We start from the raw sequence: 70,525 nt of genomic DNA, 5'->3' as shown, positions 1-70,525 counted from the left end.
ACGTTGTACAGTGAACTGTAGTTAGCATTGAAAATAAGGAGCTGCGTTAGTGCCATGCGGATATTTTCTCTATTTTTTCAGAGATTTATTTTGTTGATATTTTCTCGTTGTTACAACACTAGTTTAGGGAAAACTTGTTTTAAACATTCATCTGTATTAAGAGATTAAGTCAAAAATCCTCCCGAGGCTGATCTTTACTGTGATAACACTGAGAATGGAGCATTCATACAGATGTTACAGTAAAGAAAAGTAAAGAAGAAATTGCCATCAGTTCATAGGTAAGATAACTAAGCTAAATGACCACTCAGCAGACTCTCCAGTAGCCTTAAAGCTAGTGAGAAAAACTCGGTTTACATACTTAAGTTAAAATCATTTACGCCAAACATTTTCTGCACAAAATCCAGCATAAATACAAACCAGCAGGCAATAATTAGTGCAAATGACACAAGGAGCATTATATGGATCATAAAACTCTTATAATGCAATTTGTTAAATAAAATACTCAATATTGCATTAAAATTGCTTAAATTAGCTTAAAGACTCGAAGACGTTTTGGACATTTAGTGACTTTTTAAAATGTTATATTGAACTGCAAATTAAATGAAATGCCCTTAAATGTCCTGAAGTGAGAATGCTCACCTTATATATAAACTAATTAACATTTTTGATAATTCTAGAAAGACACAGCGCTACCAACCCCTTGTCTTTTATGCTAGTAGTGTTAGCTGCTTGTTAATAAGGTAGAAACTGCTTGTGTGTAAACTATATGAAAGTAATATTTGTAATCTTCTACCTTAGCTATACCTGCACTTTATATTTTCAAGATTAGCTAAAAAACCTAAAGCCTCACATAATTCTGAATCAATTCTGATTTGCGGTAGTACCATCAGCAAGAACCGTTTTTTATGGAAGACATAAATGTCAGTTTTTCAGTTTGTTGCTAGTTTGCTGGTTGTTCAATTGGAGGGTGTTTGTCTGCAAACAGCAACAATACGTGTACTTTATGTGAAACACAGTTTTACACCAGTGTAAGCAGCGGTGTACGTTTAGGCTCAGCCACACTAACTAACTGTTTTGGTGGAAACTGCCAGACTCACCTGCTCTTCGAAAACACAGAGCCAATGATTTCAGTGGATTAATTTTTTCGAGCCATGCTCAATTTTTACGATTCAAATCAGCTGATCAGACCAATCAGAACTCTGCTTCTGCATCAAGCGTTTGTAGCTCAAAGCGTGCACTGTTACTGAATACACAAATAGTAAAATAAAACTGTTGTACATCAGACGCACAGCTACATGCTGCTCTGGGACCATCAGCTCTGTTAAATGATTTCTCTGCACCCTGAGATGAGGTCCACACTCTGCCAACAAGAGCTCAAACATCCTGAAATATCCACGGTCGTGATAAAGTCCTGGATCAGGCCAGCACATCCCCCCTGCTGTTGTCTTCTTCTGAGAAGTTTCCCTTTCTTGTTTAGAAGCATCAGGACCAGCTCATCGTGGCTACATGTCCACTTCATTTTGTTCACAGTGCATTTTTTCCCCAACACGTTACAGACACTGTTAAACTACAGGGATATGGATACAGCGTAATAACATGGGAATGGTTGGTGATACTAAAGTCCTGTTTGTGGCACATTAGTATATGTGAGGGGGCAAACTCCTCAAGATGGGCGGTGACCATGGTGGCCATTTAGAAGTCGGCCATCTTGGATACAACTTTTGGTGTTGCTATCAGTGTGTGAAGAGTGGGAGAAGAGGGTTGCACTGACAATCCAACACAATGGGCAGCACATTGAACACATTTTATAAGTGGTCAGAAACTTGTAAATAACTCATGAAAGAATAAAGTTACGTTGAAACCAAGCACACCATTGTTGTTCTTGTGACATTACCAATAAGTCTGATGTGTCACATGGCCCTCTTCCTATTGAAAAAACAAACGTTGTATCCAAGATGGCTGATTTCTAAATGGCCACCATGGCCACCGCCCATCTTGAGGAGTTTGCCCCCTCACATATACTAATGTGCCACAAACAGGACTTTAATATCACCAACCATTCCCATGTTATTACGGTGCATCCATATAAATGACCCACCCTGTATAAGTTTGGATTTTGTGTCATGTTTTTGCCACGAGCTCAGTGTGTCACGGACTGAAGAAACAAATACTGCAAATAAAATATCAGTTAGCATGTCCATATAAACCGAGTGGGGCTTTTACGTTGGAGAAAAATCAAATGCTGATATCACAGTAAAGACCCTCCTCCTATAATACTCTCATAATATTTACACTACGTGAGGATTACAAAAAGATTACTGGAAATGGCAGGACTCACAAAGTGTGTAAAAAACCTACGAAGTGACCTTTTGGGTTAAGTTAGAAGTAAACTCATCTGCAGGCAGTATCTTCTTCAATAAACGGGTTCAGTGAGGTGTGTAAGCATCATGTATGTAATCACACAGAGGCACAGCGGCCTCCTGCTGCCTGAACAAGAAACCAGAACACAAACACACAAGCAGAGACGGTGTCGCTGGACCTGCGCACGACTGATATTTATGACCCAGTTTGCTAAATTTTGGATTTTATCTGCTTTTTAACTTCAGGAAGAAATGATTTTGGACCCCTCAAAACAGGCTGGATGTCAGGGAATCTGTCCTGGAAAATATTAATATGCACTTTTTGATCAGAGGACATTTTTGGTGGTCTGTCACTCACTCGTACGCTCTCCACCTCGCAGTTATAGCAGTGGTGGGAAACTCCAGGCCTCGAGGGCCGGTGTCCTGCAGGTTATGTGTTCTTGATCCAACACAGCTGATCTAAGTGGTTAAATGACCTCATCATGTCTTGAAGTTCTCCAGAGGCCTATCAATGAACTAATCATGTGATTCAGGTGTGTTGGCCCAGGGTGAGATCTAAAACCCGCAGGACGCCGGCCCCTGAGGCCTGGAGTTCCCCACCCCTGAGTTAAAGGCAATCACTGAGATTGCTTGAAAACCACCAGAATTATCCTCTAAGGTCAACATGAGCATCAAAATTTGGGCAACTAAGAAGCATCCAGTGATCACACGTCAATGACCTCACAGGGATGTGTGTACAGCAGCACATGTATGAGCTGGTCGGACTCCAGTGTGTGTTAACAGCATGAAATATTTATAGAGCGCTCTTTGTGGTTCGGTAGTGAGGATGAGGTTTGCATGCGTCGGCTCATCTTCATGCAGGACTCAGATTTGTGCGTTGATGCAGTCAGCGGTCTCCTCCAGCAGTCTGGCTGCAGTTCAGCTTCCTGAAGCCGGGCAGCGTGACGCGTCCGTTGGTGTAGATGTCGCGGTCGGAGCCCTGGTTCATGCGCTTAACCAGGTTCTTCTCGTACAGCAGCGGGTGGTAGGCGCCCAGCGTGCAGGCGGCGTCGTAGAAACGCTGGTAGTAATGGCAGAGCTCCGTCTTCCTCCGGGACGGCAGGAACTCGTACACGTGCACCACCTCGCACAGCGACATCATCAGGACGGTGCCTGGACAGGAAGCAGAGGGCATGAGGACACTTTGCAGAGCTTTTCAGACAGTTTGGTGCTTCCTCTGTTGTGCTTATATAAATCAAATAAAATCGAATAACCAGAACCACAGAAGGTCACAGGAGGACATGAAACCTGACACAGAATATTCCCAACTGAGTGAAAATGATTTCTTTTGAAATCCTGGAAACAAAGACGTCTTTCAGACTAAATATATGAAGATATCATTTCTGCCCATGTGGCCCAGCGCTGGTTAGGACTGATCCTCACTTTGGAGCAACATCTACAAACATGAAGCCTTCATGTGTTCTTCATCCAGCCCACAGCTTTGTCCTCAGTTGTGTAACGAACAGCACAGCTGCCTACGCACTGTGGGTCCGCCAACATGTTCACGTCCTCCACGGCCCGCACACATGCTGCAGAACCAGAGCAGGTCTGTTAGCAGAAACAACCTTCTCATTACATACAGTGGGGCAAAAAAGTATTTAGTCAGCCACCGATTGTGCAAGTTCCCCCACCTAAAATGATGACAGAGGTCAGTAATTTGCACCAGAGGTACACTTCAACTGTGAGAGACAGAATGTGAAAAAAAAAATCCATGAATCCACATGGTAGGATTTGTAAAGAATTTATTGGTAAATCAGGGTGGAAAATAAGTATTTGGTCAATAACAAAAATACAACTCAATACTTTGTAACATAACCTTTGTTGGCAATAACAGAGGTCAAACGTTTACTATAGGTCTTTACCAGGTTTGCACACACAGTAGCTGGTATTTTGGCCCATTCCTCCATGCAGATCTTCTCGAGAGCAGTGATGTTTTGGGGCTGTCGCCGAGCAACACAGACTTTCAACTCCCGCCACAGATTTTCTATGGGGTTGAGGTCTGGAGACTGGCTAGGCCACTCCAGGACTTTCAAATGCTTCTTACGGAGCCACTCCTTTGTTGCCCGGGCGGTGTGTTTTGGATCATTGTCATGTTGGAAGACCCAGCCTCGTTTCATCTTCAAAGTTCTCACTGATGGAAGGAGGTTTTGGCTCAAAATCTCACGATACATGGCCCCATTCATTCTGTCCTTAACACGGATCAGTCGTCCTGTCCCCTTGGCAGAAAAACAGCCCCATAGCATGATGTTTCCACCCCCATGCTTCACAGTAGGTATGGTGTTCTTGGGATGCAACTCAGTATTCTTCTTCCTCCAAACACGACGAGTTGAGTTTATACCAAAAAGTTCTACTTTGGTTTCATCTGACCACATGACATTCTCCCAATCCTCTGCTGTATCATCCATGTGCTCTCTGGCAAACTTCAGACGGGCCTGGACATGCACTGGCTTCAGCAGCGGAACACGTCTGGCACTGCGGGATTTGATTCCCTGCCGTTGTAGTGTGTTACTGATGGTGACCTTTGTTACTTTGGTCCCAGCTCTCTGCAGGTCATTCACCAGGTCCCCCCGTGTGGTTCTGGGATCTTTGCTCACCGTTCTCATGATCATTTTGACCCCACGGGATGAGATCTTGCGTGGAGCCCCAGATCGAGGGAGATTATCAGTGGTCTTGTATGTCTTCCATTTTCTGATGATTGCTCCCACAGTTGATTTTTTCACACCAAGCTGCTTTCCTATTGTAGATTCACTCTTCCCAGTCTGGTGCAGGTCTACAATACTTTTCCTGGTGTCCTTCGAAAGCTCTTTGGTCTTGGCCATGGCGGAGTTTGGAGTCTGACTGTTTGAGGCTGTGGACAGGTGTCTTTTATACAGATGATGAGTTCAAACAGGTGCCATTCATACAGGTAACGAGTGGGGGACAGAAAAGCTTCTTACAGAAGACGTTACAGGTCTGTGAGAGCCAGAGATTTTCCTTGTTTGAGGTGACCAAATACTTATTTTCCACCCTGATTTACCAATAAATTCTTTACAAATCCTACCATGTGGATTCATGGATTTTTTTTTCCACATTCTGTCTCTCACAGTTGAAGTGTACCTCTGGTGCAAATTACTGACCTCTGTCATCATTTTAGGTGGGGGAACTTGCACAATCGGTGGCTGACTAAATACTTTTTTGCCCCACTGTATAATCACCTCTGTGTAACAGATCTACTTCCTGTCTGGTGATCCTGGAGGAGAGATGTTTATAATGAACTGAGGCTCTAATATCAGACACCAAAGGAGGCGGAGCTCCAGTTACAAATCAGATCCTGCATTTGTGAAACTCGTGACATGAACGGAAGACGTTGGAGGAGAGAAATATGAAAATCAAGAGTCGTCCTCGGCTACAAAGAAACCAAACTGAGACTGAGGGGAAGGACGAGGAGTAAAAAGACTCCCGGCAGGTACAGCTGAACTCACTCAAAACACCACGAGGAACAGACTTTCAAAATAAAACAGGAAGTCAACTGACAGAAGACACAGAGGAGTTTGTATATATATGCGTTCAACCTTAAAGGGACGTTTCACCCCTAAAACCAAAGGAAATGTTTTTGCTGCAGCCTGCGGAGTCGTTTCTATAAATTAAAAGTACCAAAAAAAGAAGCCAGGAAAAAACAAACGTGTGTCGGTTCGTCACATGACGCTCTAACGACAGCGTCATGAAGAGGGCAAAGTTTCCTGAAGTAGATTTCAGTCTTTCTTCGTTCTGTGTTATTATGCTCGCTGTTCTCCGCCCACAGCGCACGCCGGCGATGTCACATCGCTGGGCGCCTCATTATCGCTCCTGCAGAGTTCGCCTGGTGCGCAGACTCTGAGGTGAAGCTGAAGGCTGAGACGGGCGGTGCAGAGAGATCAAAGGAGTGAGGCGGATGATGCCTCATCGATCAGCGGATCGGCCTGGACCAATAAGCAGCTGTCACACAAACGTTCTTTCAGAAGATCGTGATTGGACCAGGAGACATTTACAGAAAACAAACAACACACGATCAATGCAGCCAATCAGGTCGCAGACACAAACATCTGATATCTAACCGCACACAGGACTTGAACATTAGTGACCTCTGAGTTTATATTTTAACGAGTATTCAGTAAATGTTTTGTTTCAGATTTCTGCCCCACGTGTGTTATGAAGGCAGTTTGTAGCATAAACAGGAAGTGAGAGAAAACCATACCGAGCATGCCGGAGGAGGGCGGGTTCTTCTGGATGGGCTCGGCCATGTTGTCCTGTATTCGCTGCCAGATCTGCCACTCAAAGCGAGGATGCAGGATGTAGAAGGGCTGCAGAGGGTGGAGCCTCCTGTACCTCTGATACTGGGAGAAGATGGGGTAATCAGTCCTGTTGAACCACTGCGGGGGAGGAGGGGCATACAGGTATGAGTTTTAACTGACACCTCAAAATACATTCAGTATCAGCACCAATCCTGCTGCTTCAGTCTTTGTTTTACTGATGCTTCCCTTTGACTGAGTTATCAGGGAGACGCTCTGTGCAGGCTGCAGAAACAGGACGTTAACTAGTTAGTGACCGAGGGATGTTTTAGAACAGAAAGTGAGCAACCATAACTGAAAACAGGGGAACAAAGACGTGAGAGGAACTGATAAACTGCATAAATACAAACATCACAAAAATACTGAAAACAGCAGCTCAAATAAACCAGAAACTTAAAAGCTCAGACCCTGAGAATCTCACTGGGATCATGACTTTTCTACCACATAAAGGCTGCAGAGATAATGTAGGGGGCGGCGGCTTCGGAGAGGAAAAGAAGGGCCAGGGCCCCCCCGCTGTTTGGAGTGTCCTTCATGTGCAAATCTTTCAGTCCCACTGCTGGACTGAGGCCTAAATGTCAGAGTTGTCCTTTATGCAGCTTCCAGTAACGAAAGAGTCTTCATTTAAAGGGACAACAGACAAGATGCATTCAGAGCAGACCAGCTGGGCTGCATAAAGGAGCAGCACAAGATAAATGACGTCTTTTGTCCACTGGGTTTTAATCGTGCCAGGTTACTCGAGTGGAGTCCAGGAATAAAAACAAAGAGCAGAAGAAATCCTGTGCAGTGGTAGACGTGTCCTCTCAGGATAAACACATGAATTATGCATCAGAGAAACGGCTTCTGAAGCTGGAGAACCAGCAGTTGTTCCTGCTGGTAACTGGATTTACTGACGACTCGTTCAGTTTCCCTGCAGCGCAGAGTCAGACCGGCTCCACGCTCTGTGCATCCACGAGGGGAACACTTCATCATGTCAACCTTTACGCTCCTGAGAAAAGCCTGCAGACCAGGACCACCCGACACAGGAACAGTTTCTTTCCCCTCGCCATCTCCCTCCTAAACAGCTGACCTGTCACACTGCTCCCACTGCCAGACTGCAACTGCACCTTATGTACATTCTGTAGTATTCATTCCACCTCATTTCTGTATTCTATGTATATAAGTTTAGATTGGTTATTTATAGTTGGTTTACACAGCTTTGTGTAATGTGTGTATATAGACACGTGTGTGTGTGTGATTTACATTGCTGTGCTTGAGAGCCTCCATCTACCGGAACCAAATGCCTTGTATGTGTCGGCACATATACTTGGCCAATAAAGATGATTCTGATTCTGAAAAGAAGCCAGTGCGCAAGAGCCACAACCTGCAGTCCCTCAAGTGTCCACTAGAGGTCCCAGCAGTGAGCCAGTCCCCACAGACTCGTGTTAAAATGTTTGGCTTTGCCCTGGAGCGAATCTTCCCGTCATAAAGCTTTACATTTTATTTATTAGGGGCGTGGCCTATTAGACTCAAATACAGATGCAGGTATCGACTGTGTGCACAGCAAAGTTATGTTGTATGTTTCACTGTTTTTGCACAAACGTGACATTTTCCAAACAGAATTCTTGCAGTCAGACACACCATCATGCTTACCTGTGCTCGTCCATGTTAGTCTAAAATCCACAAATGTCCAAAGAAACCACAAACTGATTAATACAAGCGTGTGCATGAATATGTGCACCCGACGGAGCCGTAGGAGGAAAACTTGAATAAATGTGTCTCTTATTTGACAAAAATTCTACACTTAATTTGAACAATTTAACAAAAGTTATTAAACGCACGCTGGTTGTGACAGAGCTTCTAGCTTAAATCCAAACGCATCACCTTTGTGAGATCTGCAGAGAAGGGGGCGGGGTCCCAGGCCACCAGAACACCTGAGCTGTACAGAGAACTGGACAGGAAGCGGTGGTCATCAGATGCCATCACCTGTAAAGATTCAGAGAAAAAGCACACTGACACACGTCGCTTAGCGAGCCGCGTCTCTCAAGCTTTGATAAATAAAACATGACTTTTAAAACTCTTTAAAAATGAAAAGCTGTGAAAACCGAGCAGCTAAATTCTCTGGTTCTACTGATTAATCCAAATCCACTCAGTCGAGTTTTGACTTTGCCGTATTCAGAAGCATTCTGCAGATCCTCACAGCGAGGTGTTCTCACATAAAAGCATCTAAAAACAGCCACAGGCAGCTGCTCTGCACTGAAACGCCCACAGCCCATCTGCAAACTCGACCTCTTCAGCGCGACCATCGCCTGCAGCGTCGTTACAAACTCGACTTTACTCCAAACTGTGGCGGAGAGCCGAACGCTCTCACACACTAAACAAAGTGATTTAAATAACAAAGCTGCACGTGTTGTATGGAAAAGTTATTAAAAAATAAAAACAATTAACATTATTTCTGTCACATTGTTGTGTTGATATTAGACACCCAGGTTTCTAACAATGAGGCCAAAATCAGCCTAAACGCTTCGTTTCACACAGTTTTTCTCCTCTTGGATCTCTGTGATGTCACAGAGGGGGATCTCAATCAGATCTACAGTTGAAATATTTTGCTTATGAGGGGCAACCAATCAGAAGAACACAAGTTAATAAGTGTGAGAGAGAAAATTATCGTATAAAACTGGCCGCAGATTAACAATCAACGTGCAGACGATCTTTGGATTCTCGTCTTATTATCACCACGTCTGTCTCGTTTGCAGTGAAGCACTTCCTCTCAGCTCAGCTGTCACCACCTGTGTCTGTGCCCACCTGTGAGTTGATGAGGCGGATGGTGGTTTTGGACCCGACGTCCTTCTCGTACCCGGTGGTGGGCGCAGCGTTGAAGCGCAGCACAGCTTCATGTGAGTCTGAAAAACGAGAAAACTAATTCGGTTAAGAAGAAGTGAAAGTTTGTGATTCGCTGAAGTGACGCGTTTTCTGTTCATCAACCAAGAAAACACACACACACACACACACACACACGCTCACACACACACACACACACACACACGCTCACACACACACACACACACACACACACACACACACACACGCTCACACACACACACACACACACACACACACACACACACTTAATTCAACAGATCTATAATTTAAAAGATGACGATAAAGTCAGTTATTACATAAAGAGCTGACTTCAGCAGGAACACTGGGTGAATCTAAAGCAGTCTGAGGTCACTTAAATGTGTTTTCAGCCTATTTTCACACTAACTTTGTGCCTCCTCCACGTTTTCGGACACAAACAGCAGAAAAAGAAAAGAGCAGCTGACTTGTTCTGTCCCACAGTGGTGGAGCTTAGTCTCAGTTGGACAGTCTGTCCATTCACCCGTTTCCTGCAGCTTGTCCGGGCCGTGTGGGCAGCAGACATTCCTCTTCCTGCCTCCTCTGAGGCAACAGCAAGATGTTCCCAGACTGCCCTGGGGCCTCGAGGGGCCTTTAGAGGGGACACTCCACCCTTTTATGGCTAATGCCAACAGCCAGCACATCATCCTCCAGCAACAGAGAAATGATCCTGACCACCAAACCTCCACCCACCAGCACGGCAGTTGGTTATACAGGCGCTGCACGCAGCTCACACTTCAGTCAGAGCACCAAGCAAACTGTGTTTGCAGACATGCTGGGTGAGAAACTCTGGAGCTACCAGACTTCTGCAGAAAACAGCTCAAACACATCCTTCATCTGTGGTTCAGGGACAGTGTGCTGCAGAGAGCAACTTTGCTTTGCAACTTTCACACAGCGAAAACGATCCTGTGTGAGAGCAGCAGGGCTCAGCACTTACACCAAACCTCACTTTGAACCGTGCTGTTTATGTTTCGCGTGCTGCTCACTGCTGATGCTGGGAGGAGAAGAGCAGCTCTGAGGTTCTCGACAGAGAAATATCGTCTCATCCTCTGGACTGTCCAGATGTGAGGGACGTGTCCTTTTTAAATCCCAGACTTTGGGAGTCAAAAGCATCAAATCCACATTTAACCCTTTAAGACCTACCATAGAACCAAGTCCGCCAGAGCTTATATTATATTTTTACATGCTGTGGAGCCATTTCTGGGAGCATTTCAAGTTGCTATACATCAATACAACCATTATAGCCAAAATTTTAATAATATGTATGCATTAAGTGCATAGTAATTACATAAATTGCAAAAAAGTGCAATAAACTACAAAAAAAAATTTAAATTGTTTTTGCTTTCTTAACATATATTTCTAGTTAGAGAAATTTAAGAGGTTTATCCCTCAAAACTGTAAATACAAAAAAGTTGCACAAAATAGTTTCCCACCACAGGAAATTTATTTTGAGTGTCTTCATAGTTTTATTTTTGAAATACACCAATTTTTAAACACTGCAGGAAAAACGAAAATAAATATTATACTGCAAATTTGCAAAAAAGCAGCATATGCATCAAAATAAACTATTTCCAGCAGTGCAATATGAGTCCTCAGCATCCCAGAAACGACACAGAAAGTCATAAAGTCAAACATAACTTTTAAAAACACCAGTATAGGCTCATGAGGCCCTGATGGTAAAAAAAAACTACATTTCCGCAAAAATGACGTCACTTCCGGTTTCGGGCAGGTCATGGCGGACATGCGATAGTTCGCGCTGATGGACATAGGAAGTGTTATGAACAGCTGATCGGATCGGCAAAGCGTGTTTCTGGAATATTATGTTCTTGTTATGTTTTTATGCAGTTTTTGCAAAGCTATATGTGGAAGGAAACTGTGACCGAGGACAAGCTGATGGCATCAGATGTAAGTACAACTCCTCTGGTTTCATATGCAAAAAAATTATTGTGCTAGCTCACGTGGTTGCAGAGCTGCCGGGATTTAAAAATAGTTACGCAAAACAGAGCGTGCCCGCTCCGACCGGCTTTAACCCTTTACAGCCGATCGGAGCGGGCACGCCACCCAAAAATGGCTCCACAGCAGGTAAAAATATAATATAAGCTCTGGTGGACTTGGTTCTATGGTAGGTCTTAAAGGGTTAAAGGGTTAAATGTCTCACCGATCTCTTTGCCCAGCCCAGAGTAGCGCAGTGAACCCGCCGATGACACCACAGCACAGCTCTTGTAGGGTCCGAGGTCAGAGGTCAGCTGCTGCGGAGGCAGCTGGGTGGCCCAGGGCAGCAAGGAGAAGGGCTGGAGGTCAGGGGTCAAAGTCGCGACCTCTACTTTGTCCTTCAGTTGGCAGAGAAGCTCGGGACCGCTCAGCTTCGGCGTGCCAGAGACGCCGCCGGGGCCCGACAGCTCGACTCCGTATTTGTTCATCGCCTGACAGAAACACCAGAAACATGGAGGGAGGAGCGCGTCAGTCCATATAAATCTGGACTTAGCCTGCATGTAACTTGTAGACGCTGCGTCACTGGTCCACGACTCACCTGGTAGTTCTGCACCACCTTCTTCATCCTGGTCCCCAGCATGCTGCTGGACATCTCGTCGTCCCACACCTCTCCCAAAAGCCCGTTAGGCCCGAAGAACTCGGCGTCGCTGCCTCTGCCGCTCAGCTCGCCCTTCCGCCGGCCCCCGAACAGGGTCTCCAGCGCTCGCGTGAAGGGGCGCGGCAGCAGCCGGCTGAAAAACCCCGGGGGCTCCCGCTGTTTCCGCTTCGACGACGAATCCCTGGCTTCGTGGCTGTGGTTGGACGAGGACAGGATGGGGATCGGACGGCGAGGGTCGCCTGGGATGACGCCCGGGAGCTTCTGAGGGTCCGTGTACATGGGCTTGGCTCCACCTCGCAGCACCTGTGGGAATCAGCAGCATCAACATTATTGTGATTCACCAAAAATAACTCAAGTCTGTTCGTTTCTTCCCCCTCAGGAAGTGGTGCAGACTTTCAGGTGGTGCTTGACACCAGCTCAAGCATCGAGCCTGTAGCTTCCTCTCGCTGGAGCGCAGCTGCAACACCTTAAATATGACGATGGAGAGAACGAAAGCTGGACCACTAAACCCTGGTTTTGGCCTTGAGGCTATTTCTGATTGGTTCAGGGAACAGCAGAGCGCCGACTGACATGCCAGATGCTTCTCTGTGGTTCTGTGTCAGGTCTTCTAAGGACATGACTTTCAGATACTGTTCAGCTGTAGTTGTTTTTAGGTCTGCTGCGTCTTCTTCTGGCCTCCACTCACTGAGTTTGGGAATCAGCTTGTCGGTGCGAACACAGTATTGCCTTTGAGACTTTTCGATATTTAACCAAAGAAATGAGAACAAATGATGTGTTTTTGTGACAGTCTGCTAATAAAAGTTGTTCTTATGTGTAGGAACAACACTTTAAAACATCTGGCTGCTTGGAAGCAAAATATCTAGAAACAAGGGGTGGCTCAAGACTTTTGCACAGTGCGTGTTTGTTTGTTTTCTTGCCAAATTTCATTTTTCACCTGAATTTAAAACTTTGTTTTCCTTGATGTAGTTTTGCTGTGGGTTGAATAGAAACTATTCAATGAAATGTTTCCGGTTGTGGTTAAACTTTTCGCACCTTGATGACATTGTGCGCATGAGGCTGCGCGCGGGTTCGTGCCCGGACGCCAAAGATGGCGTCGGTGACGGGCACGCTGTTTTCAGCACAGATGGCGTAGAGCAGAGCCATGGAGATGCAGAAGAAGGTCATGCAGAGCACGCCGCGGCGAGCCCGCCGCCTCAGACGCCACAGCAGGCTGACTCTGTCCATCGCTGCCGCGGGTATCTGCAAAGACAGAATGAAAGGTTTGTATTACACATCAGAGCCGCTGTGTCTCACCTGGACTCTGTGTTGTGGGTCAGCTTATAAAAGACGGGGTGAGGGTGCGGCACATTTCATGTTCAGTATCGGGAGAATTCAGCTTTCATCACAGCAGCTGATGAGAACCCACAGAGCTCAGCTTCCTGTAACGGCTCCGTCAGTGCTGTTTAAGAGATTTCACACATGAAATTAAGACTCAGCAATATCAAGGTGATGTGTTCAGTTAATCTCTGCTAATCTTCACAGCTGACTGTAGCTGATGCTTTTCTGTCACCTGAGACAATAAAACAAATTTTTAGTGTTCACAAATATGTCTGAAGGTTCTCAGTCATCCAGGTCATCGCAGTCTAAGGAGCTTGGAAAGAAAAGCGTCTGGACTTCTTTAAGTTGCTTGAAGATGTTCCACCTCTCATCCCAGAAGCTTCTTCAGCTCTAGGGTCAACTGGTGGAGAGTCCCAGATTTAAACCCAGGGGGAGTTTCCTGATGATCCTCTACCTAACCACATGAGCCGAGGTGTGAAAACGGGTGTGGGTCACAATCAGCCAGAGTTTCGGGTAAGCTCATTGTGAAACCTGGCCCCACCCTATCATGTGATCTCCTGAGGTCAGATGGCCCAGAATGTGAGTGGGCGTTAAGGCGTCTGGGAAGAACCTCACGAGTTTAAACTGACAGAAGAACGCAACACACAAAAACAGAGCTACAAATAAAAATGTGGAACAAAACATTTGGCTAAAAAACCTAATAAAGGTCGGGAGAAGAAACAAACTGGATGAACATAAAAATCAACCAAAGCACGAGGTGCTAATAAAAAGCTGGTTCACACAGAAGGTCCTCAAAACAATCCAGATACCAAAAATACAAAAAGGATGGTGGAAAGAAACAAAGTCCTGAAGTTAAGTCTTCTAACTGTGCCACAGCCTGAAAAAGAAGACGTGGAAATCACTTCAGCTTGTCGCCGATCAAAGTGAAATTAATCTGATTGATCAGGTTTCCAGCAGCAGATCAGACTATAAAAACATTTACACATCTTCTAAATCACCAAATGATTCCATGCATGCTTCAGTCACACTGCAATCCAGTTGACTCTTGGTTCTTCGCTCTGCACATCACCAGCTCCTGACCAGGTGATGTGTTCGGTGTCAGTTACCACGGCGATTTAGCCTCGTAAAAGGAGACTATTGTGCCCACTCACACTCACACCACAGAGACAAACACGAGGAAGCAGCTTACAAATGATGCATGCATCAAAGAAGAACCATCAGCTTTCAAAATGCTACACTTTGGAAGTGATGGACACCGAAGGTTGTGGTGAAGTTTAACATTCATAACTCAGTATGAAGTTGCTCAGGGCAACCACCACACACAGGCAAAGGTCAGGAAAAGAAAAAAGGAGCATCTGGTGAAGAGAGTGTGCTGAAAGGTGAGTCTTTACAACAGTGTCAGACTCGTCACAGACTTTTGCGAGCACGCCTCGAGTCACGCTGAAAGTCACGAACAAGCTCTGTTGTTTTTGTTTTTTTACAGGACGTGTTTGGGGTGTGACCTCTTCATGGCCTTCGCTCAGTAAGACCAGAGAGGAGCTGGTTTACTAAAGTCTGCTAACATCGAGCTGTGTCCATCTTTCACCTCGATGTGGTTGATTTGTGCAGGCGTGGAGCAAAACGACCACACTGACAGTCCAGAAGTGTAAACGCTGCACGTCTGAGACTGACATTCTGTCACATGACGCCAATAATCAGACTTCACTCTTCTGACCGCTGTCACGCTGTCTGAAGTAACACGCCGACGCTCCGCGCAGCTTTAGCGACTTCAGAGCCTCGCTCTCTCCACACTCTGATGTCTGAGCGATGTTCAGGAGTCGAGGGGCTGTTTTTCTGATAACTGATTGGTCAGTAGGACTAAAACTAAAACTAAACTGAACAAAAAAGTTTGTTTTTTCATTTGAAATAATTCGTTCAGGTTCCTGCAACTGTGACATTTTAGCCCTGTCTTTGTTTCTGTTGATTTGTTGCAACAGAAGTGATTCAGTCACTGAACCATACCAGCAATGTTTAACTTATAGTTGACTAATAAATGATATATGATATGATAAATGATAATTTGTGTATTTCATTACAGATGAGCTTTGCTGCAGGGAATGAAAGTCCTTCTGTTAATCAGCCTTTTTAGTAGGTCTGAGTTTTCCATATTTCTGTTGAGCTCAATCATTCATATCTCTGGTTTTGCATATTTTATCAACATGACCGTCTCATCCATGCTGCCAAACTGTTGCTAAACATCACCAGTGACTGCTGTTGCAATCTTCCTGAGGGTACACTTGTTGTTGTAAGTAGGTGTCAGGGGTTAGACACTTTTTCAAACACAAGTAAGTGAAATAAGACACTGCAGACCGACTCAGAGTTTAAGAACGTGTACACGGGTGAATGCCTCTGAGAAGACAGACACACCGAGTACAGGCTGCTTGCTTTATTTATAAGGCAAAAAATGGGTAACAGTACTTCCTCTTTTACCAGAAAAGAGGAGAGTTCAGACATAGAGTCAGCTTATCTGATCTTTCACACACTAAAATAAGAATACAGAAATATATCATGCTTATCTGATCTTTCACGCTTAAAGTAAGGATACAGAAATATATCATGTCTTGTCAAAACATCTTAAACACTTAAGCAAGGAATGCATTGTGTTCTCTTTTAACAATAAGCTTGGTTATGTGAAAATATATGAACACTCGGTTATAAGGCATACTTGGTTATATTGCATTTGAATAAAAAGCATATTTGTTTTTACTTGATTACACTCAATGATTTGTATTTAATAAAAATCCTCTGACAGTAGGGCTGCCACAAACGATTATTTTGATAGTCAACTAGTCACCGATTATTTTTGCGATTAGTCGACTAATCAGATCATCATCCATTGGACATACAGCTTATCCCATATGGAAAAGAAATAGTAAAAACTTCTATGATTTACTCATGAAAGTGGCCACTTTCTCATTACTTTCATATGTTGTTTTAGTAAGTATCCAAAACATACAAGTTTCATTATATAATTTTTCAAGGGATCTTATATCTGTTTTCACTCTTATATGCTTTTCATACAAGTTTCACACAAGACAGATACAAACTTTATAAGATTTATAAATATCTTTTCCATATGGGATTGCACCAGCAGCATCTCGCCTGAAAATATGTTAAACGTTTATTTTGTGACCCGGAAAGAATAATAAGAGTAATATTAAAACTAACTAGCTGCCGCCATTGTTGGAAACGCAGCAGGGTCGCGCTATGAATTCTGGGACACAGCTTCTTCTTCTTCGGGGTTTAACGGCAGCTGGCATCCTTGTACATGCAGTGCTGCCATCTTCTGTTTCAGTCCGTTATTACACTCTTAAATCCTGCTACTTATTCCTGCGTCTTTTGGGATCTTACAAAGCTTCAAACGACGCGTCGACTATTAAATCAGTCATCGACGATTTTGATAGTCGACGTAATCGTGACTAGTCGACAAATTGTGGCAGCCCTATCGAACACTTAACTGAATAATAAATCTGAAAGACATTTGTACTTTGAGTTTATGGCGTCTCCTCTAATAAAATAAACCCGACAGGCAGCACAGAAAATCCAGGATTAATTCCAGAGTTAGTGAATAATCCCAAATCCTGCGTCATAGTCCCGCCACTGATACGTCATTCGTTTACAGCAGAGCAGGCCGCCTGCACCGTTTCAACCAATCAAACAAACTACACGGCGACACGTCACAGTTTGTTTCTCAGGAAGAGGAGAAAGCTGTGGTCAAGACAGCGAGAGCGAGTTTAGAGATGTGAGCAACACTGAAGGTGTTTGCTGTGTGTAGTGTAGTTGTTTTTTGATCATTAATAAATAAATCGATAAATGGGGCTGTTCGATATAACGATATATATCAGATGACGATATAAAAACGTCTATCGTTTCATTTTACGCTATCGTTTGTTTCATGGTGTCGCAAAATAAGCTGTTTACGGCAATATGTTTTCATTATTTTGATGGTCACTGTCGTGGCTTTATTAGTTTCTTAAAGTTCTCTCTTTCTCTTATATTTAATATAACCACACTACGGACGGACAAGCGCCTGTTTGTATGCGTTGTCGTTAGCAACAAGGACGGTAAAACCATCGCGTGTCCGCTTGTTTATTTTCCACATAAACCTTTCACAATAAAGCTCAAGATCCTGTTGAGACTTTTCAAAATAAACTGAATCATGTGAAAGATGCAGATTATTTACGGATGAGAAGTAAAAAAAGAGCCGCCAGGTGCTAAAAATGAACCTTAGACTCAAACGTTAGAACAGGCTTTTCCCCGCAGCACGCCGTGTAATAAATACTCACAAAGGAAACGGCGGCTGTTACAACTTATGTCTAAAAATGTATCGTTTCATGCATCGGTTAAAACACTCGACTCCAGGTACACGACGCCCAGCTGGAAACACTTCACACAAGTCGAGCTGCCAGAGATTCACAGAGTTTACAGAAAATGTTACATTTGTGTGATTTATATCGTTATCGGACGATAGATGTCTTATATCGGGATATGAGATTTTGGTCATATCGCACAGCTCTATCGATAAATCATTAGGTCTAACACACACACACACACACACACACACACACACACACACACACACACACACACACAATTAGTACAAGTCTACCAACAACATCTCCTGAAATGATGATTTTTAGTAAAGAGATAAAAACCATCTTACTTTTTTGAAAAGACGTTCCAACACGTCTAATCACGAGCTCTTCAGCGCCTCTAATAACGCCGGCAAGCAGACTGAGACTCAGCAGCACTAAATGCTGATCACAACATCCTGTTCAGACCACACGTAACAATAACCAATCAGATGTGCGTTACATCAGTTCCACTGATCTTAGCATGCAGGAATAAAAGCACACAAAGTGCTCTGACAGTGTCGGGTTAATGCTTTAAATCAGTATTATCATCATTATGAGATTGTTATTAAATTTAATTTTATTTTCGTGTTGACAACTTCTTCCTGTTCTGATGTCTCAGGGGCAGGCGATGCCCGAGGGACTACAGCTGTGTGCAGTAAACTTGTTCCGTTTGAAAGGCTGCTTTCTGTTTGTTAGAGAAAATATTAGAAAAAGAAATAAGAAATATAGCATCCAAAAAAAAAAGGAAATAGCCACAATAGTTGCTATACTCAGGACAAAAGGTAAGAAAACCTGCCTTTGGCTGATTATTTGTGCAACGGTGCTTCTCAGTAACAAATCTTAGACTATTGAAAAGCTGACTTACGTCCTCTGACACGGCGCCTCACTAGTGAGGAGGATGAATTTGTGGGTGGAGCAGCAGAGTTGAGGACGCACACGCAGGCAAACCTTCTGCCAATGACCAGCAGGAGGCGTCTTGGGGCAAGCAGGGCTGTGTTTTTTAAAAATATCGATATATTTTTATGCGAGATATGAGCTGTGACAATATCCTTTATATCTTTATATCTATGTTACGTTATAATTATACTTGTGGAGCCGCAGGTTTGCCTCTCTTTGTCCACTTTTGTCTTTACGCAACATTACTGGACCTCGCCTCTATCCTTCACTGAACACAACTCCCCCTCCTCCCCCATCGCTTCACCTGCAGGCAGCGACAAGATGGAGACGGCAAATCTCCGTTAACGAGTTACTGCGCATTGCCCCGTGCGTGGGGCTGGACGGCGTCAACGTGTTAACGAGCTAACCGCGCTAACGCCATCTGCACAGCCTAGAATCCTTTCATTTTCTCAAAAGTTGACAGCGCACCTTATGGATGAATTCTGGTTGTGCTTGATGACCGCGAACCGATTTTATGTGCACGGCGCTCAGCAATCTGTCAATAAATGTTTTAGTACGACTTTGGTCAGCTACGAAGCCGCACCGCTTGATGGATTGTCGGAGCATTACGGCTACCGAGGAGCCTCGCGGAGTGATACGTACTGTGCTTCAACATAATATTACCGTATTGTGTGTGTATAAGGACCATAAATGGCACCTGTAAGCGCCGTGGTTACGAAGAGGATTTCAAACTCCAGGCTGTCAGTCACGCAGTAGAAGTTGGGAACAGAGCAGCTGTGAAACCTTTGTTATTATGCTCAGCGTCTGTTAGTTTACAGTTTGACTGCACAGTTGTGAGCTCTTTGTTATGCACAAAAACAACATTGTTTTCTTTTATTTATGGACCATTATTGTTTAATAAATGCTGATCATTTATTTTTGAGTAATTTTTCATGTACATCTACGCTGTATGTTAATTAAAGTGCCTGTGTGACATCTGGGACACAGTGTGACTAAACTCTCTGTTTGTTCTTATTTTATGGCTTTAAAAAAATATCGAGATATATATCGTATATCGCCATCCAGCTAAAGAATATCGAGATATGAATTTTGGGTCATATCAACCAGTCCTAGGCTGTGTCGTACATCATCACCCACGATAACCTCAGCTTAAATTTCTATCCATCTATCCGGTTGTTCAGTCTGACGTCACTAGCCGTGTCTGGGTCTAAACTCCGCTGCAGGTCCATATATCAAACGATCACTATGGCATTACTGAGAGTTGAAAACTGTCTAAAGTCTTTCATCTTTAATAAAATGATCAGCGTTCTGCTCTACCAGGTGTAACAATTGAGTTTAACATCCAGGCATCCATGAAAACGGAATTTATGACATTTACCGGTAACGGAGTTAGAAGTTAGCAGGAAGTTAGCTCGCTAGCTTCTATCTAAATACAATATAGCATGTCCTGACTGCGGGGTTTTGGAAACAAATTAAAACGTACAGCTCTGTTATCACTTCCAACATAAATGAAGACAGAAAACTAAACAGCAGTGACGTTTGTAGGGTTACTGAAATTTGGCTAGCTGGTATATAATGATGTGCTACGTGACCGCTAGCGACACAGCTATGTTAGCATAATATAAACAAGCTAACTTTTTTTCCACTCGATAAAAGTTACCGTGAGTGTTCTCGGTGGTCAGGAACAAATGTAATCGCATGGCAGGATGCTGTAAAAGGACCAAACTTCAGCCTGGAGAACAACTGAGATAATCCATCCACAATACGAGGTTAGTCATTCATATACTGCTGCATGGGCTGGGCTGTAGTTACATCCTAAGGTTTTAAAAACTGAGCTTAAATAAATGATTAGCGGTAATAAAAGCCGAGGGAGGTCAACAGGGATCACTGACTGTTTTAGGAGCTTTTTGAGATCAAATAGAAGAAAATACAAAACATTAAACATGTTAACAACACAAAAGCCATATTAAACGCAGACTACTTTAGACCCGGAAGTAGGATTCGTCGCGTCATCACTTAACAACCGGACTCTCCTCCGCTTGTCCTTTTCAGGGTCGCGGGGGGGGGGGCTCTCTCTTTTCTCAGTTATTGATTCGGTCTTCAATACCTCCCCCGCTCTCCATATAGATAGCTCCACTGAAACTTGCGATAGGTTCTTGCAGTTTTTTTATTAATAAGATAGAAAGGCTTCGATCTACATCTATCCCATCTCTGTATAATGTCTCATTAACATATACCTCCTCAACTGCTTTTGACCAGTTTGAGGCTGTATGTCTTAACCAGGTGGAAGATCTTTGCAATAGCATAAAGACATCATCCTGCCCTTCAGATGGAGTCCCGACCCATTTTCTAAAAAAGATTATTAAGGTAGTCGGTCCCGACATTTTAACTATTTTTAATAGTCTCAGCCCTGGAGTGGTACCAGCTGGATACAAGCACGCTGTAGTGCAGCCAGTGCAGCTACAAACCTTTCTAAATAGTCATAATATCTTTGAGAAGTTCCAGCCGGGCTTCAAAACCCACCACAGCACAGGAACTGCCCTCCTAAAAATACTTAATGATATTTTATTAATCACTGACTCAGGAGACCTAGCTGTGCTCCAGCTCCTAGACTTAACTGCAGCCTTTGATCCTGCTGACCACAGCATTCTGATCTGGAGCAATGTGGTATCAAAGGTATCCGCTTGGAATGGTTTAGGTCGTACCTCTCCGACAGGACTTTTCCCCTGAGCCTTGATGATTTTATTTCTTCCCCAGCTCCTTTTACTTGTGGTGTCCCGCAGAGTTCCACATTAGGCCCAATGCTTTTTTCAATCTACATGTTGCCCCTAGGCCTAATCTTTAGGAAGCATAACATCTGCTTTCACTCATATGCCGACGACACCCAGATTTATCTTCGGTTTAATAGAAACACCTCCACGCCCATGGAATCAAATGTCTCGATGAAGTTAAAACCTGGATGTCCTCAGATTTTCTTACCTTCAATGAGGATAAAACTGAGGTAATTATTTTTGGACCGAGCTGTAATTTCAATGCCCCAGATCTGGACTTATGCAACCTAACATGTGCTGTTAAAACACATGTAAAAAACCTGGGGGTGTTCTTGGATAGCAAACTTACATTCGAGAAACAAATTAATTCAGCTGTCCAGCGGTCCTTTTTTAAATTAAGGCTCCTATCCAAAGTGAGATCTTTTTTATCTTTTATTAACTTGGAACAAGCAATTCATGCATTTGTTTTAACTCAGCTGGATCACTGCAGTTCACTGTATGTGGGTGTCAGTCAGTCCAGCTCAGCCTGGCTCCAACTTGCTGCAGCTCGCCTCTTGACTCGTGTGAAGAAACACCAACATATTACTCCGGTGCTTGATTCCCTTCATTGGCTTTCAGTGCGTTTTAGAATTAAATTCAAAATCTTACTTTTGACTAATAAAGTGCTAATTGGCCAGGCACCGGACTATTTGTCTGACCTATTGCAGCTGTATACGCCGTCTAGAGCCCTTCGATCAAGCGATCACCTGCTCCTTACCTTACGTAAGTCTAGGATGGTTCATAGAGGAGATCGGGCATTTGCGGTTGTGGCACCGAAAATGTGGAACGATCTACCTCTCCACATTAGAAAGGCCCCAACTGTCACTCTTTTTAAATCGCATCTTAAAACATAGTTTTTTACTCTGGCTTTTGAAACTGTGTGAGAGTTACCAATTCTTTTATCCTAATTTTCTTTTCATTTTCTTACCTGTCGTTGTTTAACTGTTACTCTGTGCAGCACTTTGGTCAGCTCCCTGTTGTTATTAAACGTGCTTTATGAATAAATAAATGAAATCTGGACAGGTCGGCAGCCGGTGGCAGCGCTAACACGTGACAGTTCATTGGTAACTGAATCAGGTGTGAATATGGTTGCCTGTCTCTGCGTCAGCCCTCTCTGTCCGTCCACACTGAGATGGAAAACGCTTTCATTTGAAGACGGTGCTTTCACGTCGCAGTGTGGACAGCGAAAACGGAGACTTTCGAAAACGATGACGCGTGTTAGTCATATGATGCAGTCATGTGACCAATTAAACTACGACAGCGGAGGGCAGCAGTTGCTGTGTTTGCTCTCAGCTCTGACAGCCCTATTAAAGGTTATTATCAGTCTGTACGTGCTACAGATCAAACTCTTTGATTCTCACTCGCTTTTGCGTTTCATGTGCAGGACTGGAACGTAAGCGTTTTCAGCCGTGTGGACGTCGAGCGCTTTCAGACGAAAACACCGTTTTAAATCTATCCGAGTTAGTGTGGACGTAGCATCTGTCTGTGCTCACACTTTGTTTCAACACGTTCACTTCAAATTATGAAGCGTGTCTTAGGCGGGAGCCGCTCGGCGAGAAACAGCCTTCATTCACTCGCACTTAGAAATCAAGCTGGAGGTGTCAGCGCCACAGCAGTGGGTGCTTTCCCACAAACGCTCTTATTGTGAAATAATTTGGTGATAATAATCTGATGATTTTCCTTATTTGCTCATTTTAGGTTTTATTAAATAAAAAGTTTTTAGCATCTGAGGCGTTTTGCATCCGAGCGGCTTCGTCCATCTGCAGGTCACCAGCTTATCCAGCCTCCAACATGATCCCGTGAACGGAGGCAGCATCAGTTTAGTGCTGCTGACTGCAAACAGATGTTGTGATAGGGCATCTGATTAAAGATGTTAAGACAAATCCCCCCCACACACACGCATCTTTGAGAAGATACTCACTCTGGAGCTGAAACGGCTCTTTAAAGACGCCAGGAAGTGAAGACTGACACAAAATGGCCTCTTCTCTCTTCACGAGATCACAAAATCAAGCTGCTCCTCACACAGAGAGCAGAATCGTGTGTGTGTGTCATGCAAGGAGATATGAACACATAAACTACCCGTGATTAAAAAGGCCGGCGGGTGCGTGTTTTAATCCGTCCGCTGAGGGAGGTTGGCAGCGGCGTCACAGCGCACAGCAGCTGATTGGTCGGCTGCAGTGGGACATTTACGCCTCAGATCACATCTCCTGAAATCCTCACTGAACACAGGCGCAGCAGTTTAACGCAGCACTCACTGGTTTGACTCTAAATGAGCAAAATCCTCACACGTTCCCGGCTGGTTGGAAACAGGGTGCACGGTGAAATCTGGCCTTTTTTAATTAATGTTGCATATTTGAGCTTCATTAGTACGACAGACTTCCAATGAAACTTGAAGGGCATAGATCAAGGTCTTAACATCTTCATGTACTTCTACAGTCATAGTTTGAAGGTTACTGAACTTTTGTGCAGTTTGACGGTCGATGGATCGATCCTGCAGACGCAGAAACGGTTTTGCTTTGTGAAGAAACACCTCGCTGCTGCGCTGCTTCCTGTTTACTATAACAGCTGCTGTGCCACCCCTGTGATGTTTGTACTGATACTCAGCGCAGCTGAAGCTGTGTGAATGAAACTCGACACCCACAGCATCTGCTGCTGGTACTACTGCTGACTCTGTGAGTCAGCTTCATCACATAGCACACGTTTCTGAGCGCAGAGAGGCTGAGATTTCAAACACAGGCTCAGAGAGGACGGATTTATATCGCTCGGAGGATTCAGAGCAAACACTGCAGATGACCTGAGAGGGCGAAGTGAGCACATTACCTTGTAGGCCATGGCTCGTCTTAGTGCGTTGATCGTATTGATGGTTTGAAACAGGATGCTGCTTTCAGCGCTCACCTCATTGCTTCTGTGGAAAGGAATATATACAGTAAACACAGGGTTCATACACATCCAGTCCACTCTTTCTTTCACAGTTTATCTAAAATAAACTCTTAATGAAGGAAACTGGAGCAAACGTGTTAGAACAAAAAATAAAATGTTAAGCTGCAGTCTAGTTTAGTAAAGACTCATAATAAACGTGTCAGACTGTGTTTTTATGATAGCTTCCTGATAAATGTGCAGCACGTTGCTTTGTTCTGTTATCACTGCTGCATTAATGCACTGTGGACTAAAAGGCCTCAGGAGCACTTTTACTGTCTGCTTCACTCACGATGGCACCAGGACAGACACATGATGCTGCTGTTGGACAGCAAGATCAGAGTGATGGAAGAAAGGAGGACATTTAAAAACGTGTGAAAAATAAGAGGTTCAATGATGATGCTGCAGAGCACAAGATTATTAATGACTGACAAGAATAAAGTAAATACAGTAGCACATGCTGGGCATTGGCTCGGCACAGACACATCAACAGAGAGAGATGTCTGAGGTGACCTGCATAGGTGATGCTCCTCCGCTCGCCTCCTGCCTCTGATTTGTGGACGCTAAGGCTCCGAGCAGCTTGTTGTTCCCGCCGCCATGTTTCCGGTGATTCGCGGTCCTGCTGTCCGTCCGTCCGGTCCGAGGCCGCTGTCCGCATGCATGAGCGGAGGCCGGGAGCGGTGAGTCCTCCTCTCTCGTTTTAGCCCCTCTCTTTTCTACTGTCTTTCTCTGTGACGGTCACCATGCAGGCTGCTCCTGCTGCTGCATCGAGCAACAAGCTAGCGCTGACACGACCGGCGCATTTCCGGTGAGATTTTCAAACATAAATAATACATTTAAGTAAATTAGTATGGAAGTTACATAGCACCTTTTTAGACTTTCACAGAAATAATTTAGAAATAAATAAATAAAATAATATTGCACGTTTAGTAGAACATACATAAAATTGCGGAAAGAAACATAATCTTAAAATTAACTGTGAGACAGTTTGAAGAAGAGATTTACCAGTTTAACAGATTTAGAGAAGTGAGAGAGGATGTACATGACAATACCTTACTTTTCTTTTTGTCACACTTTTTAAGATTATTAAATACATTTTAATATATTTAACACAAAGCTAATCCAAGTAAAAACAAATTCGATTTATGTTTTTCTTTATTAAGAGGAAAAATCCAGCCAAGCCTTGTTAAAAGTAATTTTATTGCATTTTTTTGATGATCTGAAACATGTAAGTGATGAATGACAATATCTGAAGCTGGTTCTGCAGTTATGGCAGTTATGGCACAGGGAAGCTCTTCTTCCCCGTGCTTGCCAAGTGCTGCTTTAAGGGATCATCTGATCATTGTGGTTTTCTCTGTCTGGTGCTGTGGGGTCTTTACTTTAACTGTACTTTGATCTTGCCTTGGGATGGCTGCTGTATAAATGAAACATCTTCTTCAGTCACTGGTGTCACATGCATACTTAAACATTAGTTTTGTAGGTCATAACGTTCCTCTCCCACAGTGCTGGGGTTATAGCTGGACCTCAAGGGTCCAGGCTCCCCAATAAATCACTGTCCCCCTTTAAGCTGAATTCTGCTGATATACAACTGATAACAAAAATATCACCAATAATCACTGAGGAGGACACTGATGAGCCCGGGTGACCATATTTTGATTTCCATAAAGGACACTTGGACCAGTCGTTAAAAACTTTAAAAATACTGTTTGCTTCAAGAAAACGTTAACATATTTAGACGATGCCTTCTCTGTGTGGTTAATGAATTATGAAATAAAAAATGTCTTTATATGCTTTTACAAGTCAACAAGTGCAAAAGAAGAGGACGGTTGGTCACCCTAGCCTGTGCAGACAATTTGCTTCTGCAATCTAAGATAGATATTTTTACACTTTTATTGCTGCTGTTATACAATTTTAGTTATTGATTCGTTGATTTTTGTGAATACCAGAGTGACATAATTGGTTACCCATCCAATGCATATGGTGTCCTGCTGACCCTGCTCCTCTGACAGGTGAAAGACGTTTCTAATGTGAAACTGCGTTTTTATTTTGAAGGGAAGTTTTAATCACCTGACTTCCTCTTCTCGCTTTATTAATTCTGAATGACTTGTCGTGCCCTTATGCAGCACGCCAGAACACGCAATCTCTCTGCAGGGAACATTAAGATGCACCAAAGATACAACAGCCTGAGAGTATCTTTGCTTTAGTGAATCTTGTGCTGTGCATACTGACATAAATAACTAAAGAATCACTTTTCATTTAAAAAAAAGTTTGTAAATTCATGTAATTAAAGCAATATTATAAAACTGATGTTCCCTGACCGGGAATCGAACCCGGGCCGCGGCGGTGAGAGCGCCGAATCCTAACCACTAGACCACCAGGGACAGATATCAGGCAAGTGTCACCAGGTCGATTCATAGTACAGTACATATACGTTATATGAGATGGTTATGTGCAGTAGCTAATATTAATCAACGAGCAGAAGAACTGTTCATTGTCTGTTATATCGGTACACTGACGGCGACACAAAGCTAACAACCCCCTTCACTTTTAACTACTTTAGAGCCCTGCTTTTTAAGCGTCGCTTAGCCGTTAGCCCTTCGCTAGCGGCTTTCGCTAGCTTTACCTTGCAGAACGACAGCGACGCGACACATGACGGCGGCTTTATGTCGCTTTTGTTTCGTGATGCTACAAATGACGGTAGCACATGTCTTTTACTGTGATATAAATTTTAAAAAAAGACTTTAGCATGAATGGTGCTTATTCATATGACCATATACCCACTACTTGCACACAAGACCTCGTGGCGCAACGGTAGCGCGTCTGACTCCAGATCAGAAGGTTGCGTGTTCAAATCACGTCGGGGTCATCCTGTTTTTTAAATTTCTTTTCCCTTCATAATTTTACATCAAAATTGTTAATTATTTTGGTTTTATCGAACAAACTCAAAGTGAAACAGTCACTAATTATGCGAATACGTAATGATGGCAGTATGTGTGGTGGACTTGTGTGACATGTATATAGTTATACCTATATAACTATATACACTATATATAGATAGAATTGTTGAATTGTTTTGAATTTGCATTGTTTATATTGTCTACTTTATTACTTAATGTTTTCTTTATTTTAACCTTTGTGTACAGCACTTTGTGACTGCCTGTCTACGAAAAGCACTTGATAAATAAACCTTACCTTACCTTATCTGCACTGAACATATATTTTAACTTCCACGTAGAGTCTTAAGGACATGGTTTATTAAGGTGGTACAGTAACAGGGCAGTTAATGTAAGGAGAGAATTTCTCCTGAATAACTCACTCTCCAGATCCGGTAACTAACCTCTCTCAATACACACTCAATGTCTTTCATGCAACACAACCAAAACAGTAACATTGTAACAGAGATCCTGAGCACATCACAATAAAATATCATACAATATAATTACTCACACACACACACACACTTTGAACTGAAGTGTTTTAATGTATGAGAATCACAGTGTTAAGCATGTAACCTATGTAGTTATAAGATTGTATATTATAAGATTATGCCACTTTCTGTGTAAGATTTAATAATTAGGATTTATGTGCGATATTTTACCGTGTCATGACCTATTGTGAAAAGCCAAAGCCAAAAGCGTAGCCAGTCCTGACTGGCCTCTGGCCAGGACCTTGGCTGCTACCTGAGCCTGCAGCTGTGTTTGGCTGGAGGACGGGTGGGAAAGTTACGCTGCAGCAGGGGGCGGGGATACTGGTCCCCATATATTAGAGGACCAGAGGCGTCCGTCTCTGTGTTGCTCTGCTGTCTGTGCTTAAGGCTGTACACCTCGGGGGTTTGCTTTGCTTGCTTTCTGCTATGTGTTATCTTGCTATACCTTGTATGTATTTTCTTGCTGTTCATATGATTCGGTGTTTTAAACTCTGTCCCAAGAATTCTGGAATTTTTCCAGAGCATCTGTTTGAGTACCTTGATTTTAACTGGATCTAAAAAAGTTGGATCTCCACATCGTTGGTGGGAGAAGATATCAGGATGGCTTTAAAATTTGCAACCACAGATGACTGAATCACCAAAAATTACATAAAGTGTTTCATGTACATAAAGCACATGTGCTGTGCAATGGCCTTTATTTTCTAATAAAAGTAAATTACCCAGTGAACACCTCGAACTGTTTTTTATACTTTATAAAGCAATTTACAAAAAAAATAGAGGTATGACAGTCAGAGTCGCGTAACATGTACACTTTAAATAGGACAACAAGCAAATAAAAAGGTGAGGTGATGCTCCACAAATGCAGGTATTTACTTATTCCGAAACCATTTTTTTGTGCTGATATTTGGCATAAATTAAAAATAAGCTTACAAATTACAACAAAACAAAGCATTTTTACCCCCAGATAACTAATAAAAATGTGCCAAAGACACGGTTATTCTTTTATCACCAAAGTTCCAAATTTACATGTTAATGGTGCAGGTGGGTCAGAGTTTCAATACTGCTTATAATCATAATAAAATTTAATGGTGTTATCTTTGAGATTAACATCTACAGCAGACAACCTGCTATTCAGACCTGTTTGTGAGGGGCAGCCAATCAGAAGAAAGCTGGCTTAAAAGAGGAGGAGCTAAAACAGCTTATGTTAGACAGAGGAGTAACTTAGGAGCTGCGCTCAAGCCCAGTGTAAGACAAACAGGCATTATTTTGGACTCGAATCATACAAAGCTGCTCTGGTAGTCCAAAGATATAAAACATGGAGTCTTTAAAAGATAAAGCTCTGAAACAAAATGTACTGCTGCCTAAAGTCAAACCACGTAACTTTACACTTGTCATTTACTCTGACCGTCCATCTGCTAGAAAATATGGATTATTACGCCACTGAAAACAATTCCAGAAAAACACGTTTCGTCCTAAGAAGTGAGGAAATGTTTGAAAGGCTGAATTAAAGACGTGTTCACAAACCAATGAATAACTTACTGACACGTGGCTGCTTTTTGGTCTTTCCATGTGTTTGATGGCAGTTAGAAAATCATAGTACATTTCCAGCCCTTTTATCCACACCTTGTAATATATCTAAAAACTCAAAACATGAAGGTCTTCTAAAACTAGTTAACAAAACGGCTCTGTAAGGATTGCTCCGTCAAATCTTTTTTGTGCTAGCTTGAGGAGCTGGACGGTGACTTGTGGATGCTGACTTTCTTGCAGGTGTTGTCGGTGCAGCGCTCCAAGATGAGCTCTGGGCTGGGTCGGGGAGGGATGACCGGCGCCTCCTTCTTTAGCTCGCTCTCCGAGCTGGTGCCGGACATCTCGGGAATGTTATCTGTGAGTCAGAAACAGCAACACGAGCAGGTCAGCCCGGGGTTCGAGGAATAACATTAAAGACCAAGTTCACACTAACTGAAACAGAAGTGTCACCAGTTGTTTGGTTTTAATGGTCTGGTTGAGACTCCTGTCCAGAGGTGGCACAACTTTATCAGAGACATTCTGTAGTTAAGTAGAAGTACAGATACTAGTGTTAAAAAATACTCCAGTAACAGCTGAAGTACGTCACTTTGTTTCGCAGCATGTTTCATAATATAACTCGTCTCAAATGTGTTAAAGCAAACAAGCCTGTTTCAAAAATGTAGGGAAGAAAAGTAAGAAGTAGTCGGAAGACAAACTACTCAAGTAAAGTGCAGATACCTGAAAAGTCTACTTAAGTACAGTAACATATGTATTTGTACTTCATTACTTTCCACCTCTGCTCCTGTCAAATATCGTCCTAATTCCGAATTTGTATCACAAGAACTGTTCATTAATGTATTTCCAAGACTCTTAACACGATGTTTAACCACCACAAACATGTACTCAACCTTCGCCCTGAATTCAAGTCTACCTTTAAACCCTAAAACAAGCTTCCAATCCCCAAACAGGCCTTTGAAGGAACCAAAACGCTCTAAGGTTTACTCTGATGGTTCTAATAAAGATAGCTGGACATCTCAGTGGATCGTTGGCCTCCTCCTGGGACTAAAATGTTCCAGTATTATGAAGCAAGTTTGAATCCATATTCAACCTGTCAAAGATTTTTATGCCTTTTGACCTTCCTCATGCAATCGTATGTCTGGGCTTGGTGTTGGTAAAAGGTCTCTCTGTGGCTGAGATCTGTACATGGTTTTTATGAAGTTTTACCCATTTAATTCCCTTCATTCTTATTGGCTGAGGACTGTCTAGTTAGCGCTCTCTGTTGCGCATCTAACTCGGTTGTAACAAACCAACCATTTTGTTGCAAAATGGGATTACGAGGAAGTCAAAAATCCTCTCAGTTTGGCTCTGATGTGTTTTTATACATCAAATTACCTGCAAGTGATGCAAAGGAGCACAGACTGATGTCCTGTTAGAGAAAATTACAAATATGTGGAGATTTCCAGTGTGTGTGAACATTTTTAGTTCGATTTCCATCATGTGGAGCAGATCGCGTACGGTTTCCCACATACATCCCCCTGTATCAGTTTCAGCCATGCCTCAAAAGCTTTCTGTTTGCAGTAGCATATTTGCTTTGACACCTCTAAAATGAACGAACTGAAAAACAATTAATTTAACAAAAACAACAAACAAAAAAACCTTTTAGCATTTTTTCAAAGACTTTAAAAGAGTAGATGTTCAAACATGTGAATACTGCTAAATGTATGTTTTATTTACTTCAGAGATTTTAAGACTTTTTAAGACAGTGGTGGACACGTGGTCATTACCCTGGTTCTTCCTCTCCTTCAGTGGGGACTTTGCTGCATTCTTGGAGTTCCTCTGTGGTTCGCTGAGCCGGCTGCCTTTCTGCTGGAAGTAGCGGCGGCTGTTCCGGCGGTAGGTTTCCTGGCTGAGCCGCTGGCGAGACTTGTTATGAATGCTCTTGGCATTTCTGATGGTCGATCTGAGGGAGATAAAGGACAGGTGGTGGGTTTGTTAAGTGTTTGGAACAGCTGCAAGCTGCAAAAAAGGTGAGGTGATAGACTTTGTTTCTTCTTGGGTGGAAAACAGTTTGCAAAAGTTTAGTATTAAATCTGAGGCTCTTGGAAGATTTCTTCCCCTGTAACTGGTCCTTTGACTCAAAAGGTTCAACATCCCCTGGATTAATGTATCCTGTATTTTAGCATTTATCCAACCTGTATCCATCGCTGAGATCAAATATTTAACCTGAATCCCTCAGTCCTCAGTGTTTTAACCCAACTCATAATGGGCATCTGGGGGTAACTGAAGGTCACATAACCTGCAAATTGTAATTACACAAAATTGGTAATATTATCTGTTTTTATTACATAGCTGCTGATTTCCTGTCAGCTGTGGCAGATTAAAAAGCAGAAAAATGACCCAGACACCCAAAAATAACTCCTGCAGAGCATTTTCTGGAATTTCTAATTCTATGAGCACATAAGCGGACCACAAAGCAACAAGGAGAAATGAAATCACATCCTGAGGGTTTTTTCACAACTCACTTCCCTTTAATCTGATGTTACACAGTAAAATGCCAGTATGAGAATGGAGGAGGCACTGCAGACCTGGCAACAGAAACCAGCTCATTATGTATTTTAAGATGAGGCACAGACCTGCGAGGTGGTGGCTTCTGCCCACCGGGGTTGAATCTCTCTCTCTTTCCGGCCTTCGACAGGAACAAAGAGGGGAAATATCCAGTCTCGTCTCCTTTCCTGTACAAAACAGCCGTTTAAGAGGAAAAAAAGGTTCAATGAACTTTACAAATGTGGAATTAGTCTCAAACAACAGCTTTTCTTTAACTTTATAACCCTACAGTGCAGCATGTCTGAGAAATACACATTAGGCAACCTGCTTTCTGAGTTGAGCTGAGTGTATAAAAATATATTTTTTATAAACTGTCTGTGCAGTCTGTATGGTGTCATACAGAAAGGGGATATCCCTCATATGTTCATCTCAGGTACACAGCTATGGCTGTAGGCTGTCTTTTTAGGAGGACAAGCTCCAGGAGCTGGAAACAAGCAGAGTGGTTCCATGTTAAAAACTGAGACCGGTGTCGAAGTACAAAAACTCTCTGAATCTGTGTTTTTTATGAATGCAGAGTCTGTGAGATCAAGCGTCTGTTAAATGTACTGAAGGGGCTCTGAAGTGAAGGACTCGTCGTACCTTACGACCCACCACCCGTCCAGCAGCTTGTGGATGACCTCGACAGTTTCACCGACCTCCAAAGAAATCTCGTCGTCCTGCTCCGCCTTGTAGGCGTGGATGGTGATGTGCTCGTCTCCTGCAGTGACACACAGCATTTTATATGAACGTGTGCCTAAAAGAAAGAGTGCCACAACCCACGGTGGATTAAAACCAGAGCTTCTTGCCTTCGTAGTTGGGTTCAACGTCCTCGGCCTCGTCCGGTCCATCCAGAGGCTCCAGGTATGACGCGGGAATCCAGCCTCGCTTTGACTCATACTGGCAGAACCACCAACCTGATCACAGCAGGAACATCAAGCGTCACTCAGTAAGGCTTGAAATTCGAGACCAACATAAATTATTCAGCTAAGTGTTTACTGAGGTCAGCGTTAAAGTGAGAAGATGGGTTGTTTTCTATTGGCTTAATTCTCTGCGACCTGCGACCTGCTGGAGCAGGGGGGCTAGGAGGAGGAGTTGGCCGTCCGACTGCGGTCTGGAGTGTGGAGCCTTCCTGCTGCTGCGGAGTCGGGGCGGTCTGCCTCCCCCCACCGCAGGGAAAAGGGAAACACCACCTGGGTCTGGGTGCAGTTCCCCCCTCCAGGGGCGAGGGCACCTAGACCCGGTTTGTAGAGTACGCTTGGGGAGTGTGATCGTGTGTACAACGTCTCTTTATGTCTGTCTCCACGTTGGTTGAGTGTGGAGTAAGTGCATATGAGAGCATGAGGGTGGGAATGGATGTTTGTGTCTGTGTGTGCCTGTATGTCTGTGTCTATATGTCAGGTTGGGTGTCAGGCGCCACCTCTCTGGGGACATCTCAGGCCCTCCAAGGTTTGGAGGCCTATCTCCACCCACCACCACTTCCCCTGCCAGTGGCGGACTCCCTCAGACATCGGTGCGTTGGTGGTTCTTTGTGTCCGGGGATGGGCGTCCAGGTACACACCGGCTCACTCCTTGGCGGCCGCTTATCGGGGCCTGGAGCCTGGGGCTCGCTCGGGCCACTTCGGAGGTGGGGTGCCCCCGGCCTCTCGGCCTGGGGCTCGGTCACTCAGGCGCAGCTGGCTGCCGGCGGAGCTCACGGGCGCGTCACTGCAACTCCCCCTGGCTTCTGCTCCGCGGCTGCTGAGTGAGCCCTCATCTGGGACTCTCCTCAGCTCTTTCTGGGACAGTGGCGCGGCTGCCCCTCTGTTGGTCTTCCTTGGTCTCTTGTGTTCTGGGGGCCTCTGGATGTCTGGAGTTTTGATCTCCTCCATACCTGCTTCATGCCCTGGAGGACGGGGCTGTGGCCCCCCCACACCCTCTAGCAGATCATTACATGAAGGAACCTTTTAAAAAAACAAAAAACAAGCGCGTCCATGCTCACAGGTGTACACACGGGTGATCACACCCACAAACTACACCCTTTTTGGCTCCTACCTCAAAGCACACTGTGTTCTGTTGATCTTATGTGCTGCACAATAATGTTTAACATTTAGTATTTACTGTCATATTCCCATATATCATTGTGATGTTGTTTATTCTATTACTCTTGTTCTCTTCTGCTTGCTTTCTTTTTTCTTTCTCAGCAGGTGATCCAGGTGATTGATATATGCATTTTTTTTTCTCTGCCCGTTCTGTTGGTTTTTGTCTTTTGCCCTTCTCCCCCGTCCCTCTTCTCAGCTGTTTTTCTTTCCCTCTTTCTTTCTCCCCTTCTTTCCCCCAGTCAAGTCTGTCCCGTATTCAGTAAGTGAAAATAAAATAAACAATAAAAGGTGAATCAAATGGACCATTATGGCAAGGCTGGGATGGTCAGTTTGGTAAAGTAAATCTGTTGGGCATCTTTCTTTGCCTTTAGACAACAATTCTGATGGCAAAAGAGCCAAACGGGACAGGCCAAAAAATAAATAAATAAATAAATAAATAAATAAATAAATAAATAAATAAACCCCCCGGTGGCCATGAGGAAGAATGCACATTCAAGACGCTTCTGCACTGGCTTCACCTTTCAGACCTTCTTTTATATATACGGTGTGTGATACTGTGACTGGAAATACTGCAGATTCTGGACCAAAGTGGCATAATTTAGAAGTAGGAAACAAGAGCTGAAGTAAAAGTCAGAGTGGTAAAGGTGGTATTTAGATGTCTGTGTAGGTTTTCAGTCATCCGGGTCATGCTGAGGAGCTTGGACTTCCTTAAGTTTCCTGAGGATGTTTCGTCGCTCATCCAAGTGACTTCTTGGATGAGCGACGAAACATTTCTCCCACTGAAAACGTTACGTCCAGATAAACAGAATCAACCTTTTGGGATTTACTTACCTGGATGATTCAGCATGCATCAAGACAGATCACATAAAACTCTACTTAAACCAATTCGAGGCGCAATCAGAGCAAAACTTTTGTTTTCCTTCTGCATCTGCAAGCTACTTTGCAACCTCTCCTCCCCCCCAGCTCCTCTTTTTCAGGCAGTGTCACCATAAAACTTGACTAACTGTGCCGTAACACCAACTTCCTGTTTCTCTAGAATTTATCATCACTGAATAGTAAATCAACAACAACAAAAAACCATTCAGAGTATTTGTATCTTTTCATTTTCCCTAACATAGGGATTTAAAATCTGTACCTTTATTATAAACTCTGTACTATGCTGTTTTACGTTTTGTCTTTTTTACCTGCAGACATGTTTGATTATTGTTGTTTTTCTTTTTACTGAAATCAAGAAAGAATGTGGGTAACTAATGTATGCGTAATCCCAGTGAGTCAAAAGCTTTCCTCTAATATCAACTCATCGCACTGACTTCTTTATATGGTCGTTTACTGCAGAGACAGCACGACCAGGAAATGATGGACGTGCTGCTCATAAGAAGTGCCCTTTGGTAGGCTTCCTTTTAAAGAAGAATCAGAAGAAACATGCAAAGTTTTGGCAGGCCAGAACTAAAATGTATATAAAAACCAGATGTGTGGTAAAAATCACTAGTCACTCGAGAGGTGGGGCTAGCAAACCAAATAGCAAGTCTTAATTTTCACCTGATGTGGTTTATAGAAAAAACAAAACAAAACAATCACTGGCAAATAAAAATTTCAGGGAAAAGACGAAGGCTCTAAAATTCAGAATAACAAATAAACTCTAAAAGATTCAGTTGTTTTATCACCGTTCTCATTTTTCTCCACGATTTCCACCAGGTCACCGGTGTGCAGAGTGATCTCATACTTGGTCGACTTTTCGAAGTCCGCAATCACTCTGTAGGTGTCCAAGATGATGGGGGCGGAAATCTCTGAGAAGTCAAACACAAGAATCTGTTTTAGTCTCATTAAAAAGACCTGCAACATCTGGATGATGATGTCTTCCAGTTTCTGAACATGTGCCCAGTAACCGTGTGGCCAAAACAAATCACACCCAACTTTTGTTTTTATTAAAACATTTGATCAAAGAGCTCACAGTCTGTTTAGAAACAGAGTTATGAAGGACAATCTTGAGGTGGGATCAGGAAATAGACACGTTGGTCTCTCCAAGTTTCTTTGCAGCCCACCTTTTCCTCAGCTCCTCCCTTTTAGGGTCTCTGATCTAATCAGTGTCACATCTTTTGTCTGCTCTGTCTTGTGCTTTCCTTCACCTTTTAGAAGGACATGGCTGCCATCACACCAAATATAACTGCTGCTTCTGACCATAGTGGTCCTGAATGAATTACAGAATGTAACACGTGAATAATAGAAGGCTGTGAGTGTGAGTGAGTCTTACCGGACGCCACGTCTCGAGCCTGGTCTCTGGACACCAAAAAGGTCTCGGCTCTTTTCAGTCTGAGGAGGAAAGGGTCATTTATACATCGTTCTATGTTTAACTGCCGTAACGTGAACAGAGACGTGCGTGATGTACTGACGTGTTTGGGGCAGGCGGGTTTTCATCCTCTGGTCGGACCTTGAAGAAGCTGGAGAGGAGTTTGCAGCGGGAGATGTGAGGCGGCAGGCTGATGACCTTTTGGCAGTACTCAGCCAGGGTGCTCTTCGTGGTTTCTCTTGACTTCTCGCTTTCCCATAACCACCGAGGAGCTGAGGACAGAAACACAGTCTGTGTCTTTGGGGTAATGTTTTCTATAACAACAGGAAACTGTTGTTCAAAGATCCATGTTAGGTCCTCTTTTATGCTCAGTAAATGCTACCAACTTTTCACTGCTAAACTGATGACACTCAATTTTCTGCACCTGCAATAACTGAGGAAGAGCTTCCTGTTTGGATGATCTACAGTCAGTGTAAAAGATGCAGAGCCTGTGGCTGCAAAGAGACATCCAGCCTTGGCCTCAGTCAATGCTTTCTGTAGCAGAGATGTCATCCATCCATCCGTGCAGGGCTACTGAACTATAAAATGTCACCCCCCATGCTGCTTAATGCCGCATTAATTCAGACAGATGGGTTTTTCCACCCATCTGTCTGAATTAGATGGGTGGAAAAACACGAGTGGTTGGATGGATGCTACGAGATGTGCCAAGTTGTCAGCTATCTTTAGGAATCGCCTTCTTAGTGCAAAAATACTATATTATACACTGTTAAAAAAAACATTGTAAAACAACGGTAATGTTCCAGCAGCTGGGGCGCCAAAATACGACCGTGAAATAACAGAAAATAACTGTCCCATAAAAATACGGTTATTTCCAGTAATGAAAATAGAGTTTGTTGCGCTAATTTGACATGGGATTCTGCCTTTTCCAAGTGCTTTTAGACATTAAATTAGGAACATTTTTACGCGATCAAACAATGAAATTACCTATAAACAAGGTCACTGAATGTGGAAATATGAATCATAATACGTAAATGTGCAGAAATATACAGTTAACCGTTGGTTTAAGTAATAATTGATTACTCGGAGATCTCGGACTTTTGCGAGATTTTCCTCCCATGTCCCCTGCGGGGCTCCGTAATATTACACTATTGACCTGTGTTATCTTCTTGAATTTTTCATACATTCGACTAAAGAAACGGGAACAGACGATGTGTTTGGAGACAGACTGCTGGTCCCTAAAGAACCTATTTAAAATTGGTTCTTTGCCAAACTGTCCGTTTTGTGGACACACATCAGTGGTTTATTTGAGTAAGGTGCAGTTTTATGCTTTAATGAACTTGACTGAAACTGAGTAAGAAAGCAGCCAATGTTCAAAATGTTGAAAGATCTTCAGAAAACCTGGAGAATGGCTTTAAACTACAAGAAGGTTTGGCTGTTTGGAAGCAAACGAAACATTTGCACTGTAAAAAAAAGACTCCCCTACTTTTGCATCTCAAACATAATATATTTACAAGATATATTTAAATATATTTATACAGATGCAGTTTTGTCTTGTCCTTCACGTCGCAACAGCTGTTTTGTAATGAAAGTTTCCTAAGAGGGGTGTGTAAGGTGGCAGTTCTGTTTTCTTTGAAGAGGAACAGAAAATGACAGTGAAAACGAGGACTCGCATGTTTCTGTTTAAAATGAAAGGATCCAAACTTCCAAAAATCAGACGGGAAATGCCCTAAAATGTCTCTAAAAGTCTGCACGTCTCACAGCTGCTGTCTTTGCACGCTGTGACCAGTCAAAGTAACCTGTGTGTTGTGTCACCAGTGCAACGCGCTGCTCTGACTCGTGTTGCCATATATTCTTGGGAGAATTAATCACAGTTCTCCCACTTCTTCTTTTTCGTAACGTATTTTTTCTCCTGATTTCACTGTAACTGCTGCTCAAGAGCTGCATTTAGACACCGGCTGATTTCAGCTGTGTTGCGTTTGGGGGAAAAGCAGAAGTGAGCCCGGCCGCAAGAGGCTGATAATCACAGGTGCTTCCTGAAAGCGGAGGGGTTTTACACAGAAAAGATACGACTGGAAATTATTCTTTTAATACTACTCCGTGGTTTCATATGATTACCTGCTGAGGTGTTGATTTTGACCTCTGCAGTGTTACATATAAATAACTTACCTACAGTAGGAGAGCTTCCTCTTTCTTACCTGGCAATGAGGGGATGATTCTGTCTCTCTTTTCTATTTGACCGGACTCGATGGGAAACATGTCCTTCAAAGATTTCTGTGATGAAAACAAAATATTTTTGAGCTCTGACGACTGAACTTTATTTTGTCCAAACGTTACTGAGCAGAGCCTTTATTTCGTGGTGCAGATGGACTTACGTGGAAAGTGTGGATTTCAGGATACGTCCTGTAGATGAGCTTCTCTGAGAGGTCGCTCCATTTCACCATCAGCATGTACACCTGCACACATTTAAAGGCACAAACAGAGGAGCTACTTTCACAGTTCATCAGACGTTTAAAGACTCTCGACCCTCAGAATTGAACTCGGTGCTGTTGGTGATGTTAAAAAAGATTCTACACTCGGTTTTTTTTAGGACTTTTTAGGGCAGCAGAATAAGATGTTTGCAGCCTTACGTAGTGCTGACTCGGGAAGAAGCGCTTCTCGTAGCCCAGCAGCTCCAAGTGCCTGACGTAGATGTTCTCCATGCTGAGAAGCAACACACCAGCGGAGTCCAACTGAGCTGAAAGACAACAGACGCGAAGCTTTTATACTGTGTGTGTGCCACGGCAAGGCTTACTTCCTCTTTGTGAACATTTCAACAATCAGAAAGAAGGAAATTCTGCTGCTTTCACTTCTCAACTGTAATATAATTTTTATGATAATAATTAAGAATAACGCCTGTGTTTGTTATGCTTACAAAACTAAAACAGAGTACAAGTGCTTTCAGATTTACTAACGCTGGATGAATTATTGTAAAAGCTGAAGGAGTCACGCTCCAACCTTTTTTGAAGAAATGCTGAAAGTTTCCCTCGTTTGTTTTTCACAACCTTCCAGAAAGGGAAACACAAACTCCAGCAGCTGATTGTGTGGGCTTTCAGGGGGGCTTTCAGATGAACTTGTGACATGCCAGAGCTCTTGCAACAGGACAGGAGGAACTACCACAAATCCGAAAGAAACACAAACAAACACACATGGGTGAAGTCACGTACTGAGAGGCACGTGGGTCTGCTTTGCCCACACTTTTCTGTTTACAGTGAGAAGGTAATAAGTGACGGTGAGATAAATTTAGATGAATGAGATCATTTTCAGGCTGTTTCATCAGTAATGGGGGTCATATTTGGAAAAGGCTGATGTCGCTGCTCCATGTGACACATCCTCAGTCACATTGCTGTCGCTCAGATCAGGCAGGACCAACATCTGAGGCTGAATCAGCTACACACGGTATGTTTCTGTGGCTTCGCCTACCCTAACACTGGGGGTCACACAAAGTTGAACCAAGGTGAAAGAGGTGGTTTTGGCAGCATCTGATCAATCAGTTATTGATAAGTGTGCTGGCAGCCGAGCGGGAGATTTCACAGAGGAAGACCAGAATACACTGTGGGAGAATCTGATTATTACCTTTATATAAACATTAAATTAATGTGTTCATTTTTGTTTCTCCCCTCGGTGTGGTTTAATACTCTGAGAATAAAGAATAAATATAAAACGGTGTATAAGAATCTATATTCAACACAGCCCGGCAAATATGTCTGTGAAGGTTCTCAGTCATCCAGGTCATCGTAGTCAAAGGAGCTTGCAAAGAAAAGCGTCTGGACTTCTTTAAGTTGCTTGAAGACGTTTCACCTCTCATCCGAGAAGCTTCTTCAGTTCTAAGGTCAAATGATGCAGATGGACTCAGCAGTCCATCTGCATCTAAAGGATAAAGGACACTCTTTCGAGGATGCCAATGTTCACATTTTGGACGGAGAGGACAGATGGTTTGAAAGAGGAGTTAAAGAAGCATCTATGTCTATCTCCTTTGTCCCACACGCCATCAAACTGTTTAACTCCTCTCTGGAGGGGAGAGGGAGGGGAAACAGGAGGACAAAGGAGGGGGGAACAACTAAGCTGTAGTGCCTCTTCACCTCACTGTACAATACCTTGTGCAATACTTTTTGTAAATAGTCAACAGTGCAATAGACCTCAATACTTGAAATGTGCAATTCACTTGTATTTTTATTTTTATTCCTATTTGTTCTATTTATCCCCTTCATATATTTTATTTATATTTGTCTCTGTATTTATATATGTGTGTGTGTGTGTGTGTATATATATAGGGGAGACCGGGGATAGTTGTAACATTTTTGACATTTCTATCTGTAAATTGGAGCTCTTTTAAGGTAGTGGATTCAAAATGTAATGCAAAGTATTTACATGTCTCTGCTATTAAATAGTGCAGCTATTTTCTCTGCAGCACAATTACCCATTGCATGGTATGGCCTCAAACACAAAGAGTGAAATGTTACGATTAACCCCCTAGTCTGGGTTAGTTGTAACATATCCCGGGGTAAAATGTAACACAATGAAATAAGGGTACTAACAAAACATTAACATGTAATCTTTGTTTATTCAACACATGAATGCACTTACATCCATTTATGTAGCTGTGTGTGTGTGTGTGTGTGTGTGTGTGTGTGTGTGTGTGTGTGTGTGTGTGTGTGTGTGACAGAATACAGAAATCTAACTTTTGAACATATTCCAACCCCCCAAAAAAGACAAATTATGGAATTTTGTGCAACTGAATATTTCATTAATTTTGGTTGGTCTTCCTTGAGTTTGGCCTCATTGGCTCAGTGGGCATTATAACCTACAACTCTTGCACCAATTTTGAACATAATAATGAAGCTGAAAAAATGTAGTTGTTCACCAGCATCGCAATTCCATTACTTTTTATCCTGGCTTACCTTGGTGTGGTTTGCAAAGTGCTTCAGAAAGATGAGGAAATCTGTTTCTTGCACCCATCCTGATTTATTTCCACTACCAGTACTTCCTACTGGTCCATCTCTGACACAGTGGTCTGCATAATGTATGTGTGGGAACTAGGGTTGCCAACTCCCTGAAAAATAAATAAGGGACACCTCGTGGCCAGGGCCGGGCGACCCAGTTGTCTTCACCCTTCCCAGTGTGGTGAATGTTCTAGCTCTTTTTTTTAACCATTTGACTTGAAGTTGATTTAAGTAGATGTGTATTCTATTCTTTGTGATATGAACACATGTGAAACAAATGATCATTTAGCCATTTATTTTTAGTTCAAATGACAACATTAACACAGTAAAACAGGTCTCTTTCTTAAACAGAAGCCTGTCATGCTTAACTTTTGAGAATATAAGTAAATCTTTCTTTAAAAGAACTCTGTCCTGCTTAACTTAAAATAATAGAAAACAATAGAAAGAAAAATATTCTTGTAACAGTGCACATTTAGTGCATTTAGTACAATTGGCTTCAGTTGAGGTATTATTTCAGCTTTTCTAATGCTAATCAGCTGCTCCTGTTTGTAAACCCGCTTTGTTCCCATGATTACGCATCATAACTCATCATCATTATTCATCTATGTATTACTTTTATGTATTAGTCATCTATTTGTTGTAATCATCTATCCTTGCAGTTGTTTATTACACAAAATAAGTTATATTATCACACTTCTGGCCACATAGCGCTGATATTCACTGCACATGCCCATATTAACTTTTTCCAGCCAGGTGTTTTCCTTTTCCCATTCTTCCCTTTCTCTGAGGGGAACAAACATTGCTGCTCTAATGCTGGGCTCACACTGTGCGATTTTTGGCCCATTTTGAGCCGATTTTTGAGTGATCGGACCGATTTTGGCCTTCATCGTGCGTCGTGTATACGTGGGGTAACGAGAAGCGATTAACACCTCACGACCAGCTCCCGATCATCAATCGCTCGTGAGGGTGTCACCACAGCCGCTCACACTGCTCACGCGCAAACGTAAACGTTGGTGAAAAAGATGGAGCAGCACGGCTGTGCAGCGTGTGATCTGGACACAAGCGATGGAGGCACAACTTGTAGAACTTTGGAAAGCTCATCCGAGCCTTTTCGATGTGGCCTCACAAAATTATCACGACCACAACAACCGTGAAAATAGTTGGATCTACATCGCTGCTCAATCACAGCTGCCTGATCATGTTTTTCATTAGCAATTTAGCAAAGTTGATGGTGGTGGTGTGTCTGTGTGAGTGAAAGACAGAGGGAGAGCGAGCGACAGATTTTCTGTTATAACCTTCATGTTATGTTGGCACAGTGTGAGCACTCAGGTCGCATCAGAGCATCGGGCGGTATAGTGTGAGACCCTGCATCGTGACCTACCAACTTCTAATCCCTGCGAGTCAATCGTGCAGTTTGAGCAGGAGCTGAATAACGCGACTGAAAATCGCACAGTGTCTGCCCAGCTTTAGGTGTACTGTTGTCCGAGACTTGCACCGCAGTGTCGGCGTTTGTTTCCCTGTTGGCCATGCTTGTTGTTGTGGTCATCTGTTGTCTTCCGGTATTTTCTCCGCAAGCGACCTTTCCTTGACCAATGAGATGAGCGGTAATCTGAATTGTCATACTCGAATTGTCATAAGTGTGCTGTCAGCTCATTGGTCACAAAGCAGGAGAGGGGCTGGGAATTATGTTTTCAAACAAAGTGTTAATTCCATTAACATTTATAGACTACTTTTGATTCTCACTGTATTACGGGACAAAGTGCGTCCCTTATTAGCTCAATACGGGACGTGTACTTTTGTTTCGAAATACGGGACGATTCCGTATTTTAAGGGACGGTTGGCAACCCTAGTAGGAACACAAACAGTGGAGGAATTGTGTTGCCAATGGCATTAACCACATATACAAAAGCGACCAGTGAACCTCTCTCTGCTGATGTCGTTGCCCCAACTTGTTTAATATAAGTTAAAGTAATAGTGTGGTAAGTTTTAACATCTGCATTATTGTTACAACTAACCCAGACTGTAGCTGTTACAACTGACCCAGACTCCTATAGCCATGAACTAGCTAACATTACAGCCAACGGCTAATACATTAGCACTAAAGACCTACACAGAATATATCCCCATAGACATACAAATAACATAATTTAAGTTTGATGAGTTTAACTGCAAAGCAAATAATGCTATTAGAAATTGAAATAAAGTAGAAAAACTTACTTTTTGGCATACAAATTACTTTTTTTCATGTTAAATTGTCTGTGTTTGACAAAATGTGCTGATTTTTCACCAGTGATAGCAGAACTGAATCGGGCATGCACAGGATGAGTCACATCATTTGAAACTTAGCCCTGATTGGAGAAATTGGAAGTGTTACAACTGACCCACGTTACAACTATCCCCGGTCTCCCCTATATAATATTCTGTAACTGTAACTTCTGTCGGTGCTGTGCTTTTGGAAACCGAATTTCCCAGAGGAACCCACCCGAGGGATTAATAAAGTTCTATCTTATCTTATCTTATCTTATCTTATCTTATCTTATCTTATCTTATCTTATCTTATGTCCACTGTGAGCGACCATCTTTGAACAGAGGCGGGGGTTTACGACACCAGCTGTGTCCCATCTATAATCCAGTTTTGAGATCCTTCCCAGACGCCTTAACGCCCACTCACATCCTGGGCCATCTGACCTCAGGAAATCACATGATAAGGTGGGGCCAGGTTTCACAATGAACTCACCCGAAACTCTGGCTGATTGGGACCCACGCCCAGTTTCACACCTTGGCTCAGGCGATTAGAGGATCATCAGGGGTCCTTTTGTCCCTCTGTGGGGGGAAACTCCCACTAGGTTTATATCTGGGACTCTCCACCATTTGACCTTAGAACTGAAGAAGCTTCTCGGATGAGAGGTGAAACGTCTTCAAGTAACTTAAAGAAGTCCAGACGCTTTTCTTTGCAAGCTCCTTTGAGTCCGGCAAATACTCTCACAGCCCGTTTGTCGTCTTTGGAAAACACGAAGAAGGTCTCGCACTTTGGACTTTAGATCGTTTAATTTTACTACTATAGAAATGACTGCAGTTAACGTTGTTTCTTTCTTGGTAATACATATTTTTGGCTACGTCGCCAGCTTACACTAGCAGTTTCCGTAGTGTAGTGGTTATCACGTTCGCCTCACACGCGAAAGGTCCCCGGTTCGAAACCGGGCGGAAACATGTTTTTTATTGTTTTTCTTTTTTATTCTAGATTTTTTCCTCATATTCAAAAATATCATACATATGTAGGTTATAAAAAACTAAATAGGATGTACCGACATGTTTCACAAGAAAAACACATCAGTGTGATGTCCACGAATTACTTTAATTTTGATCACACAGCAAGAAACAGCGCCCCCACAAACACGCGTGTGGCCACAAATATATTACACCGGTACTAACAACGTTGAAAGGTTTAGTACATAAGCAGCGAGGTAGTATTTAATAAATAAGGTTATACAGTTTCACATTGGTCTTCCTATGACCTTTCATCATCATCATCATCTTTATTTATGAAGCACTGTAAAACAACCACAGCTGACACAAAGTGCTGTACATTGGAACTAAATAATAAAATTACATATGATATAAATAAAAGAAAAAAATAAATAAAAGTAACATATTTAATTTGTTAGTTAATAATTAATTTAATTACAAGATAAACTAAGTCTCAGTGAGGCCAATAGCCAAAGAATAAAAATAGGTTTTAAGATGCGTTTTAAAACAGTGAAGAGGCCTCTCTAACGTGGAAGGACAAGTTATTCCATAATTTAGGAGCGACGATAGTAAAGGCCCCATGGCCTCTGAGCTTCCTCCTGGATCTCATTACTTCCAGAAGAAGATGGTCAGCTGACCTAAGAGACCGACAGGGTGTGTAGGCACGACGAAGCTCAGAGAGGTAAGGCGGAGCAAGATTGTTAAAACATTTAAAAACAAACATAAGAATTTTAAAATTAACTCTAAAAGGCACAGACAGCCAGTGCAGGGAGGCCAGGACAGGGTTGCTCTCTTTTACGAGAGCATATAACCATAGCAGTGTACAGTTACAGCAGATGGGAAGAAATTAAAGCATAGATCGCTGTTTCGAGGCGCTGCCTAGAAAGAACCAACTTCGCTCTTGCCAGTCACCTTAAATGATAAAAACCGAACTTCACCACTGCTCTAATTTGTCTGTCCAACTTAAAATCGAGGTCAGTAACAACAGGTTTAAAAAAACACACTTCCAAGGGTAACAAATCCACAGACGTGGACTCACGTAGCCTTTTCACACATCACATAATACAGTGTTTTATAAAAAACGCGTCTTCTAGCAATAAGTGTTTCCGCCCGGTTTCGAACCGGGGACCTTTCGCGTGTTAGGCGAACGTGATAACCACTACACTACGGAAACGCCTGATGCTGAACGACCTAATGGAAAATTATGGCCCTGTTTCCACACTTTGTGGCTCTCGCGGGCTGCCAAACCGAAATGTATCAACATTGTTTTCACAAAAACTCAGTGCATATAAGCATACTCAACGTTTTCAAAGGCAGCTTAATGTTTATTATATTCTATAATACCCACTAACTCCTGTAAACTCTTAATATGCATTTTTATTTATTTATTGGTGCTATTTTTAAAATTCACACCATCATTTAAATTTGGATACCCAAATTAAATGTTTAGCTGCTAGTAAAAAACTACTCAAACAAGTGCTGAGATCATTTCTATGGTCCAATCATTTTCTGCCTTCTCCAAGATAATCAGCCTTTACTGCATGCTTTACATCTCACTGGTCTTCTGTCTTTCAGACACTCAGCCATGCAACCCACCTCCCCACTCTGGTGTGTGGAATGACCAGGGTGATGAGCTCCAAGCCTCCATCTTCATCGAGACTCTGCAGGGTCCTCTCCTAACTGCTTCGATGGCTGGGATTGTTTCTTCTATAATGGGTCATCTGAGTTAATTGCTAGATGGTTTAATTTATTTCTGTATTTTAATAAATCATGGGCAGTTTTTCCACATGATCCCTCCTTATTTAACTATTTTGTAGATAATCTAATTAAAAAAATATCAAAGAAGGGCAACAAGGTGATAAGAATACAATTTTAACTGCAAGCATGCATTCAGTGAGAAAAATGAAGCTCCAAATCACTGATGACAAACAGTTATTAACAAGGAAAACTGCTTAATACCCAAGGGATCACTTTAAAGTAACAAACAGAAACACAAGGACTGTAGTCACATGTCCAGGGCAAGATCCTGATCTCTGAGCTGTTCTCCCGAGTGTGAATATTAAATATAAAACACTATAAACACACCTTTGTTTTAAAAGACCTTCCCCCAACACATCCTTCAACCACGCACACACATTTTTTGTTTTCAAACTCCATTGCAGTTTATTCCACACCTCAAAACTTGTGTAAGCGATTAAACAAATAAAAGTTAACTGCAATGAATTACACTTTGCAATTATATGAACCACTAACTCTTTTGAATAACAGCAACCAGGCTGTCTCAATGCGGTGTGTGAGTGTGCACGGCAAGTCTGCATGTGTGACTGCGCACGCGCACACATTGCACTGGGACAGCCTGGTTGCATCATATTCAAAAATTTTTTTAAAATCATCCTTAGTAGTTGACGTCTAACTTTCAACACATTCCACGTCTGGTCCAAGTTTCATAGATGTCTACTCTAATATTCCACATAAAGTAAAGGACAAGTCTGCTTAAATTTAACAAATTTCAAGGAGTGTAAGAACATCATATAAAAAATATATTAAAAAACATCTGTGATCGCTGACATGAATTTCTCAACAGATTTCCTCAACAGATGCATGTGTCAGGATCTGTGTCCTGTTTAGCCTGAGAAAGTGTCCTTTAGTGTCACGGTTCTGGGTCCGTTGGACCCGGTATTTTGAGTTTATTATGTTTTGGTTTATTTTTGCATTATGGATTGTTTTCTGATGTTCTGGTGCTTTGTTTATTATCATTATGGATCTGTTTCTGTTATTCTTGGTGAGGGATCAGTTCTTAGGTTTTGGGTTCTCATGTGTATTGCAGTTTCTGTTCAGTGTCTAGTCCGTCTCTCAGTGTCATGTCTGCATCTGGTTTAGTAATTCTTGTTTCTTGTTGTGAAAGTCTTTGTCTTATGTTAGTGTGTGCAGCTTAGCTCCCCCGTCTCGTTAGCCCTGATCTCCCCCAGCTGTGTCTCCCTTCTGTGGCCCATTCCCTCATTACTACCCTGTGTATTTAAGCCCTGTGTTTTCCCATGCTCGGTGTCGCGTCGTACCCTCAGACCCTGCCTGTGTGTTCCAGTTAGTGTTGTCATGTTTTGGTTTCTGTTTTGTTGGTGCCAGCAATAAAGCTGTGGTTTTCAGTAGTGATGGGCAGATGAAGCTTCATGAAGCACTGAAGCTCTTCATCCAATTGGTTCACCCCAGCACAAAGCTTCTTGAAGCTTCATTTGCTCTAGCAGGACACCTACTGGACGTAAAAATATTAGTTGGCATGAATTTGAAGAGTGTGGCATTTTGCACACAGCCTGTAAATGTCAACAACAAAAGGAGTGTGTAAAACATGTATATTGTATTGATGGCAGTATACTGTGTATATTTATAGTGGCAGTATGGAAAATGATCATTTGGAAATGCTTAAAATGGAAATGATCATTTACTGTGAGGTGAGGTGTGGTTGGGGTGTGGACAGTGGTTGTGCTTTTGTAACATTGAGGTATGGACAGCTACACACTGAGGCTTTGAGCCTCAGTCCTGCCTGTTCACATTTTATTCTGTAAAAACTACATTTTCACTGCTTTTATGACCTTTTTAGTGGGGAGAACATAGCTAGGATTTAATGATTTAACAAATCTTTTGAATCCTTTGTCCTCCACAATGCTAAATGGCTGGGAGTCCTCAATCACCATGGTAACCATCTATTCATCTATTTGAGATTGTTCTCCTGAGGAAAGACAATAAAGATAAAGCACAAATATAAATATCACACACGTAACTTATTACAGTTGTATAATATTGTTATATCATTTAGTAACATTACTGCATGCTATATTATCACGACATTTGATGGCTCACCTGGTCTTGCTCCACAATCGGTGTTCCTCTTATTCTCATGCAAAGCTCTGTAGTGCCTAAGCATGGATGAGGTGTTGTTGTTATATCCCAGCTCCCTGGCACATACTTCACCTTGTACAAAAGTAAAGCCGCGTAACATAAATTGTATTGCACCATCAGTGTTATGAAAATACATCTTCTGTAGAAATTTACATACCTTGTTGGGAGGAATAAGATCAAAATGTTCCCACACAGGGGAGGACATCCTCCTCTTCTTAGCTGGCTCCATTCTCTCCTGACTTTCTCTTATAAACCTCCAAACGGTCTCCAAACTCTCACTAACCGCAGCTCTCCATCAAACACCCACATTTTGAATGAAGTCTGAGGGGTTTGTATCGCTGTCATATCTCGCGGCAAAGTTCGAACCACTTCATGAACCAGTCACGTGGTACAGCCGGGCAGCGAGGCTTCGGACGTCATCATTTTCAGCTCCTCCCATAAATGAAGCAAGCCTCGATACGCGCATCGCGGAAACGCCCCCTCCATTACTCGACACAAGCTTCGAAGCCTCGACACAGAACGTCACATCACTAGTTTTCAGTTATATTTCCGTCTGAGAGTCCTGCACTTGGATCCACATCTCCACCTGCCCGCACACCGAGCCCTGACATTTAGCCTGTTAGGCAGAGAACAACAGTCCGCAGCCTACGCAGGTGGCCTTGAGGAAACGGGCAGGAGAGACAGTTCTTTCTCGTTCTCGTATGTCTGGGAAGAATTGTTGTTGTTCTCGTCGGCGCCAACCTTCAAGTGTTATCAGCCTCGGCCTTCAAGCTTCCAGCTGGCGTGTCCATCACTGGTCTCCAGGTGTATCTCCCGTTTCAAAGCCGTGAGTTCCTCCAAGATCTTTCCCATATTGCGTTCAGTAAGAACAGTCTGAGTACTCGCAGCTCTTCCCACATTTTCGATATTAACGACAGGCCTTGTGGGGTTTTAAACAGCATTCACCACTTTCTTCACTTTCCGATAAGCCAGGGCCAAGCCAGCTCCGATCAGCAAGAGGCCCATTATCATGGTTCCAAATAGGTAGATGTCTTCAATGTCCTTCATAGACAGTCCCGCTAGGCACGCGAGGTGCCACTTCTGCCACCCGTCCATCGTGTATCCAGCAGGGAATGTCCCTCCAAGACACTCGGCCTCTCCCAAACCCAGGCTTCTCGTCGAGAAGAGAGTTTCAATTGCATTAAGGGACCAGTTGATCAAATCCAGTTCTTCTTCTTTAGGTTTTAGATAACAAGAGTGAGAATGAGAGGCTCTCTCAGGGTTACAGTTAGATGAGACTAGAGAAGGACATGCAGCAAGCAGGGAAGGAGGGGGTGAAAGATGCATCCGCCTCCTCCGAGAGCCAAAGCAGAAACAGAACCAATAGATTATTAAAATAAAACAGAAATATATACCTGTACCTGAGTCTGTCCAGTCTCCAGTGTGGATCCTTCAGTCCAGCCTAGAGCAGTTCCACTCCTGAGTCTACTGGACCAAGCTAAGGTCCAGCTCCAGCAGATGGGAAGGGTTAAAATTCAGAGCTGATGCCAGAGAAGCACATCCTTCCTCGGTAATCAGCCTGCAAACACATCAAGCAACATAAATAAACAGACCTTTGTAAATGGACTGGTACTTATAGCACACCTCTATGAATATCTGATTCATAGGAGATCAAGTTGCCTTTCTGCAGCTGCCCAAAAGCCAGTTTTCCTGCTCTCTGGACTCCAATGTGAATCTGCCTCAGCTTCTCTATCGTGCTTTACCTTCATCACTTTGGCCTGAGCCATGAGGAAGTAAATATATATTTCAGTCAGTGCCTTTGGCAGCTGTCCCCTCTCTATAGTATTTAATACATCCCCCAGAACTGCTGCAGAACAGTGAGATGTGGCACATGATGTGGAGGCTTCGTGACATCCTAATGTGGGAGAAAAGCTCTGCTGGCCTGCTCGTCATCTCTGAATCTCTTCCTGATGTAGTCCTCCTTCTGGGTGTCAGTGAACCCCCTGATCTCTGTGTTAGCACTGTTTTCCCAATGCCATCCCTATTCTGACTGGTTTATCTCTTCCAGGTGAGCCTTTAGAGATGTCTTCTTGTATGATTGTTGTTTCTGGTCTGTCTGGTTTCCTGGATGCTGTTTCAATGTGTCTGACCTCTTGTTCATCATTGACCTTTGATGTCTCTCCCTGTGTGATGTTGAGATCTGTGTACATCTGATTCAGACGGGCTGGATTTCCTGCTTTAGCAATCCCCTCAAACAAATGCTGGAATGTCTTCTTCAGCCTAGATTTAAGTTTGCTATTACAAACTGCTGCAGAAGTTTCCAAAAAGAAAAAATATATAAAAGCAAAGAGTATCAAGTGTTTTAATAATACACACAGGGTGACTGTGTTTGTGGTCTTTCTTAAAAGAAAGAGTGTTTTAATTATGTTGGTCCATATCTTGAGACATTAGAAAGTGTTTCAAGAAATAGTCTTACTGTACTGCAGATGGTCACCCAGCTCCTCCTGCTTCATTCTCCTCAGGAACTGCACTGCGATCTTCAGAAATGACTGTCTGTTGCTCCTCTGCTCTTCGTCCTCACCCTGCAAACCATCCTCACTCAGACCCTCTGAGCATTCTGGCTCACCTGGACTCTTCTTCAGCTTATTTTTTACAAAAGTGAAGATGCCGTTCTCTAGCAGCTGCAACAGAATACTATACGAATGAACCACTCAAACTGGAACTGTGGAACATCATAGCCATGTAAGAGCTCCTTTCCCCAAATTTGAAGGCTGGGTCTGGTGTACACTTCGTGGTCCCATATATCCCACAATTCATAGCGCGGCGGTGGGTGTGGATGTTTTTGTTGGGAAAAAAACGACGGATGCCTGAAGCAGGGCGGCCAAAGAGTAAACTTTTGAAAGTACTGAATATTATGTCACTTATTTATGTGCAAATGTTTAATAACGAAGAACATTAAAGCATTACTGTTGGCCACATGTCGGCAAAGTTATGTGACATTAGCGATGTTTGTACTAACTTGGTTTTAAAGCTTTTACTTTAAAATATACGCCGTTCAATAGTTGACTTTAATCTTACAGAGAATGTGATGTTTTATGGATAATTAACGTCAGTCATATATCCACAAACACAACAAGCTGAAAGTCAGTGATGCTGCTCGGTTTGCAGTCCTGAATATCACGGCACAAGCAGGATCCACTGCACTGTTAATGTGAGCTATGTTATAGAGATTGAAAATGTGACGTCATTCAGGGGCAAAACAGCAAAGGATTCTGGGAACGAGAGGCAAGCGGTACTAGCGCACGCAGGCTTTCACATGAAAACAGTCACACAGTGATAAAAAAGAAACACAAAAATGTCAAGAAGCCGTTGTATTATTAACTGCAGTAGCCGGTCGCATGACAGCCACGGGAAGCCGACGGGTAAAGAGATCGGTTGTTATCGGATTACGTCGTTGAAGAGAAATTGTTCGAGCCATGTTTCCGAAGTAACAAAGAGGCGACGGATGGCCTGGATTGCAGCCATTCAAAGATCAAATATAACATCCCAGAACACTCCAGCTAACATCATAGTCTGCTCCAAGCATTTCCACAAAGGTCAGTCTGCTGTTGTAGTTATTACGTAATTTATCATAACATAATTGTTGATGTAGGTTAAAAATAAGTCTTATATTGATTTGAATTGAATTCGTTGCGCTATGCTGCTTTATTCACTGTGGCTTTGCAGGCTAATGTTTGCCAATTTTTTTTGATGTGTTTTATAGAAAAACAGCCTACACAATGCTGGAATGCAATCCAGACTGTGCCCCCTCTATCAGCCTGGGTCAGACCGAGTTTAAAGATGTGAGTGAAGTTGGCTCCCCACCTTCTTCAAATCCAACAAAAGTGGTATCAAACGTTTGTGCTGGTTTGTGCTGCAGAAATTTTTGTTTGTGCTGCTATCATTTTAAAGATATTAATAAAAATTTCTAGAGGTCATCAGAGGTCAACCAGCCCCCCCACATTACCCAAATCAAACAAAATTGATGTCAAACGTTTGTGCTACGTTTGTGCTGGTTTGTACTGCAAAATTTTTTGTTTGTGCTGCTAACATTTTAAAATTTTTAATAAAATAACGTCTTGATGCGTGCTTAATCATCCAGGTAAGTAAATCCCAAAAGGTTGATTCTGTTCATCTGGACATTTTCAGTTGGAGAAACGTTTCGTCACTCATCCAAGTGACTTCTTCAGTCTCAGCTGACTGTAGGTTTCTCCAACCTTATAAACAGTACATTTGCATAGTGAAGGAAACTAGCGCCACTGAATGAACAATGTGCTGGGGGGTTAGTTCCATGATTGTTAGTATGCAAATTCTTATGACCATTGATCAATGACAACTAATCAAAGCCTACTGATCAATGGCCATGAGTCCCATTCACAGAAAGTGGGGAATGGCTACAATCACAGCATTGTAGGATGGCGAAAGATGTACCCTTGGGCCCCCCTTCTCGATTCAGAGATGGTCAGCATCCTGACAGCCCAATGGACGAAGCTGTCTCTCAGTCTGCTGGTTCTGGCCCGGAGGCTCTTCAGTATCCTTCCTGATGGCAGCAAACTGAAGACGCTGTTGAAGGGATGAGTGGAGTCACCTGTAATGGAGACGACCTTCCAGATAGGCAGGTGCAGTAGATCTCCTGGGGAGGGAGGCAAGAGAGGTCCCCACAATGCTCTCGGCTGCTCTCACTACCCGTTGTCATTTTTTCCTGCAGAACCCAATGCAGGAGTCATACCACACAGTGATGCAGCTGGTGAGGATACTTTCAACTGTGCCTCTGTAAAAGGTGCTCATAATGGGGGTTGAATCTCTTGTGCTTCTCAGTTTGCAGAGGAAGTAGAGTCGCTGTTGGTCTTCTCCACATTCAGGGACAGGTTGTTGTTGCTGTACCACTCTGGCAGTTGGATTTGAAGAAGGTGGGGGGCCAACTTCACTCACATAGTTTAAAGCTGCTACCACAGCGAGATTTGATCGGTGAAGAGGGAGAGTGAGCTCAGAAAAAGTGATATTTTTTACTGTAACAACCACAAACATGTTTAATGATCATATTTCATAACTTTAAATGCAAATATAAATTGTCAATTTTAAAATCATATGCACAAGTTTTGCAAACAACAAAGTTGTTTGCATCCATTTACACCTTCAACCCTTTTTAAAATAACCATTTACAGAACAATCAGCTGTTCTTCAATAAGATGCCACAAATTATTTGTGCCACTCCAAATATTTCTGTCCACTATAAAGGAAACATCACAGCCTGATACCTGCAGGTCTGACAGCAGCAGGTGTGTCACTCCTGTTTCTACCTGGAGACAGCAGTCGCCTCAATGTTCTGACACACAACACAAAACTATCCACAACACTACACACTAACTACACAAGACAACACATTAACTACACAAGACAACACATTAACTACACACTGCAAACACGCTAAACGTCACAAATCTCTCACATCTCATGAGAGAGAGAGAGAGTACGCTTATGTTTTTTGTTTGCTCATAAGCAGAGCGTGCTCGCTGCGCTGTCCTTAGACAGTAAACGTGACGAAACTATTGAGGAAAAAACGCCGCGTATATCTTGTTTATCATGACTCTGGTTTTACGTGGCCGATCAACACAGTTTATAAACTGGTATATGTCACCTTGTTGCTTTGTCTTTAAGTGGTCATGTGATTGTCTTATCACGACTACTTTATTCTTCCTCAGTCAAACAGCAGCACTCATGCGATTGTTTCGCCCCATGAGCTCCAGGTGTTGTGCCAGAAAGTGATCGTGATCACCGTCCGTGGGAGCGCAGCTGCTTAAAGCCGTAGCGTCTAGATTACTTACAGCTACTTCCGTGCAACTACAAGTAACGGCCGTTAGTAACGCCGTTACTTGTAACGCTATCCCTGAATACCACACATACTGGGACTTACATAACTGACCTGGTATGAAACCGATGAAACTGAATCAAATCCCCTTTGCCCTGGGTTAGAGCAAAGGTACACTAACCCTTCTATATACACCTTTAAACTCTTGAGTTTAAAGGTGTATATAGTAGTATTGTGTATATAGAAGCTGCTTATATGAAGCTGCTGCACTGAATTTATATTTATTTGAAACAGTTCTTCTGGGAGAATATACCCACACTGTTCCAAAAAATAGTAATGTCAAAGTATTTTACTGTGTAGTTTACAGATGTGTACTGGTTTTCTAGAATATCATTACATTTACATAAGTAGACTGTGATCTGACACGTCAAATGTAAAATAACATAACATCACTGTAAATGTAATAAAACACAATTTACTTGTTTGTTAAATATATTTTGTTGTACATATGCATATTTAGATCGTAAAAATACATTCAGAAATGTCTCCCATCATGCCTTGGGACACGTGCTGCTGTTTAGATGTTCTTGTTTTATTGTTTATGGTTACGTTACTTTTAACTGTTATCTTGAATGTTGTGTTTACGCCGTGGTGCAGCGTCACTGACAGTTGTTGTTTTGTAGAGAGAGTGCTGTACCATGAGTGACTTCTGTTGTGCTGTTGTTGAACCTTGAGGCACATAGTAGCACGGCAAGTGTTTTAATAAGGAGCTCCCCCCACCAGCTTGGGGTTAAATAACAAGCTCAATCTCTCTCTGTGAGCTTCTTTGTTAAGATTTCTCTGCATGACACAGTGTAAAACATTGCACGGACACGCTGTGCTAATTATATATTTTGAAAAAGAAATGTAGAGGTAGGAATTGCAATTAATATAAATAACATGACGCTAAGCATCGGCCAATGAATGTGAACTAACAACAAGGTCGCGGGTAACGCTGCGACCATAGGAAAAAACCCTAATATGAAGGTATTTTACAGTAATGTTCTGTTCTTGTAGAATATCATTAAAGTTACGTAAATAGACTTTGACTTCACATTTTGAATGTAAATTAACGTTAAATCACTGTAATGTAATACAACATAATTGTCATGATTATTAAATGTATCTGTCTGTGCATATGCATATTTAGATTGTTAAAATACATTCACAAATGTATCATGATCTCACAAATATCTGTCCGTTATTTGAAAGATCGAATTCAAATGTAATGCTATGGAAAAGTATATAAAATGATCCCTATAAGCTTGTGTTTCATCACATAAGTATTATTATCATTGCTTGTTAGGTCGTTCGTGGCTCAAGAGTTGGCAGCTCGCCTTGTGATCAGAAGATTGCCGGTTCGCGCCCCGGCTCGGACGCTCTTCGTCGTTGTGTCCGTGGTCAGGACTCTTCACCTACCGCCTACTAGTGATGGCCAAAGGGGCAGATGTGGCAGCCTCGCCTCTGTCAGTCTGTCCCAGGGCATGCAATCAATTACTGTTCAAACCAACGGTTAACTGTATATTTCTGTACATTTACGTATTATGATTCATATTTCCACATTCAGTGACCTTGTTTATAGGTAATTTCATTGTTTGATCGCGTAAAAATGTTCCTAATTTAATGTCTAAAAGCACTTGGAAAAGGCAGAATCCCATGTCAAATTAGCGCAACAAACTCTATTTTCATTACTGGAAATAACCGTATTTTTATGGGACAGTTATTTTCTGTTATTTCACGGTCGTATTTTGGCGCCCAGCTGCCGGAACATTACCGTTGTTTTAGGATGTTTTTTGTAACAGTGCAGCTCAGCAGATAAAACAATAGTCAGCTGATCTCCTTCCTCTAGCACAAAGTACTCTGCAGCAGCATGGAGTTTGACGTGATAAAACCTAAATTTAAAAAAATTCATTAATTTCAGTTTTTCTAAGAATCTTTGACTTTTTGTTCTTCTTAATAAGAATTGACTAATTTGTGGTTGTGAAAGAGAAAAATCCATCAGTCTGTCAGCGCTCCAGACATGTGATGAAATAAAGTTGAATGAATTCCCATCACTGTTGCACAAACAGGAGTGATGGGAAATGCGTGTTTGCAGAACGCACAATTTCCTGTAACTTTAAATGACACAAGCTGTTGACAGTCTACAGAACTGTGATATTTGTATCAAATGTTTGAATCATGTATGATTTTCGTTCCACTTCTCACGTGTGCACCACTTTGTGTTGGTCTTTCACGTGGAAGTCCAATAACATTGATTCATGTTTGTGGCTGTAATGTGACAAAATGTGGAAAAGTTCAAGGGGGCCGAATACTTTTGCAACCACCGTATAACATTATATGTGGTATAAGTATAACGATGTATAAGCCAAGACAGGTAAGACAAAAAAGGAAGGGTGGGGGGATAGAAATAGGAGGAATGAGGAAAACTTCAAATGCACAATGTATCTCCTGCTGCTGCACGTGTAAGAGGGAAAGTACAAAGAGTACAAAAACAAGCATACAGCTGCTGTAACACAAAAAATTAGAAATTACAACATCAACAGTCTTCCTATGGTGTGTGTGTGTTAATGTGTGCGTGAGAGAGATGGAGAGTGTAAGAATGCCTGTGTCTTTGTCACAAATGCACAATGACAATGAGGTTGTGAAGCCGCAATGATGACCCCCAGAAGCCTGGAGGCAGACAGAGGTGGTGAGAGTCCCAGAGGTCAGTCAACCCCCCCCCCCCCCCCATACAGTGTCATCAGTTCCCGTTGCTCCATCACAAGCAAATATCATGTGTTTTCTGTACTCACAAAACTGGACTTTGGATGTATCTGGGTCAGAATCCTTTATTAATCCCTGAGGAAAGTATGTGGGTTATGTTTGCTCCAGGACAGTAACAGATTGAACGAAATTAAATAATACAATAAATGACAAAGTTCACAAAATATCAGAAATGGCTCAAATGCTTTGGATAGCTTTAGGCAAAGAGAGGGAAGGTCTGGGTTTTTGCAGCCTCAGAGCTGCAGAACAGGCTGATCAGCACATCAAGATAAACTGTTCATCATTTTAATTTCAAACATGTTAAAAAGTCAAAGTTTACACTGTTAACAGGAAGCAGTGACAGCCTGATAACTGTGTTGTTAAAATAGTCCATTAATTAGACCTGCGATGAGTCTGGAGCCCTTAAAGGAACAGTCACAGGGACTTTTTCCTGTGAACTTTTTTTGTTTCTATTCAATTCATTGCCACAGAAATTTGATATTAATAAACTTTATGTTAGAGTGAGATATTTATCTGGGTCGAAGTACAGATGAAAGTGCGCAAAGACAATCAGGTTCACTTTAATAGGAATTAAAACCAGTCATTCAAAACAACAAAAACTTGAATGCTCAAGATGTTTAAACCTATTTAAATCTTACTATGGTGTAAAGCTATTCATAGGCATGTAAACAGGTGAGTGGAGGTGAGTTGGTCTAAACATGTAAGGAGTCTGTTTTTCAGTCTTCCACAAAATATTTCTTTAAACCTCTTTTTTCAACAGAATAATCACTATGATGTTAAACACCAGAGCTCACTATGGATGCTAACAGAGATATTTAGCTATCTGTTCATCTGCTCTGTTTACATGACCCTGTTTGTTTATTCATGCAGTCTGCTTCTTCAATCATTCACCAACAGCACCTGTAGGAGGCGTGGTCCTGCAGTGTGTGAGGTGGAGGATGAGGGGACATGTGCGGCAGAAACCTCCTCATTCACGCCTCTTTTCCCCTCGTTATAAAACTCTCAGATTAACAGATGACAGTTATACAGCAGGTTTCTGTTGACAGAATGAAGATCATCATGTTTCTCCCACTTTTGCTTCTGGTCTGCTCTGTGTCAGCAGATCAGACTGAGACTGCAGAGCAACAGTCCTGTCCACAGGACATCCACGCTGCGCTGAGAGAGCTGACCGCCTCATTGGCTGTGCAGACAGAGCGGATCACTGTCCTACAGAGAGAGAATCAAGGTACAGTTTCATACATCAATGTGACTTCAGAAATATCCAGAAGGTCAGAAACAGGAATGACCAACATTCATGGTTATGTGTTTTCTTATGAAACAGAATATTTTTTTTATCACAGGAATAATTGGAGTGTTTAACTTTAACTGATCAAACACACACATCCATACATATGCAATAATACTAAGTGCAATAATCCTTTCTGTCATCGTTGTATTTTTACTCAGTTGTATATAGTATTTGTATTTGTATTCTATTTTTATATTATTGTATATTTATTTTATTTTATTCTACTGTATATAGTATTTTATTTTATTCTATTCTGTACAGCTGTGTACTGTATTTATTCTTATTGTATTCTAATTTTTGCCTCATAACTTTTGCACTGTCCACTTCCTGCTGTGACAAAACAAATTTCCCACGTGTGGGACTAATAGAGGTTATCTTATCTTATCTTATCTTTAATACATAAGTGTTAAATTTAGAACATTATAATATTTTTTAATGGAATCATGTGCATCTAACCTACATGTTCAAATCATAAGACCCACATCTTTAGGTCAAACCTTTGATTGTGTTAAGGCCAACGGTGACTAGTCCAAACATAGGGTTAATTCAGCTTGGCACTGCTAGAGCATGCACTGGGACGTTCATCTGTACCGCCCCACATTGTGTCCAGCCCTTTCATAGCCTATACAGTAAACAAACCTGGCCTGCGGTGGATGCACCTGGGATTCTGTTTTCTCAGCTGCCAGAAGGTGAGAAAACCCCTTTCTTAGCATAGACAGTCGCCTACTTCTAGCAAGCATACCTGACTGGTGCTCGTAAGTGTAAGATTAAAAGAAAAGAGCAAGGTGCAAGTAGAATTAACAACTGATTGGGGAATAGTATTGACAAACATATTACATCAATAATTGAGATAATATTGACATTTGTAGAATTGAGAAAAAAACTTATCAGGTAAACAACAAAGACCAACAAAGAACAAAGGATGGAAAGTCACCCAGCAGGAGGAGGGGTCACTGATCCGATATAAAGGAGGGTCAGATATACCCCATGCTGCTTTTTTACTGTCTGTCCTTTAGTGTGTCTTTGCTGTTTGTGCTTTAAGGCTCTACACCCCAGGGTTTGCTTCGCGTTGCTTGTTTACTTTTGCTATGTTGTCTCGCTATATTGTACTGATTAATGCTGTTTATATGACCCTGTTTAAGAAACTCTAAGAATTCTACTCTTTTCCAGAGGATCTTTTTGAGTGATTTGATTTTTAATTGGATCTGAAAAGCTGGACCCTCACTGTGTTGGTGTGATAAAGTTATAATGTTGGCTTCAAAATTTGCAATTTGACACTTTCTGGGTGAAGATTAAACAGTGTGATATAAATCTGCCCACAAGGTGGCATCATTTTGCCATTACTCAGTATGTTGAGTACTGATTCAGTACCGATTTGACGTGACTGAGTGATTTCTAAATGTTTTTCAGCTGCCAATATCCCCAATCAGAATGAACAAGTATGTGCATGTCCATCTTTTACCTACAGTCTATGGCACATGGCTAAGTGTTGTGTCATTCAGAGGGAAACAGTAAAGGCACAGACCAGAGGAGCCCGACATTTTATACACCCGGGGCTTAGCCCTAAAGGATAGTATGCATGTGGGATGGTTTGGGGGAGGGGGGTTAGAAATGACTGAAAGATTAATTGGCTCTGTTTTGAGTTTTGTTCAAAAAAGAATGACTTCATAGAGGGAAAAATATATATCACATGTGCTGGACACCTTAAACTCGTTTTTCAATTAAGCAGCGAGGCAGAACAAAGTCGGGGCTGTATCAAGACACGAGGACTAAACCCCGATTCAACCAGACCCAGAACTGATCCAGAATTAAAACAGGACTACAACAGTTCAAAATCAGGACTACTGAGGACTTAACCAAGACAGAACCAGAATCAGAACTAGATGATAGCAGCACTAAAAACCATCATAGACCTGCACTACACTTGTTTTTTAATAATACCAAAGTACAATATTTAGATTGAGAAAAGTTTATATAATTATTTAGCCTTGTTGTGCAAACAAGCTGCATAACTTAATAAATATAGAATTTGAAAAATAACAAACCTAAAAAGAAACACGAGGTACGAGATACATGAGGACCTGTGATACGCTGATACTTTTGGCAAACAACCATGTGACTAACAGGTGTGTCTCACCTGCTCTTGTTCATCTCTGTTCCTCTCTCTCTCTCTGTCTCTCTTTATTCTGACATTTAACTCATTCAAAAGATATTTCAATATTTATTTATCCAAAACAAAACAAGTTTACTCTAAATTGATGTTGTACAGTAAAAAAAATGTTCTTGTGTTTTTCCATAAAGTGTAAATATCTGGTTTCAGCTGTGAATATACTGCTGTGTATTGAAGTTCCTCTTGTTTTGCATAGAAATATACTGAACAACATACAAAGCATAATATATAAAATAACATCTACCTGAGTTTTTTCTTTGAAAGAAGCTCCTTATGTCCATTCTTGTATATCAGTGCATTACTGATTTGTTTAGCCGTGGAGGGTAACAACTGAAAATATGAAATAAACACACGTAAGCTGAGACTCTCTAAAGAAACAGCTTTGTTGTTGTTCGACTTTTCATTTCGCCGTTTGTTGATTCACTTGAAGAGCGAGTAACGTAACATGGGTCAAGTGATCAGTTTGATATCAATCTTTCGTGATTCACCGTCATATTTACATTATTTGTACTGTACGAATGATTTGCTTTGGTACCTGGTGGAACTTAAGCTCTCCTCTGTCTGCCTGGCTGTGCTTCTCCAACAGCGCACTCGCAGGCAGCAGCTGCCCCGCCCCCTCGCTCAGTCGCTTAGTGCCTGAGCTCGGATCATACCAATATCAGGGTATGACGCACAGTTGTAAATTCCCACAGTGTGCACTATGTGCTTCGAATATTGTGTGTAGTTTTTGTTTTATACAGTTGTCAGCCAGGCATCTAACTATGAAAAAATTACACTCCAAAAGACCCCGGGCTTCTGACAAAACAACCCGGGCTTAAGCCCAGGAAGTAAACCCATTTCACAGCCTCGCATTTCCAGCCTTCTCGGTCTTCAAAGGAGGCCGCGAAGGCCGGGTCCTCCGAAGGATGCAGCCGACGTTTTGGGACACAGTTTGTGTGCGCGTGTGTTCAACCGCCTTGAACTCCTCCAAGACAGATGGGAGTAAAGCTGAAGCTGCCCTGATCTGATCTAGATTCTCGCTGCTGTTAAGCTAGCAGGGATGCCAAGCCACTGCTTCAAATGTTTTTCACTCTCTTCTTCACTCCATCGAACACAGTCACTGGTATCTCGTAGGTCAGAGCCCGTTTTGATAAATACAGTACCTAAACTTGCAGATGTTGTTCCTGTTACCAAGGGTGTGATCATAGCACTCTCCCAGGCATTTAATGGCAACTCAATGACACAAGCACAGGAAATAAACTCACAAAAAGGACAATATATATGTTTTAAATGTTATCATTGTTGTTATTTAAATTTTATTTAAATAATAACATTTTATTTTATTTAAATTTTATTTAAATAATAACATTTAATGTTATTTAAAAGCAAGTCTTGGTCACTCTCTTCTTTTCTTCAGACCATGAAGCAAAGCTGAGAGAGCTGGAGAGCAAGATGACTGAGACTGAAAAGTTGAAGCAGCAGCTACAAGGTATTATTTAAAAAAGGTTTTGGCTCTCGTTCATAGATTTGTTAAAATTGATGTGCATTTTTACAGCATGGTTATCTGCAAAGCATGTGTAACACATCTGTACTTACACCAAAGCTTTAATGTTTGGAAGTCAGGACAGTGTACGTTGCGCAGTTCACTAAATATCTGTATTCTGGAATCCAGTCCAAAGTTCAGTGAGCAATTCCAGACCAGCATGCAAAATTTTTAACGCTCCCTACTTAGCCCCAACTGAAAAAAAGACAAACAAAGGACAACTCTCCAAACGATGAACAAGAGAAAAAGAAAAAAGGCTTCTCTCTCTTACTTTGGAAGGGTAAATTTCCTAGTTAAATTTACCCTTCATTTTAATTTTCATATTTATTTCCTATTCATATTTTTTTTTCTTTAGGTCACGAGCAGTTGTCTAAGCATTTCACTGCATATCTTACTGTGTATGTGACAAATAAAATTTGAATTTGATTTGATTTGATTTGACTGCTGCAGCACTCAATGCACATTACCAGTCAAATGTGACGTTAGTTGAATGTAATATTTAAGAAACTGGGTGGTGCAGAATCACATGTTTTTAACTGTTGGTTTGTGTTTGATTGTAAAACATCTTCCCTTGAAAAGTGGGTATTTCTGTTTTGAAGAGGCTCAAAAACAATAAGTTTAAAATAACTTTGGTCATTTGAGGGCGCCTTGAGGCGACTTTTGTTGTGATTTGGCGCTATATAAATAAAATTGAATTGAATTTCTTTTTCTCCCAGTCCGGCAGGTGGCGTTCTCTGCCTCTATAAAGAGTGGAGAATCTCAAACTATTGGACCCTTTGACTCACACACTATTCTGATCTACAACAATGTGTTCACAAACGTTGGAAGTGCCTACAGCCCACACACCGGTAATAACACTGAAAGTCTGTTCTGAGGTTACAGGTGTTCCAACATTTTCTGTCTAACCTGCCAAATCAAATGTCCCACAGGTATTTTTGCTGCACCAGTGAGAGGAGCCTACCACTTTGAGTTTCACGTAGCTGGACCTGGAGATGCGTCACATGGTTTATGTACTGTGTTAGTAAGGAATGGGATGCATGTAGTTACAGCATGGGATCAAAAAGAGTCTACTTTTGGAAGTTCTTCTAATGGCGTGACGTTGATTTTAGAGGCTGGAGATCAGGTCTTTATGCGTCTGTGGTCACAGTATAAAATATATGACGATCAGCATCACTACTCCACTTTCAGTGGTCATATGCTTTTTGCCATGTAAAAGGGAACTGGTTCCTCGTTTTTTGGTTTTAAAACACAGCTAAAGAGTTTTTAAATAAATTGAATTAAATAATGAATTAAACTTTAAATTCAATTTCATTTATATTGTACTAAATCCCAACAATAGTTGCCAGAAGGTGCTTGCAGCACAACTAAGGGAGGATTCAGGGTCACCTGGTCCAGCCCTAACTATATGCTTTAGCAAAAAGGAAAGTTTGAAGCCTAATCTTGAAAGTAGAGATAGTGTCTGTCTCCCGAATCCAAACTGGAAGCTGGTTCCACAGAAAAGGGGCCTGAAAACTGAAGTCTCTGCCTCCCATTCTACTTTTAAATACTCTAGGAACAACAAGTAGGCCTGCAGAGCGAGAGCGAAGTGCTCTAACAGGGTGATATGGTACTACAAGGTCATTAAGATAAGATGGAGCCTGATTATTTAAGACCTTGTATGTGAGAAGCAGGACTTTAAATTTGATTCTGGATTTAAAGGAAGGATATTGTTTTTGTGAATTGGCAGCATATACATAAAACTGAAATTCATTAAAATATGCTCCAGTGTAGCCGATGTTGAGCTTGATGATATTTTATTGAATCAATATACTCAGTGATGCTAAGCCTTGAATTTATTAAAGCTGACACACTGGCGACCTTTCCAGGGTGACACCCCACCAACCCTGAACTGTGTAAGCAGAGGAGAATGGATGTATGGAATAATAGATGGCAATGGAGAGCAACAATTTAAATTTGAAATATTCCATATTCAGAATCTTGACTACAATGCACATGGTGACAAATGTGTTTATTTTCAATTATCTTCTCTTTTTAAAATTTAGTGTTTCTTCATTCTTTTTATCCTCTGATTAAAGAACTGCTGTGACATCTGTGTTTTCATTAATGTTTATTCTAACAAAACTAAAAACTAACAAATACAACAATTGTCTTCTTTGAGTCATGTCAGATGTGAGAAAAAAAAGTGTAGTTAAAAAAAGAGATAACTAGACAACCATTGCATCGACATGTGTCTGAATTAGTCTGGAACATTTTTGATCTTTACAAAAACAAAAACAGCTGTCAGTGATCATGCTCCTGCGTCTGTAATTCTAATAAGTAAGAAGGTCATTGCGACAAGTAAAACCTGGAGATTTAGATCATTGCTCAAACATGAGGATGTCATGAAATATGATTAAAAAGAGTACGCTTTATATTTAGACTGCCTGCAACATCAGCATCTGTTCTCTGGGAAGCAGGAAAAGCTGTGATGAGAGGTAAAATCATTTCATTCACATCAGATGAAAAGAAGAAACCATCCAATCCTTAGAAGAAGCCTACGTGTCCTGCCAGGAACAGGAAATACTGAACAAAATACGTAAAACAAGACTAGAATTAAATGAAATTATTCAGAAAAACTCAATTCTTAGTACAAAGAATTTTTCTTGCAAAATTTTGAAATTATAACAAATCCGGTCAATTTCTTGCAAACCAGGTAAAAATTAGATTAAAAAAATGACTATATGTGCTTTTAAAGGCTTATCTGGGAACACAGTATATGACAGGCATTTCTATAAAACTTTAAACTATATTCACCACAGATAAACCCGTCCAAAAATGAAACGGATCAGTTTCTTTACAACGTAACTCAACGTAGCACTGACACCAGGTGAACTCCAGGGAGCTCTGATAAGTATGCCCAATAATAAGGCTCCAGGTCCAGACGGCTTTCCAGCAGAATTTTGCAAAGACTATTCTGGCATCAGTATTCCACAGAGTGTTGCAGGAAATCAAGGAGAATGGCAGACTACCACCAAATGTGAATTCTGCCAATGTCAGACTCCAGCTACAACCAGGCAAAGACCCTGAATGTCCCACCAGCCATCGTCCAATATCCCTCATTAATGTTGACCTTAAAATAATGTGCAAAGCTCTCTCAAAAAGATTAGAGAAGATAACCACTCTCAACAGCATGTGTGAGGACACCTGACCAAACATGTTCCAGCTTCTGTCTCCAGTTATGATTTGAAGCTGTAGAAATAGAATAGAATTGAATTGAATGCGACTTTGCTGCTTTGACTTCTCGGGAAAAAAGTATTTTACTGCAAACTCAGCAAATGGCATTCAAGGATCGATGAGACCTTGTCTGATAAACTTTTGTGGAGCAGCAAAAGTACATCATCTCTCCACACTGAGTAAAGAAGTGGATGGAGAAAGGTTAGCATGATTTTGGCTGACCACAACCAAGACAGCTCATTGTCCTGTTTTTCAGTGGCTGCTGAAGTTTTTGTTGCTTCTCTTTGGCCACTACGTTCTTCACCGTTTGCTGTATTTCTTCCTCAGTGAAAGCAGGCTCCTGAGGCTTAACACTGGGTGGATTTACTGGAGCAAGTGCAAGGGTCACCACGGAAACATGCACAGTTTCACTGTCCTCTGTAAGGCGATGCCACAGTTGTTGAGTTACCTGGAGTTTGTTGGTGTTCAGGGATGAGTTGGTGTTTTTGGCCAGGTGCTTCAGATAGTGTGAGACGTGATGTTTGGTGGTGTGTAAGAAGCTATTGTGATCCCTGGAGGCACACTGTATACATGCAGCATACTCAGCATCCACCTGCATGAGGAGGTCTTTCTGCCCATGGTACTTTATCAGCAGGCTATCAATGGCATCTCTCATGGGCTGTGTCTACTGAGAAAGGTCCAGGACATGCAGCAGACCTCCTGCTTTGATGGAGCCTGTGTGTGCAGCTCATGGAGAGGCACTAATAGGCAGTGGAGGCTGTGCTGTCATTTGGACATCTAATGGAGAGGGTGTGAAAAAAAAGAAGTATTTAATTCCGATTTTCATAAATGTAGCAATATTATAAATGATAATTGTGGGAGGAAGAGGTGAGCAGAATCACCTTTTATTCTGACAGGATGGATCATTGCTTTTGATCCACAAGAATCTACGTCAAAGACTTCGCCTGCCACACAGAGGGTTACAGTTACTGACTACAAACTGTAGATAATTCAGATTTGCATCTACTCTCAGAAAAACGATGGTTCTTAAATGGTTCTTCAGATGTCTTCATGGTTCTTTAAAGAACCATCATACATCATCGAACCTTTTTATTTTGTGGATGGTTCTTCAGCTATTACAAATGGTTCTTTAAAGAACAAAAGGTTCTTCATCCTTAGCTGTCTAAGTTTGATGGTGTAAATGGCATAAATATTTATTCACTATAATGAGGCTGTGAATTATACTGTGTGTTTTGTTTGTGTGCATGTGTGCGAAGGGGGAGGGCGGGATACCTGGCAATTACCCTTTGAGAGCAGATGGTAGGAAACTGAATATTCAAAAAAAAGTTAGAAATACTTGCTTAAAAATATACTGGTGGCAGGGGTGGGGGCCAAAGCCTAAAGAACCATTTCTCAACAGCTCTGCTTCCTTTTCGACTGCCCGCGACATTTAAACAATGGATAATCCGTTTACAAACAAATTCACGCTTTTCTCCTCAACAGAGAGCATTCCCCGATTGAACAACAGTGCCGTAAAAGAAGAATGGCGCCTAATTACAGAGTTAATAATACAGACTTTGTAATATGTCACGTAAAGATTCATGAGCCAGATGTTTGTGTTTACTGACAATTAAAAGTGATAGCGGACATCATCATCATTATTCCAATCAATCCTCTCCACACAGACAAGTATAAACACACTCGACTATCACTAAATCAAAGTTAACACACGTTTGAAATTATGCTAATTCAGTTTACAATAGGGTTCATTCGTTTGGTCAGCAGGTGGCAGTATCCTGCCATTAAACAAACAGAAGAAGAAGAAAACCCCTGCACTTGCGCGGTATTTTTCGTTTTTGTCTACATTATATTGAAATGTTTCATTATTGGAAACATTTTAAGAGATACTTATTATTCTTAACATCTTAACAGATACTCAGACCCGTAACTATCGTAAAATGCTTCGATCGGAAGTCGACCTTTCACGCATGCGGGGTACCGATCGGGTTTCCGGTACGGATCGGGTAGTGACAAGGGGGTCAGTCGTTGGGATGCGCATGCGCAGACAGATTGTGCGAGTGGCGGGCCTTGACCTTTCGGGAAAAAAAACTCTTTCTCACAGCTGGTGACAGCGAAGCGCATAACAGTCTTCAGTAGGGATGGGTACCGGTATCAGGCACTGGTTCTGACATAAACGGTAGTAACCAGACCGAAAAGCAGCGCACATTTCGGTGCTTTATTTCGGTGCTTTTTTCCCCTGAAACGTCATACACTTTGAATTCTAGCCAATCATTTTACGTTTCCGAGGATAGTAGGCGGGCCCAGGTACGTACGTTCTTTTAGAGCAGAGCTACAGATTAAAAATGCCCAAGGCGAAGCGGTCAAAAGTCTGGCTGTACTTCACAGCAAAAGATGCAAACTCAGCAGCCTGCAACAAGTGCTTTAAGCTGATACTGTGATACTGTCAAAGGAGGTAACACCTCAAATCCGATGAAACACCTGGCGACGCATAGCGTTTTTTTTAAAAGCCGAGAAATGCAGCGCATTTGATAGCTTGCTGCGAGACCTCACACTGTGCACATCTACTGCCGGTGGGTTGCCTGTTATGCAACATCCCCCAAAAACACGAAGAGGAGAGTCCTGGCCCCTAGCCATGCCAGTGTAGCAGAAATGATGAGGATGATGATGCAGCAGCAGCCGTTCTTCTCTGCGTGAGTAGAGGTCAACCAGCACCCCCACATTACCCAAATCAAACAAAATTGATGTCAAACGTTTGTGCTACGTTTGTGCTGGTTTGTACTGCAAAATTTTTTGTTTGTGCTGCTAACATTTTAAAATTTTTAATAAAATAACGTCTTGATGCGTGCTTAATCATCCAGGTAAGTAAATCCCAAAAGGTTGATTCTGTTCATCTGGACATTTTCAGTTGGAGAAACGTTTCGTCACTCATCCAAGTGACTTCTTCAGTCTCAGCTGACTGTAGGTTTCTCCAACCTTATAAACAGTACATTTGCATAGTGAAGGAAACTAGCGCCACTGAATGAACAATGTGCCGGGGGGTTAGTTCCATGATTGTTAGTATGCAAATTCTTATGACCATTGATCAATGACAACTAATCAAAGCCTACTGATCAATGGCCATGAGTACCATTCACAGAAAGTGGGGAATGGCTACAATCACAGCATTGTAAGATGGCAAAAGATGTACCCTTGGGCCCCCCTTCTCGATTCAGAGATGGTCAGCATCCTGACAGCCCGATGGACGAAGCTGTCTCTCAGTCTGCTGGTTCTGGCCCGGAGGCTCTTCAGTATCCTTCCTGATGGCAGCAAACTGAAGACGCTGTTGAAGGGATGAGTGGAGTCACCTGTAATGGAGAGGACCTTCCAGATAGGCAGGTGCAGTAGATCTCCTGGGGAGGGAGGCAAGAGAGGTCCCCACAATGCTCTCGGCTGCTCTCACTACCCGTTGTCATTTTTTCCTGCAGAACCCAGTGCAGGAGTCATACCACACAGTGATGCAGCTGGTGAGGATACTCTCAACTGTGCCTCTGTAAAAGGTGCTCATAATGGGGGTTGAATCTCTTGTGCTTCTCAGTTTGCAGAGGAAGTAGAGTCGCTGTTGGTCTTCTCCACATTCAGGGACAGGTTGTTGTTGCTGTACCACTCTGGCAGTTGGATTTGAAGAAGGTGGGGGGCCAACTTCACTCACATAGTTTAAAGCTGCTACCACAGCGAGAGTTGATCGGTGAAGAGGGAGAGTGAGCTCAGAAAAAGTGATATTTTTTACTGTAACAACCACAAACATGTTTAATGATCATATTTCATAACTTTAAATGCAAATATAAATTGTCAATTTTAAAATCATATGCACAAGTTTTGCAAACAACTTTGTTGTTTGCATCCATTTACACCTTCAACCCTTTTTAAAATAACCATTTACAGAACAATCAGCTGTTCTTCAATAAGATGCCACAAATTATTTGTGCCACTCCAAATATTTCTGTCCACTATAAAGGAAACATCACAGCCTGATACCTGCAGGTCTGACAGCAGCAGGTGTATCACTCCTGTTTCTACCTGGAGACAGCAGTTGCATCATTGTTCTGACACACAACACAAAACTATCCACAACACTACACACTAACTACACAAGACAACACATTAACTACACACTGCAAACACGCTAAACGTCACAAATCTCTCACATCTCATGAGAGAGAGAGAGAGTGCGCTTATGTTTTTTGTTTGCTCATAAGCAGAGCGTGCTCGCTGCGCTGTCCTTAGACAGTAAACGTGACGAAACTATTGAGGAAAAAACGCAGCGTATATATTGTTTATCATGACTCTGGTTTTACGTGGCCGATCAACACAGTTTATAAACTGGTATATGTCACCTTGTTGCTTTGTCTTTAAGTGGTCATGTGATTGTCTTATCACGACTACTTTATTCTTCCTCAGTCAAACAGCAGCACTCATGTGATTGTTTTGCCCCCTGAGATCCAGGTGTTGTGCCAGAAAGTGCTCGTGATCACCGTCCGTGGGAGCGCAGCTGCTTAAAGCCGTAGCGTCTAGATTACTTACAGCTACTTCCGTGCAACTACAAGTAATGGCCGTTAGTAACGCCGTTACTTGTAACGCTATCCCTGAATACCACACATACTGGGACTTACATAACTGACCTGGTATGAAACCGATGAAACTGAATCAAATCCCCTTTGCCCTGGGTTAGAGCAAAGGTACACTAACCCTTCTATATACACCTTTAAACTCTTGAGTTTAAAGGTGTATATAGTAGTATTGTGTATATAGAAGCTGCTTATATGAAGCTGCTGCGCTGAATTTATATTTATTTGAAACTGTTCTTCTGGGAGAATATACCCACACTGTTCCAAAAAATAGTAATGTCAAAGTATTTTACTGTGTAGTTTACAGATGTGTACTGGTTTTCTAGAACATCATTACATTTACATAAGTAGACTGTGATCTGACACGTCAAATGTAAAATAACATAACATCACTGTAAATGTAATAAAACACAATTTACTTGTTTGTTAAATATATTTTGTTGTACATATGCATATTTAGATCGTAAAAATACATTCAGAAATGTCTCCCATCATGCCTTGGGACACGTGCTGCTGTTTAGATGTTCTTGTTTTATTGTTTATGGTTACGTTACTTTTAACTGTTATCTTGAATGTTGTGTTTACGCCGTGGTGC

At 42.1% G+C, this 70,525-nt stretch overlaps 3 protein-coding genes and 4 non-coding genes across 7 annotated transcripts; 3 read left to right on the top strand and 4 right to left on the bottom strand.

The window, feature by feature from the left end:
- Nucleotides 1-2,032: 2,032 nt before the first annotated feature.
- On the bottom strand, nucleotides 2,033-25,294 carry st6gal1 (ST6 beta-galactosamide alpha-2,6-sialyltranferase 1). The gene is made up of 9 exons (XM_086308201.1): nucleotides 25,018-25,294; nucleotides 24,409-24,493; nucleotides 13,203-13,409; nucleotides 12,111-12,473; nucleotides 11,739-12,003; nucleotides 9,488-9,585; nucleotides 8,567-8,668; nucleotides 6,613-6,787; nucleotides 2,033-3,512 (listed from the first exon to the last, which is right to left on the bottom strand). The coding sequence occupies exons 2-9, from the start codon at nucleotides 24,418-24,420 to the stop codon at nucleotides 3,247-3,249; spliced, it is 1,488 nt and encodes a 495-aa protein (XP_086164327.1). The 5' UTR covers nucleotides 24,421-24,493; nucleotides 25,018-25,294; the 3' UTR covers nucleotides 2,033-3,246.
- A 1,519-nt stretch (nucleotides 25,295-26,813) lies between these two features.
- On the bottom strand, nucleotides 26,814-26,885 carry trnae-cuc (transfer RNA glutamic acid (anticodon CUC)). The gene has a single exon. It is a non-coding gene; the product is annotated as a tRNA-Glu (tRNA).
- Nucleotides 26,886-27,298: 413 nt separating this feature from the next.
- On the top strand, nucleotides 27,299-27,370 carry trnaw-cca (transfer RNA tryptophan (anticodon CCA)). Its single transcript has one exon. It is a non-coding gene; the product is annotated as a tRNA-Trp (tRNA).
- Nucleotides 27,371-28,616: 1,246 nt separating this feature from the next.
- ncf1 (neutrophil cytosolic factor 1) lies at nucleotides 28,617-39,103 on the bottom strand. Its single transcript, XM_086308200.1, has 11 exons — nucleotides 39,013-39,103; nucleotides 38,758-38,838; nucleotides 38,581-38,656; nucleotides 36,489-36,657; nucleotides 36,350-36,408; nucleotides 35,763-35,885; nucleotides 32,827-32,934; nucleotides 32,621-32,738; nucleotides 32,071-32,169; nucleotides 31,222-31,397; nucleotides 28,617-29,813 (listed from the first exon to the last, which is right to left on the bottom strand). Exons 1-11 carry the CDS (start codon nucleotides 39,082-39,084, stop codon nucleotides 29,650-29,652), a joined length of 1,245 nt encoding a protein of 414 aa, XP_086164326.1. The 5' UTR covers nucleotides 39,085-39,103; the 3' UTR covers nucleotides 28,617-29,649.
- A 5,398-nt stretch (nucleotides 39,104-44,501) lies between these two features.
- Nucleotides 44,502-44,574, top strand: trnav-cac (transfer RNA valine (anticodon CAC)). The gene has a single exon. It is a non-coding gene; the product is annotated as a tRNA-Val (tRNA).
- A 1,137-nt stretch (nucleotides 44,575-45,711) lies between these two features.
- Nucleotides 45,712-45,784, bottom strand: trnav-aac (transfer RNA valine (anticodon AAC)). Its single transcript has one exon. It is a non-coding gene; the product is annotated as a tRNA-Val (tRNA).
- A 12,348-nt stretch (nucleotides 45,785-58,132) lies between these two features.
- On the top strand, nucleotides 58,133-64,199 carry LOC147320319 (complement C1q-like protein 2). Its single transcript, XM_086308199.1, has 4 exons — nucleotides 58,133-58,358; nucleotides 61,988-62,059; nucleotides 62,830-62,961; nucleotides 63,043-64,199. Exons 1-4 carry the CDS (start codon nucleotides 58,148-58,150, stop codon nucleotides 63,324-63,326), a joined length of 699 nt encoding a protein of 232 aa, XP_086164325.1. The 5' UTR covers nucleotides 58,133-58,147; the 3' UTR covers nucleotides 63,327-64,199.
- The last annotated feature ends 6,326 nt before the right edge of the window (nucleotides 64,200-70,525 follow it).

Source organism: Aulonocara sp. 'chitande type north' Nkhata Bay, linkage group LG10 (assembly GCF_057382095.1).
Source record: "Aulonocara sp. 'chitande type north' Nkhata Bay isolate Kocher_YH1m ecotype deep benthic linkage group LG10, A_spYH_male_GT1.1, whole genome shotgun sequence".
In the NCBI taxonomy this organism is placed as follows: domain Eukaryota; kingdom Metazoa; phylum Chordata; class Actinopteri; order Cichliformes; family Cichlidae; genus Aulonocara; species Aulonocara sp. 'chitande type north' Nkhata Bay.
This window is presented reverse-complemented; position numbering and strand designations above follow the sequence as displayed.

Coding starts and splice junctions, on each gene's coding strand:
- st6gal1 (XM_086308201.1), bottom strand. Junction 12,474..13,202: donor ATGCGCACAATGTCATCAAG/GTGCGAAAAGTT, acceptor TGATTCCCACAG/GTGCTGCGAGGTGGAGCCAA. Junction 12,004..12,110: donor AGGTGGTGCAGAACTACCAG/GTGAGTCGTGGA, acceptor TGTTTCTGTCAG/GCGATGAACAAATACGGAGT.
- ncf1 (XM_086308200.1), bottom strand. CDS start 39,084: ATGGAGAACATCTACGTCAGGCACTTGGAGCTGCTGGGCTACGAGAAG. Junction 35,886..36,349: donor GGCTCGAGACGTGGCGTCCG/GTAAGACTCACT, acceptor TTGACTTCTCAG/AGATTTCCGCCCCCATCATC. Junction 29,814..31,221: donor GAAGGAGAGGAAGAACCAGG/GTAATGACCACG, acceptor TCTGACTCACAG/ATAACATTCCCGAGATGTCC.
- LOC147320319 (XM_086308199.1), top strand. CDS start 58,148: ATGACAGTTATACAGCAGGTTTCTGTTGACAGAATGAAGATCATCATG. Junction 58,359..61,987: donor CCTACAGAGAGAGAATCAAG/GTACAGTTTCAT, acceptor TCTTTTCTTCAG/ACCATGAAGCAAAGCTGAGA. Junction 62,060..62,829: donor GTTGAAGCAGCAGCTACAAG/GTATTATTTAAA, acceptor TTTTTCTCCCAG/TCCGGCAGGTGGCGTTCTCT.